Source organism: Euprymna scolopes, chromosome 1 (genome assembly GCF_053919585.1).
Source record: "Euprymna scolopes isolate OS-2025 chromosome 1, ASM5391958v1, whole genome shotgun sequence".
Classification (NCBI taxonomy): domain Eukaryota; kingdom Metazoa; phylum Mollusca; class Cephalopoda; order Sepiida; family Sepiolidae; genus Euprymna; species Euprymna scolopes.
This window is the reverse complement of record NC_136482.1, coordinates 201,330,143-201,402,231: the sequence shown is the minus strand read 5'-3', so window position 1 is coordinate 201,402,231 and position 72,089 is coordinate 201,330,143. Positions and strand designations below refer to the sequence as shown.

General features: G+C 35.3%; 1 protein-coding gene across 1 annotated transcript; it reads right to left on the bottom strand.

The window, feature by feature from the left end:
* Window positions 1-32,716: 32,716 nt before the first annotated feature.
* On the bottom strand, window positions 32,717-67,732 carry LOC145279774 (uncharacterized). The gene is made up of 2 exons (XM_080131098.1): window positions 67,148-67,732; window positions 32,717-42,666 (listed from the first exon to the last, which is right to left on the bottom strand). Exon 2 carries the CDS (start codon window positions 42,231-42,233, stop codon window positions 41,364-41,366), a length of 870 nt encoding a protein of 289 aa, XP_079987224.1. The 5' UTR covers window positions 42,234-42,666; window positions 67,148-67,732; the 3' UTR covers window positions 32,717-41,363.
* Window positions 67,733-72,089: the final 4,357 nt, after the last annotated feature.

The following is a 72,089-nucleotide window of genomic DNA, read 5'->3' as shown; positions in this document are numbered from 1 at the left end:
TATAAATGCTAATGTAGCTTACTTAAATTTACAATTTAACAGAAATAAAATCATTAGCATTGTTTACATATTCATAAAAATAAAGCATCAGTATCTATTACTTGCATAATCATGAATTATAATATATATATATATATATATATATAGAGAGAGAGAGAGAGAGAGAGAATATGTTATATACATATATTAGTTATGTTATATACATATATGTATTAGTTATGTTATATACATATATATATATGCATATATTGTGATTAAAAAGTAGTACGAATCTGACATTGTACAACATGCCATTCGTTTCAGGAAAGGGATAAAGAAAAAAACGGTCGCTCCTGCTATTTATGGACTGGTGGTCACATGAGGTAATGAGATTTGGAAGAAATATGCACATCAGATGCAGTCAGTTTTTCAAATAAAAAGCCTGTGTGTCAGAGAGAGAGAGAATCGTTAACAAAAGTTCTGACAGATTTGCACTAGGGTTTGATACCGAGAACTGTGAGGAGATCATAACAATTGGGAATTCTTTATTTGGTTTGGTTTGGTTGTTTTTGTTTTACAGCATATCAACCCTTTTCAGGTTATTTAATGCCGAATCCAAAGATTTTGAAGAACAATTTTTTAATAGAATATATTTGTTGTTTTCAAGTCGGTTTCTATTTAACCCATAGTTGGGACCCTAACAGGTACTACCACTCCGGGTCAGAGTGGACCTGGGAGCAATGGCAATTAAAGAGTGGCTCCACACTCCCCAGAGCCCGCAAGCTGGGGCCTCATCATCGGATATAGTTTCAGGTCATATCCAGGACCTCTTAGTTTGGACTTTACTTTCTAGTAATACCAACATATTTAACAGCAAGCTATTTTGGCTCAATGATGAAAATGAGGGAACGAGTAAGGTTAAGCAGTGACATCCTAAGGCCATTTACTGAGAAGGCAATGTGGTCACATGGCTTAACAAACTGAAGATGGTGATAAAGTTGCAGAAGATTGAAGACATAGCTACATTCATTCCAATGTATTCGGAAAAGAATGCTGTAGCAGTCTATCTAGAAATGGGAGAGACAGATGAGACCATTGCTGAGAGTATTGAGAACTGATTAAAGACTGCGTTTTCAGAGAGTGTGCTTGGGGCTTGTAATAAGCTCAGAAGAGTTACTCGGACTGGAGAATCGGTGAATGCATATGTGGCAGAGATAAGGTGACTAGCAGGATTGGCTTGATATGCATCCTGCATATCAAGCCAATCCCGCTAGTCACCTTGCGATACTGGATGTACAACAATACTTGTTATTACAACAGTACTTGTCGATACTGAATGTACAACAATACTTTTTATTACAACAGTACTTGTCGATACTGAATGTACAACAATACTTGTTATTACAAATGTCAGCAACTCTTGGAATGGAACATTAGAGCAGTAGATGGCAGAGAAGTGAAATGTTGTGGAGAAGCCAATGCTGAGATTGTGGTAAGGAATATGCCGCTGCAACTAAGAGTGATTGTATTGAATAGCCTTATTGTAGGAATTAACATGGTACTGGGCCTGGATGTAATAGATCAATTGGGAGGAGCTACCATTGTTAAAGGCCAGGTGAAGTTTGGCAGAGTGCACCAAGAATGACAAGAAGTGCATCCAGAAGCAGTACCATTCAACCATCAAAACCCAGGTCATATCTGATTGAGGATGAGGACTTTCGAGCCTACTTTGATGGCGAAAAATGGATGAAAGAGTGGCAATGGACCACAGAACCACCTGAGTTGACAAATCGGATTAGTTGCTACAAAAGCACACTAAAAGGAGATAGAGGGTCGCAATTTGAGAAGGAAGTTGAGCGGTGGACAGACGGAGGGGTATTGATACCATGTTCAAGGAAGCTTAAAGGAATTTTGCAACTTATGGATTTGGTCCAACCTATTAAAAAGAAAGGCTGGTGTTGGATTTCTGGGAGTTAAACATGTAGTTTGTCACACAAAAAATGGAATTGACGTGTGTGAAGAAGTTATGAGGAACTAGAGAAGAATAGAACTGCTGAATTATTGTTACTTGATTGTACAATTCTTTAAGTGGGGGTCGCACTTTAGAAAAAAAAAGTTGACTTTGTTGTCTTTTATTTTGTTGTTGATTGATTGATGTTTGAATTGCAGAACGATGCGAATTTTGTTTTAAAGAAAAAGCATTGGTATTTGCTATAATTCCTTTTTTAAGCATGGATCGCATTTGAAACAAAAAATAGAGGCTGAATTAAAAAGGGAAAGTAACTAATTAATAGAAAAGAAAGGTTGACGGCTGCACAGACCATATTTTTAAGTAGAGAATAGTTAACATTTTGTAGAACTCTTGATTGAGGAGTCACATCGTGAAGTGGATGGTGATTAACGTTTTGTTTAATTATTATTGTTTTACACAAGTGAACCACCGGAATTTGGAAATGATTTTTATTCCCTTTCATGTTGTGATTAAATGTGAAGGGAAGGGAGAGAAATAAGAAATTTAAGGCGGTTGAATTTGTGGAACAAAATGTTGTTGCGAATTGGCAATTGAATAATCTAACAGTTAGTGCTCAGGTGGGAACAGAGTTTGTCGACAGTAGTCCAAGAGAATCGGATAAAAGGTTGAAAGAGATCAGTGAGAAGGTAATGTGGGCACATGGTGAGAGTCTAACTAGTTTGGGTGCACATGCGGGGGTGGATGGACTAGTGTCACAGTTTATTAAGCAGAAACTAAAGGAAAATCCTTGATTGTCCTGGGAGCAACTGCAATTGTCACCAATAAAAGAATTCCACTGTGAGAGGACCGATTTAGATACTATGAGTGGGCTGTGCAGACTCGGGCAGTGGGTTAAGGAGGAGATGGCCAAACTGGTAATCAGAACTTCGATTCTAGCAGTGATGGCCTCACCTGACGTTGGGAAGGCGTTGGTGGACAGAAACATAAGGGCAGAGGTCGCTAGGGACAGTCTGCTGAAACTGCAGGAGGCCCTAGAGTTTGACTTGGCCCCAGAGAAGGTTGTGAAAGGTTGCTAACATGTAAGAAAATCCTAATCAAGGATGGTCAGTAAAGTCCTGCTGCAGCCTCTGTTAGAACCAGATGAGAACTGGAAGATAAAGTCTGGAAGCCTGAAAGCGATCTGTTTGAAGTGTGGTCAGTTTGGCTCCGAATTTAAATGGTGCATTGATGCAGCAGCTCGCGACTGGGAATTAGGAAATGGGATATGATGCCCCATGATTCCCCAAATGGCAAGGCTCAAAGAACTGAGATCGCACCTGGATTAGGATATTAATACTTGGGGGGGGGGGACAACGGACTGAAGGAGCAGGGGACGAGAATAAGTAAAACTGTTAACTCTGCAATTTTTGTTTTATAATCGCTAGTAAGCATTCAAAATAATTGTTTCTGAGTTTGAAATGCTTGATAAGAACTTGTAAGTAGTTAAAATGATTTGTTCTAATTGCATATTTTATTTTTAACAGTCACCGGAAGGTCTATAACCTAAGTATTTTGATTTGGGTAAAAAAATGTGGTTGTCTGCATGTTGTTATTGTTTTGATTCTTACGGTAATTTTAGGGTCGATAAACTGAACCATCTAGAAAAGAAAGATAATAGTAAATAAAAATAGAATGCTAATATATTTTGTAGATGTGTCTTCGTGCTGTTCTGCTCTTAATGATAAATTAAAGTCATTTAACCTGGCGAATAGAAGCTTGGTAATCATTTCCAGAAAGGAAACAGATAGTGTATAAACAAATACTTTGGGAATTAAATTGGAAAATTTGAAAGCATTTTAACTGATAATTCGGGGGGGGGGTAACTGGCGTGCTGATGTTATTTTGAAAAGAAATTTTAAAAATTTAAACTGATATTTCTACACATTAAATTGAAAATAATGTTGAAAAGAAATTAAAAGATTAAAATGGATACTTCTGGAAATTGAAACATTGGAACGCATTTAAAATGATACATTGAACATTAAAGTGAGAAGAATGCTCAAAAGAATTTGAAAAATTCGAATCGATATTTTTATAAATTAAATTGAAGATTTTTGTCAAACAAGATTTGCAGATATTTAAACAGAGAAATAAAAATATTTTTTAAGCCAAAATAAAGAGCACTTTTTTTTTCAGAAAAGTTGCTAATTTACACTGATCTTAGAGAAAAGAATCTCTGGAGCAAAAGGCGAGTTAGAGGTATATTGTATATGAATAGTGTCGATTAGATCAGTTAAGAAAAACAGGTAAATCGAAACGAAAAGGAAACTAATTAAAGATAGAAAACAAAATATGTTGATTAGCCAATTATTCAAAAAATGAAATCACCGGTATTGATTGGTGTTTGGCTTGATGTTTTGTAACAAATTGATTTTAACGATAGAAAAAACAATAAAAGAAGCAAAAGGCTTATGACTTTGTACTTAAAAATGTAAGTGATACAAGCTAGAATGGTCCGCTTAAAATAAAATAAAAAACAAACAAAGCAAAAGAAAGAAGGAATGCAGTTAGCTGAAACCGAAAGAGATGGGAATTACCTGCTTGCACTGACCATCTCATGCACAGGTCAGGTCTCTCCTCGACCTTGTCACCCACAATGTGTAGTGAACTGCAAGCAGAATTATTATCAGGAATCCACTATGGGAGTTACTTGATGATTTTTAAAGAAAAATGAATTACGAACTAGGATTAACTGGTTTCTTGAAATCTAATATTTTTGGAGATAAATTATTTGAGGATAAGTTTTGAACTTTGAGTGATTAGATAAGTTTCAAACAAAGTGGATTGATAGCACTAAATGCCAAAGACAAGATATACATCGAAATGATGGTCAACAGTTGAGAGTCTAGGGTTGGACCGTCCACTTGCATCAGCTGGGGTAATTATAGTTGAACAAGGGCCCTGTTCAGTTGTGCAGCTGGCAGCAGTGGTGGTGGGGAGGCGAATCGGGTTCTGGATGTCTTTGCTGCCAATCATTCTGGTAGTTAGTGTATCGCCAGTTGGTGGATGTTAGTAGACAACCCATGACAGATTATAAACAAGAAAATCTAACAGTTGTGAAACAGATGAGCAGAGGCTGATATGACATGGATACTGCATAACTTGGTGTGGAGCTAAGCCTTGACAGAGTAACATACTGTTCCAAAACCCTTGCTGTCACCAAAGTACCACATTCATTCTGCTTGTCATTAGGTGAAAGGTTGTTGATGAATGCTAGATTTAGAAGTGAATTTTGAAGATTTTAGATTGTCATTTGTAAGGCTATGTAGTGAATTAAAGGTGATTGTTAAGTCTTGAAATGAAAGAGTAACACATGAAGATAAAAGAAGAAATTCCTCATATCATGACAGATACGGGCCTAATCATTCTAGTGTATCTAATGAAGCTCATAGGGATGGCAGGAACCCTGAGAATGAAAAATGGTACAGTCTTTAGGAAATCTAGTGAGGTGATAATCATACAGTCACACCAGTTAGTGACTTTAGTGAGTGATTTTGAACCTGTGCGATATTGATCAGAGAATATTAATAAAGAATTGACAAGTTCGATGCAGCAAGGCAGCATTTAACTAGTATTTAAGGATGTAGAGAAACATGCCTGAATATTAAACTCCTTGTAGGATGAGTGGTGGATATTACAACACCAGCGGGCCACACAACATGATTATCTAGGGAGGTTGGAAGGGTTGGAAAACAGACCAAAGAGAGTAGTGATTTATATAATAGGTAATGCCTTAGGAGACTCTTGATATGCAATACTTCAACTGTGGCAGGGGGGGCATCGTTGCTGGAAAGTGCAAGGCTTGAGGGTATGAGTCGGGAGACTGTTGATGCGATAAATTGATTATTGCAGGAAAATATTCAGAGAAGAAGTATCATTGAAGAAATCCAGTATGAAGCAATACAGAACGTCTCTTGTAAAGTACTGACAGTATTGTTGAAGAAGTCCCATATGAAGAAATACAATGTCTTCTGTAGGATAAAGACGAAAATATTCAGAGAAGTATCGTTGAAGAAATCCTGTATAAAGGAATATGAAGCATCTCCTGCAAAGTAGAGATGGAAGTATTCAGAGAAGTATCATTAAAGAAGTCGAGTGTGAAGAAATATGGAACATCTCCGGTACTGTAGAGATGGAAGTATCCTAAAAAAATGTTAAACCATCTCCGGTACGGTAGAGCTGAATGTATCCAAAGAAGAAATAACTAAACTACAAATAAAAGGTTTAGAAAAAGCGCAGAAAACTTAGTCCAAGTAAATCAAGAGAGATTCTTGATATTAAGTATTACAAGCGTGGGGGGAGGACCTGTTGCTGGAAACTGCGAGGCTTGAGGTTATGGGAAGTCGAGGAAGTGCTGATACTATGATTGGCCCATTACAAATCCTGATGAAGAAATATGAAACATTTCCAATAAGGTGGAAACAGATGCATCCAGAGAAGAATTGTTTCAGAAATATGTCCCTTGAGTATTGGTCCGGCTAATGCTGACTGAGCTGTCCTGAGTTGTGTGAACTGAACATATACAGGTGTCATTAAAAGCCCTATAGTTGAGACTTAGATCCCAGGTGTCATAGGACTCGAGCAGTTCCAGAGATGCTAGAATAGATGTGACTAACAATGTCTAGCTGTTTAAGACTGCCTGTGAGTCTGGAGTAAAAAAAATTCGGAACAGGAACCAGTGTCCTCAAAGACTGGCCCCATTGAACAATATTAAACCACTTTTGGTTGTGTCCATACTCCTCTGGACACACCCAGCCGAGCTTGGATGTAGAGCAGAAACGTGTCAATCAAAGATTCAATTTGCTAAAAATGTGAGAAAGAAGAATTAAGTAATGTATCGAATAAATTCAAGAAAATCGCAGACTAGGTTAGAAAGTAAAGATGTTAATGGGTCAGCTTCCATAAGGTAGCGATGGTATAAATTGGATAAGCATGATAACAGTTCTGATTGCAATATTTGGCATGAGGATGTGGTGTGTGAGAAAGTGAGTGAGAAGATTTGATAGTAAGCAACGCCTCAGGGTTGCCTGTACTGATGGTAAGATTGACTCTCATCAAAACACACCTGAGACCGATACGACTCCAGCCAGAGTTAGTGCAGATGCTGATGTCACCCAAGTGAAAGAAAGCACTGAGCACCAAGGACTCTGAAATAAATTAATGAAGCAAATAAAATTGCCTTTGATATTTCTAATTTATTTTATAGGTGAATGAACTGAGAGTGAGGTAAATAAAAAACAAGAGATAAAAATAAAGAAAAGGTGAATGATCGCCTCTAGACAGATTAATTGCATGTGTGTTTTGTACCAGATAATGGACTGGAAGAACAGCCTTAAAAAACAAAACAAAATAATGTGCTTACCCACGGCCACCAAGAGTAAGAAGAAGGCCTGTTAACTGAAAAATGTCTGCAGGCAATGTAGGTAAGATTTGTCAGACTGTCAGTACTATATGAGGGCCATTTGAAAAAGAGCAATAAAACATTTTTAAAAAGAAAAAGGCTATTTATTTTCTCCCCCAGCGAGCAAATTAGGCACAAGGCGGATTTTTAATGTGAGGAGTGAAGAGGAGATGGGGGACCAACTCCCCGGGGAGTAGGGGAGCTGGATAGTGATAATTAGTATGAAGGGTTTCCCCTACATTGACCAAGGTCTTATATGTGGGGGCAACCCCACATATGGTCTTTGCTTGACACTTGTTGCCCAGGCCCCGAAGAGCCAGGAACACAGTTCAATTAATACTGAAACTGAACTTTATTCAATATAAAATATAAATATTATCTATGTAAAATTAAGTAATTTTAAAGCAATATACAATTTAATACTGATAAAACTGAATTATGTATTTAGGGAACAAACAAAGAAACATTAAACAAATATTTTTTGGCCTTCGGAACAAGATCAGTGTAGTATCTGTTTTGATGCTACACTTTACCTTTTCTATCTTCGGTCGGTGGAGGAGAAATCTTTCGTGACTGAGATTATTTTTGTTCCTATCCAGAGTGCCCCTTATTGGGAAGCTGGATTTTCCCCACAAGATTATATGTTGAAATATTTAAATAACTATTACTTTAAATACAGAAATTATATTTAAAGTTTTGGTTTTCTGTTCATGTCCATTTTTTCCCCCATGTTTTTCATCAAAATGTGTAGCGTATTAGTTGTCTCATAAGCCATAATCAGTGATTGCTCACTGGCAGTAACTTGTGGTGTTCCCTGGAGACCAAGTGACAAGTCTCCCCAGATTTCCAGTGTTCTCCACCTTTTGACCACTTGTGCAGATGATTGCATGTTATCGCAACAGCCGTTGTCACTGATTTCTCGTTGGCATCGGCCATTGGTGTTTCCTGGGGTTTGGGTAACAAAATGCCTCCCCAAGGTATGAGATTTGAACTGCACACTTCCAGTGGAGATTTGGTCAGTACTCTCTCACCTCGGTCTTTCCATCCTCCCTGATCCTTCACAACTAGTTGGTGTGGTGTGGTGCCAGTCGATGTCATCTACACCAGTTTTTTTATTATTATTACTATTATTATTATGATAATAATAAGGGTGCTTGTGCAGTGTACGCACGAGTATTTTAAATATTATTTTCTAGTTAAATTAAATTTTGGGTTTGTATTACTATACACATAGATTCGAAAAAGTTGTCAAAAAACAAATATATCACAAATAAATGTTATCAAAGGCAAGATAAGTTACTCTTCTACCTATCTGGGAAGGTTTTTAGTGGTTTTACTCATTTAAAACGTGTAATCACTCCGAAAATCATACAATGTTTATCAATATATTTTAAAAAGAAAAATGTCGGCATGTTCGGTAGAAAAGTAACTTATCTTTGATAACATTTATTTGTTATTTTTTTTTTGACAACTTTTTCGAATTTATGTGTATAGTAAAACAAACCCATCATGTAAATTATTTACAGTTAAAATGTTATAAAAAACAAAAACTTGAAGTTTTAAATATATTTTGAAGAAATAAATTATGCCCAGTGCTAAAATATTGATAATTCACCAATCGTAAAAAAAACAAAAAAACACTACCGTGAAAAATGCTTACTTTAAAATATTTGAAAATATTCAGTGAAAAGTTTTATTTATTATTAAAAGAACGGACTGAAAAATATTCTTATATAAAAATTGTTTATTTTGCAGTAAAAAAAATAAATAAAATGAAATATTCGACTTTCTCCAATAAAAATAAAAGTTTAAACACGAAATCATTTACGATATTTTGATTAAAATTATCTCAAATATGCAATTATAATAATTATTTTCTGAATGGAGAATTGTTCTTTTTCTTTAGAACATACATGAACAATCGGTAACACATATTGGTAGCCATATTTTTTATGCCTGTTAGCATGACCGCGTGGTTGAATACCGAAAGCTGTCTATACCTACAACTTAATTAGGAAGTGACGTTACGCTGTCATATGCATCGGCCTTCTTTCTCGGTAGCCACGGTTTACCCTATAAAAAGCTACAGTCTAGGGGGAAATAATTGAAGAAAAAAGAATATAGATAAACTGATTGGATGTTTATTTAATTTCGGTTTAACCGTGGTATTTTCATTGGTGGCCGTCTTGTTTTCCAATAATGAAAAACGCCAAAAAAGGCGAAATATGCCACATGTAACTGGAATCCTCCTCCCCACCACCGGTGTTGGCGCAAAAAATGATAAGGCGTATTTGAGGGGGAAGGGGGTAAATTCCAAGGAATCTTGAGTGGAAGGAAAGAACGTAAAGACAAGACCACAAATTAAAAACAGTATTTAGAGTAACATATATTAAAATAAATTAATTATTAATTATTACCTTTTGCTACAACAGAACACTGACCACACAAATTTGTTTTTTTAGGGGTATTCGAGGTCACTAGCCACAAATCTGATGATCAAATCCATCACAAATTTACCGTTTGCATAGTATTAACCCCTTTTAATTGATCTAAAAAATTAAGTTTTCACAAGCGGTTTACAAAAACATATTTTATGTCCTTTGTTCTTTTTGGGGGGGGTTGCAAATATAGAACTTGTGTAGTTTAACAGGTGCTTCTGCATGTAAATAACCGTTTTTCCATAAGTAACGCGCTGACATTTACCGAGTAGAATACCATTTTACATTTCACAGAAATTCTGTTTACATTTTGGGGGCAGGCAGCGGCAGCTGCCCCCCCCCCAAATGTAAACACAAAATTTCTGTGAAATGTTAAATAGTATTCTACTCGGCAAATGTTGGCACGTTACTTACAGAAAAATGTTTAATTAAATACAGAAGCACCTGTTAAACTACACAAGTTCTATAACTGAATGTCCCCAAAAAGAGCAAAAAACATGTTTTTGCAAACCACTCGTGAAAAATTATTGACAGCATTATTTTTACTATTAAAGGAGGTGAAAACTTTTTATTTTATGAAAAATATTTCTTGTCATTTTAAATGTCCGCCATGTATTCATGCACCTTATGAAACATCAAGTGACTACACGTATGCATGCATTTCAGTAAGAAACTGATCATGCATAGCATAAACAAAGGTAGTAAAATGGCACAAAGTAGTCCCAGGGTCTAGGGGTTCATACCATTCAAATGGTAAATTTGCAATTGGTTTGATTATCTGATTCATTGTCAGCGACCTCAAATACCCCTAGAAAACCAAATTAGAGTGGTCAGTGTTCTGTTGTAGCGTTAGGTAATATTTATATGAAATTAAGAAAGTGAAAAAAAAAAATTAATGTAATTAAAAAAAGATTGTCAGTTTTGATATTGAGACGGAAAAAAATATCCAGAGGTGTGTGTGTGTGCGGAGGAGTTCATTTCGACCTTAAAGCCAAAAAATGTTTTGGGGGCCATGTTTTGGCTCTTTTGGTTCCGTTTTGGCATTTTTTTTCCTAAATTGGAAACAAGATGGCCGTCAGTAAAAACTATACTGATTATGTTGGATACTGAATGTCTTCAAATATGAATAACTATTTGTTTGTGCACAAAATAAATGCGATATTCATTCTCAGCATACTCGAAAACCAATTTAAGTTGACAAATTAAAGGTGAATGCCGAGGGATGGGTAAACTAAAAAAATACCTTAATTATTATTAGAAATATTTGTTATCACATTATCCTTTAAGAAATTGTTCACACCTCGTCAGATAATGTCAGAATTATCTTACCGACGAGTAAGTGGGTAGGGGGAAGAAAAGCCGTTAAGGCTTGCAACGAAATAGCATCGTTGCTTATAAGTAATCTTTGGAGAATATGTAGTTTAGCAGCGTAAATTATTTGACAGACAGAAAATTATAAAAACTAGTTTTATTTAAAAAACATCATTAAATCATAAGGCTGAAATAAAACCCGAACAAATTTCATTTTTATTATTTTTTCAACATTTTTATTCGACTAAATATATGACAATCAAGGCCACTATATTGTTTTAAGAATTTGACCTTTCTAAGGTTTGACAGATTGGCGTTTGTAAGGCCAAATTTGGCCTTTTTTACGTTCTTTCATGAACTATGTTTTTAGCCACCATATTTTTTGTAATGAAAGAGCGTGAAAAAAGGCCAAATTTGTCAAACCTTAGAAAGGACAAATTTTAAAAGCAATATAGCTACTTCGAATAATTTACGCCGCTAAACTACACATTTACCAAATCTTTTCTTGTAATGGTAACAAACTAGTAATTTGATATTTCATACAACCAACTTGGCAGATTTCCTGTTTAGTTGTACAAATATCCTTGAACCAGGTAATCACTAAAAGGGACACTTAAAGGTCGACACCAGTATCCAGCAGAAACTTTTTTTACATGTTTCACAAACTTTCAATGGGTAAAATATAATCACATAATTATTGAAAATGTAATCATCATGTTATTAAAATTTAATTTAAATTAACCACGTTGTTTAACAAATAATGCTAGATGAAGTTTTATAATGATTAAATATGTTTTATTTTATAATTTACCATTAACAATATTGAACAATAAAAATTAAATTTTGGGTACCTACATATTTTTTGGTACTGTGCTAAAATAATGTTATTATTTTAAAAACCATTCTTAACATGGGGAGCGTGCTTTTTTAACTATTCTGTGCTTTCACCTTAAAATAAAAATAAAGATACCGTGAAACTTTAATTTAACCTGAAAAAAAAAAAATTATTCACTATTTTTCACGAAATTTCAGACACACCTACCACATTGATATTAATAAAGTTAGCTATGAACATTATACATTAAACTTAGTTGCTCCTTTTTGGAATTATAAACAAATAATTTTTACATGAGAATATTTTTCAAAATGTTCTCTTAATAATAATGTTATTAAAGTTAGCTTTAATTAAATATTCGATATGAACTAAAAAAGAAAAAAAGAAAGAGTACATATTTTAGTTAAAATAAAAATAAATATAAAAAATTAATTTACTTGCCTCCCCACGAGGGCACAGTTCGAAACAAGGTCAGTTTTTTATGTGGGAAAATCTAGCTCCCCTAAAAGAGGCACTCTGGATAAGAACAAAAATAAAATTAAAATTGTCTCAGTCATGAAGGATTTCTCCTCCACTGACTGAAGACAGAAAAAAAATGAAGTGTAACACTGTAGCATCAGCGCAGATACTACAGTGATCCTGTGCCGAAGATAACTGTTACCAAAGACAAGATAAGTTACTAATGTCTCAACTGTGTTTTAACTTACGTTTTTCTTTAGTTCAAAACAACAAGTGGTGTTAAGTATATTAGAATGAAAACAAATATCGCATTTAAATTTTCCGCAAATAAGTAGTTTTCGGATATTAAGCAATGTTATTAATTGTTATAAGTGTTGTAAGCACGCACATATTGTAAATGTTTGTTTACTATCTTTTCTTAGATTTTAACAATATTTTACATTATGGTATGGATGTTTTTTTTAATTATTTATCGTGTTTTCACTTTTAAAATTATTCATTGTTTATGTGTAATATGTTTTTAAATTGTTTTTTCCTAAAGTCATAATTCAGTTTCATCAGTATTAAATTGTATATTGCTTTAAAATTACTTAATTTTACATAGATAATATTTATATCATAAATCCTTATCTCTAACGTTCCAAAAAATAACATTTAACCAATCTGATTTGTCTCTAAATTAAATTTTAAAAATATTTCTGCACTAGTAATTTTTATTGTTTGTTTGTATTTAAATTATTTGGTTGATTTTAATGTTTTTATTTTATTGTTTGTTTTTATTCTTAAAATTATTTATCTTTTTTTTTTCACTTTTAAAATTATTCATTTGTGCTTAATATGTTTTTAATTGTTCGTTTCCGAAATTCATAATTCATTTTATCAGTATTAAATTGTATATTGCTTTAGAATTACTTAATTTTACATAGATAATATTTAAAATGGTAAATATCCAGATACGCTACTACAGAACACCGACCACTCTAATTCGTTTTTTTATAGGTAATTGAGGTCGCTGACAACGAATCTGATAGTCAAACTTGGGGCAAATTTATCGTTTGCATGGTATTGACTCCTGAACCCACAAACTTCTTTCCACCATTTTGCAGCTTCCGTTTATGCTACGTGCATGCACGCTGTAGCATAAACGACGGCTTCACCAAGCAAACTACGTAGGGGGGATGGGATTTTTTTTTTCCAGGACATAGAATTTTCTAATTTTCAAAAATACATTATAGCAATTTTTTGGTGGAAAATTTTAAATTAGCTGAAAAAGAAATAAAACAAGAAAAGGAAAGCACTCCAAGTTGGAGTAGGGGGGGGTAATTTATCTGTTTTTTTTTGTTTTTTTTACTTGCAACATAGAATTTTCAAATTTTCCGTAAGTAACGCACCGACATTTACCAATTAGAACACCACCGCGCGCGCCCCTACATCACATCTGACCCCCCCCCTTTGCTCGTGCCCCCAATGTACACAGTAAAATCTTCGGAAAATGTTAAATGGTGTTCTAATTGGTAAATGTCGGTGCGTTACTTACGGAAAAACGTTTAACTAAACTGCAAAAGCACCTATTAAGCCACATAAGTTCTATAATTGAATCCCTCTCCTGCAAAAAAAGAATGAAAAACAAAGATGTTTGGTGCTTATGTTTTTGTAAACCACATTAAAAACTACGCAAGACAAAAAAAGAAAAAGTCCCGCAATTTGTTGTACTTTTCTTTAACTGTAAGTCATTAAAAAAATGTCAGTCCATAATTTTTTGATTGGTACGCCATGTGAGAAGGCAGTTTGCTAGGTGAAGCAAGTCATCGTTCATGCTGCAGCGCACGCGCGTAGCGTAAACGGAACCTGCAAAATGGTGGAAAGTTGTTCGGGGGTAAATAGCATGTAAACGGTAAATTTGCCCCAAGTTTGACTATCAGATTCGTTGTCAGCGACCTCAATTACCTATAGAAAAACAAATTAGAGTGGTCGGTGTTCTGTAGTAGCGTATCTGGATATTTACCTTTAAAATTTATATTGAATAAAGTTCAGTTTCAGTATTAATCGAACTGTGTTCCATTTTCTTTTTAAAATGTTTTATTTCTCTTTATCAAATGGCCCTCATACAGTATTGACAGTCTGACAAATCTTACTTACATTGCTTGCAGGCATTTTTCAGTTAACAGGCCTTCTTCACTTTCGGTGGCCTCGATCAAACCCGGGCATCTGGTTTCCAATTTTTTATTACAATAATAATAAAAAAAATTTTTTAAATGTCTTACTGACCTTATTACCCACCACCAGCAAGTTTAACAATTCTAGGCACCGCCAAAACTGGGGGGGGGGGCAGGTCAGTACTTTTTGACAGACCGTCGTTTTAAAAATCTACCAAAAATCAGGTAATTATCCGATCAATACGAAATTTTCAGCGATTATTAGAAGAAGAATGAACTTTATAACAGTGTACTTATCTTTCATAAACGATATTTTTATATATATTTGTTTTTGCTTACAAAACCCCCTTGTTTTGAAGTGAGAACAAATATGCTTAAAATAATCATCTGAAACTGAACAAAACATATTTTGTTGTTGTAAGGGACAGAATTATAGATAAAAAAAAAAAATTGTTTGCATACCTTATTTTGACGTCTGAATATCAGAACTTCGATTGTGTTTAATGATCCCGCTTTTGAGTTTTGAAGTGTGAAATTCGGTGAATATGTTAAGTAAAATAATTAATTTAAGTTAAGCAAAACAAAAAAAAAATTTTTTATATTTATACGAAAAAAGCCATTTTAAAGATTTTGATAAATAAATTAACAATTTTTTTTTAGCGAGCCGAATAATGCATGACCATTATTAAACAGGGCATGCTTTGAATAATCGATACAAAAAAAAAATCGATAAATGTTGTGCCCTTTGTGTTAAAAATAGCATCATTTTTTTCAATCCCGTTTGAAAAGGTTTGCCGCCTTTCGACTACGGTGGACCAAATGCGCTGAAATAATTTTTTTTTATTCTGCTTTAAATTGCCCCCCCCCATTTTGGGGAGCCTGGCCCCCACACACATACACATTAAAAACTAAACTCATACAAATGGTCACCCATCTGGTACTGGCCAGCATCAGCTTAATAATACATTGAAATTTTCGTCACTGAAAAATAAGTTTTTTTGGCCTGTTTGGTCTTCCATAGTTTTCTTCTTATAAAACGCAAACGTAAATAGAGTCGATCTCGACTCTACATCGACGCGAAATATCTGGTTACCTATATGAATAAGTGGAATTATTTGAAATTCAGGTACTTATATTATAATATTTTTGCATATTCTCTTAGAAAATCATCCTAAATCTTAGTTAGACAATAAATAAATAAATTAATTATTTCAGAAACCTTTTTTTTTTTTTAAATATATAAGTACGTTTTTTGTGCAAGACAAAAATGTCAATTGTTAACTTTTTGGGAAAATTTAACATTTAAAATTTAATTAAAAATAGTAGAAAAGGTTTTACATTATTCTGTTTTCTATATGATAAAATTCAGGGTTTTATCTTTCTGGAAAAAAAAAGTTACTCAGAAATAATGGATTTTAATAAATGTAATTTAGTTTTAAAAAACAACAACAACTTGATTTTGCGGCCATATTTGGCGGTGCCTAAACAATTCGAACTTCTCACAATAATAATAAAATAAAATAGAGAAATAATAATAAAGAAACTTGAGTAATATTATACTTACTTGCATATAAACGTATTTTGTATTATCAACTTTTAATAACAATAATAACTCGATTGGATTTGCAAATTAAAAGATACAACATACATTTACAAAAGAATGAAGGGAAATTTGCGGTGTAAATCCAAGATGGTGCCCAGAAAGCAGCTTCGCAGAAAACTACAAAGTTAAAAATAAATACATAAAGAAAATCACCCCGATAACATTGTCAATAGGTAAGTAGGAAAACTAATAAATAATTTTATTTCATTTTATTTATTTCAATAAAAGAATTTTATTTCATTTTATTTATTTCAATGTGGTGAAACATATCTGGCTTTACATTGATATTCGGTATCGCCAAAGAAATGTGTAAAACGTCAGAGTTTTACACAATAACGTCAACATTTCGTTTGTTTATTTTTTGTGTCAATCTCTATGGATGTTCATCAGCGCTATAATGGTTAATGAAGTAACGTTGTTTTGTTTTTTGTTTTGTTTTTTTTTTTCTATCGGATTTTCATATTTATATTATTGATTTAGAAAAATTAATAATTTTTGATAGTTTTTCTTTTTTTAATAAAGGTTATCAACTATTTTGCTCGTTTGCTTATATTAAAAAATACAATCCCGATCTATATGTAACACGATGAAACCAGCAATAGTTTTTTTTTTTTTTTTTTTTTTTAATATAATTAATTACTATACAAATATTAAGTCCCTATTAGAAAGTCTGTTTTAAATTCGTATTTATTTAAGTAATAAAATTCAATATAGGAATCATATGAATAACGAATGTGATTTTTTTTTCGATGTCAACGTAAAATGTTTCCAGTAAAAAGACGTTTATTTCATTTTCGATATTCCACCAATGTTTGTTTGTGCATCCGACAATAGATCCTTGATTTTTCTCAGTGTTCGCTTTTTACCTGGCTTTGGAAGTTTTTAGTGGTTCAACTTATTTTAAAGCATTTTTAGAACAAAAAATGACTGACATAAGAGGATTACATCTTGGGAGTCTCGATAATAGCTCAAAAATAGAAACTTAAAGAAAATTCGGAGTTAGATTTTTTTTTTTTTACATGGTAGTCACCACTTATCAAGGCCCGGAAGCCACTCGGGGATAAGGGTTATTGCATGTACAGTAATCAATGGGATAGTATTGTAGTAATCGTTAGTACTGAAGATTTGATAAAGTGTCTTACTTAGGGGGCGGTTCATCAGGAATTTGTTTATGTTGGACTTGAAGACATCCAAGTTGTAGTCAGGTGGGAAACAGGAAAATGGAAGAGAGTTCCACAGCCGTGCACTTCTAAGAAAGAAGCTTTGTTCATGGAATCTACGTTTTAGTTTTGGTACAGATAAAGAGTGGGAAAATTTTTTCACTGTGGTTTCAGATAGAAGGGTGTCTTTCGTGAAAGATTGGCGAGGGTTACCAGAGATTGGAGCTCAGACAAACACTTGTCATGGAAGTAACGTAAAACAAAGAGAGGTTCATAATGTCTCTTCTGTGGGAGAGAGGTTGCAGGGAAGAGAAAAGGGCATCCCCCACTAAGCCACAAAGTCTATTTTGTACTCTGCCAAGGCAGGATAGATTGTTTTTAGCAGCTCCTGCCCAGATGTGGCAGCTGTACTCCATCCTTGGACGTATTTGGCTTTTATATAGATAGAGAATTACATCAGCAGTGAGATATCTTCTGGAGTGGTGGAAGGATCCTACCATTTTTCTAGCGACCTTGGCAACTGACTTGATGTACGTGTTCCATTTCATGTCAGGAGTAAAGTCAAGCCCAGAAGCTTATCAAAACATGGGGTCTCCCCTAAACGAGAGCCATCCATTTCAATTGGTGCCAGATGGGGATCAGAGCATTGATGATGTAAAGATAGGAGCTTGGTTTTAGATGCATTAAAAGTAACCAGCCACCTCCTCCCCCACTGTACCGTGCACTCAAGATCAGAGGAGAGAGAATCAGAGAGAACTTTGTCATTTATGGCCTGACATGTGTTGCCATAGATGGTTGCGTCATCAGCATAGATGTCAACGAATGATTTAAGTGTGTGTTTTGGGATATCATTGATGTAGATCAGGAAGAGAGTTGGTCCCAGGATGGACCCATAACGGACTCCAGCATTAATACTGTGGACCTCTGATTTCTGCCTATCAACCACTACTCTTATGAGCCTATCAGAGAGAAGCGATTTAATGATTGAGAAAACGTTTCCAATTATACCGTAGCTGGAAATCTTGTGAAGTAGGCCCTTATGCCAAACCTTATCGAAGGCCTTTGATATGTCAATTGCCCTAGAAAGGAAGCCTTTGTCGAAAAATTCTCCTATGAAATATAACCGTTAGCACATATGCTGTAGATCTGGCAGAACGGAAACCGTATTGCATGTCACTAAGAAGGTTATTTCTGCTGAGGTGGTTGACTACTTCTCTATTTAATATGGATTCCAGCAACTTACTCATGACACACAGGAGACTTATTGGTCTGTACTGAGAGGGAGATGACTTTTCACCTGAATTCTTAAATACAGGGCATACTGATGAGGTTTCCAGGGTGTTGGAAAGCACTTCTTAAGGCAACGCTTAAACAGTTTTGTAAGTATGGGGGCAAGTTTTGGTTGAAACTTTTTCAACACTATAATTGGAATGCCGTCAGGGTCAGTTGCTTTATTGGAATCAAGGTTCTTGATTAGCTTGGCGACCTCATGCACAGATATTTGTATGTTGCATAGCGTGTTGTCTGTTATAGGAGGAAATATGAGGAATTGATGGCCTTCGTCACATAGGGTAGAATTAGCTTCAAAGTTCTTAGCAAATAGTTTGGCCTAGTCTGAAGCTGACGAGATGACCTAAGGTCCATTGATGATGGTTGGGATAGAACGCACACTTCTGTTCAGGATCCTGTTTGCTATTTACCAAAACTAGTGGGAACCAAGCCGTTGCTCAGATACTTTGGATTTAGCAGACTGTGCATATAGCTCTCTTGCAGTTTTTATTACTCTTTTACAGTGGTTGCTGGCAGTCCGAAAAGCAGTTTTAATCTCACTGCATCTATTTTGTTGGTAGCTATGGAAAAAGTGATTTCTGTGCGCAATGGCAGCAGCACATTCTGGGGAGAGCCATGGCTGGCTGTTAGGTTTTTGTTGGAATTTTTTGGATTGTATGAATCGGTCTATGCCTACAATTAACCATTCGGTCAGGTCTGAGACTATAGAGGACACATCCTTTTTAAACATGGAATGCAGGGGTAGATCAGATATAAATGTACAGAAGCTATCCCAGTCAGCCTTAGAGTATCGATATACAATATGGTAGAGAGGTACGTCTAAAGACTTATTATATTTCATTTTTATCTTAACTGATAAAACCGAGTGGTATGAAGATTCCAGAGGAGGCAGAACGGAACATGAACATAGCTCAGGGAAGGTTGTGAGAAAAATGTCTAGAAAGCTTGCGTACTGACTGGAAGTATCGGGCACACAGGTGGGTTCGTGAACAATCTGGGTGAGGTCATAGGTAATGGCGAAATCATAACAGAACCTCCCCTCATCATCTATCTTGTGGACATTGAAGGGACTACAAATGTGGATGTTAGCCGAAGGATGAGTAGACAGGATTTGGTCAATTTTCTCAGATATACTCTTAAAGATAGTAACTCCGCTGTTGTGGGGGCGATAGAGGGAAAATATAAATGCGGTGGTGTAAGCAAGTGCAATACGGAAGCACATATAAGGTAAATTAGGGTCTTCTCTGGAGATATCCCTACCACACGGAAAGCCATCTTTAATGTAGGCACATATTCCATTCCCATGGCGATCTTGGGGTCAGATTTAGATGTTAAGTTAGAGTATCCTTTAATTATGAACTCGTCTGGGGAAGTGGTTGTCCATATACCAGTTTCGCTTAGGAAGAATATGTCCAGTGTCATCTTCTGTAATTGGGTTTCAAACTCTGGAAGGTTGGAACGTAGACCCCTTATGTTGAAGAAGGAGACCTGGTAGTAGGGGTCTACGTTGGAGGATGGGGTTCTAGGTTTATTCGGGTTTTTGGGGCTTTTTTTTTTAGATAGTTCATGTTGAGGTTTTGGGATTTGTGGAACAGGCCGACAGACTTGGTAAGAGCAGGACAGAGAGGGAAAGTAAGAGAGAAAAAGACAGAATTTTTTTTGTAGCACATGATAAGGTAAAGCCTTAAAGATATTTGTTTAAAAAGAACCCACCCACCTCCTTCCAAAAGATAATAAATTTTAATATTTTTAAAATATAGATTAGGGAGAGGGGGTTTTCGAGCACTGATCTTGGACATTACCGAAAACGAACACTTAGAAAAGTCAAATTTATTGTCAGAAATTTAATTTCTTCCTTCTTTTCGTCGTTGTCTTTTATCTTTCCTCCCTTCTTTCCTTCTTTAACTTTACGTCTTTTTAACGAGCTGCTGCTGCTGCTGAAAGAATCACGCCACAATTGGTTCTACTAAGAGATATTTTTCCCGCGAAAATTCAACAAGTGCACTAGAGAGCGGAGCGAAAGTCAGTTTTGGACAGAGATTCCACGAGGGTAACACACAAGTTACGAGCTCTGGTCCTACTCAGACATTCAAGTCTTAAAAATAGTAAAAGTTATTTCATTGTTTATAGGAATGAATAATGAGTTTCAGTAAGAGTCGAATCAAGTTGGTTGACTCGAAAAGAAAAGAAAGAATCAATTCTAAGAAGAATTGATCTATAAACTTGACGCACGAGATGCGATTAAATGTCGGCGTGTGGAAACCGAAATGTCTTTCCATGTTGTAACCAGTGAGAATTTCATCAGACAAGAAGGACGAACGAAGGTTTTACCAAACAACATTGAGTTTTCAAATTCAAGGATTATTTTCAAAAGAACTTTCAAGGATTCTGTCACTGAAGTGAGGACAGATCGATTTGGAGTGGCGTGAAGAAAATATATATGTAAAAAAAAAGGGCTCACACACACATATATATAAAGATAAAAAAAAAGAAAGGTTAAAAAAACGAAATCATTGTTTAACGCAGTAAGTTCTCTTATTCTTATTTTCTCTTATTTCTGTACTCTCTCTCTCTAGTGTTAATTAAGCCTTTAGTGCTTGCCATAAGGACATTTTTTTGGCAGTCGAATTGGTGAACATATAAACTGTATTTTCTCTTGTAAATTGAACATATAAACTTTTTTCTCAATAATTGAACTTTGCAGCTTTGCTGCCTTCTTTCCCCAACCCTTATACTTTCTTTTTCCCCTCAATAAAATGTCAATATATTATTTTATTCTTAAAAGTATTTCCTTGTCTTTATTTTTTTATGTCCTGATTTTTCTAGGCTTATTAACATGAACCACGTGGGATAACCTTCACGGGACTCAGTGAATAAATTTCCCGCATTATCTCTTTTTTTTAAATAACAGTAAACAAGTAAAAATATATATATATATTTTTTTTTTAATATTATGGGGTGTGTTGTCTCCTTTAAAAACAATATCTCCTTCAAGAACGATTATAAAATGAATTTTCAGTCCATATTTATTCAATAATGAACCGGTTTTCCTACCTAGCAAAAATGGACGAGTTTTGTGGGCACCAATAAAACTGGTGATTATGTACTTATATTACTGTGCTATTTTTTTAAAATCGTATTTTCAAGTTAAATCCGAGATTTACGATCTGTTTTAATCAAATTGTTAGTTGAAAGTACAAAATAGTTACAAAACTTCTACCCCTCCCCATGTTAAGAATGGTTTTCTAAATACTAACGTTATTATTGTAGCACGGTAAAATAAGTGCATAAGTTCCAAAAAAGTAATTTCTCATATATTACGAAAAACAACTAGTCCGTGTTAATGATTAAAAGAAAAAAATAGCTGCAAAGAAATCAAAATTAATACATTAATCGATAAACTTATACGTTGTTTATACAGCAATTTGTGAATAAATAAAATTTACAAAAAGCAATATAAGACTTACCGTCTGTAAAACAAATAGACTTTTTAACGAGCTACACAGACGAGAGTTAATAAAATAAAATTAGAGGTCTTCGTACTTACTTATATATATATATATATATATATATATATATATATATATATATATATATATATACAGTGATGATCATATTTATTGGCACGGTAAAATAAAAGTTAAATTTTGTCTAATAAATTCTAAAAAAGGGATTAAATTAAAGAAAATAACAAAGTATATTATGTATTTTTAACTGGCCTTTCCGATGCAGCAATCGGATTTTAGAAAAAATAAATAACAAAGGAACAACAAACATAATTGCAAAAAAACCTTGTTCAAAATTATTGGCACGGCTTTGTTTTTCTTTTAGTATCAGTATAATATCAATCAATTTCCGGTTTACGTGCTTTCTGAACTTTTTTATAGCCATATTATGCTTGTTTAACGCTAATTCAGTGAATAATTTTTTTCAGATAATTTTTAGATAGCGATTTATTTAAACTATTATAAGTGACTAAATTATAATTTTCAATCGCCATGGTTAAAACTTAGGAACACAGCGAAGACGTCAGGAAGCTTGTTGTAGCATGCCATACCAATGGGGAGGGCTATGATAAGATTTCAAAGAAGCTAAACCTTCCCAAATCCACTGTTAGAGCCATAATAAACAAGTTCAAATCGCAAGGCCACGTTATGAGTTTAGAGGGTAGAGGGAGAAAAAGGATTCTTTCCCCAAGAGATGAACGGAAAATTGTTCGACAAGTAAAACAAAACCGAAGGATCTCTGTTGGGGAGATTGTTGATGAACAGAGCACCTCTGGAGTGAATGTATCTCGACATACAGTTGGTAGAGTTTTGAAGAGAGCTGGTTTAAAAGCATGTCGTCCGAGAAAGACTCCCTTATTGAAGCCTATGCACCTGAAAGCAAGGCTAGCCTTTGCAAAACGTCATATTGATAAAGATGTTGCATTCTGGAAACGTGTTCTATGGACTGACGAAACGAAAATAGTTATTTGGCCATAATAAAGTGTCTTATATTTACAGAAAATCTGGCGAAGCTTTCCTGCCTAAGAACACCATACCCACAGTGAAGCACGGTGGAGGCAGTTTGATGTTTTGGGGATCCTTTGCTGCCTCTGGACCAGGGCGACTTGTTAAGGTCACAGGTAGCATAAAAAAGGAAGATTATGTTAAAATATTGGATGAAAACCTGAAAGACTCTGCTAAAGAGCTCTCACTTGGTCATCGTTGGTGGTTCATGCAAGATAATGACCCAAAGCATTCGGCTAAACTGACTAAGAAATGGCTTGAGGACAATCATATTAATGTTTTGGAGTGGCCATCACAAAGCCCAGACCTTAATCCAATTGAAAATTTATGGAGAACATTAAAATTGAGGGTAATGCAAAGGAAGCCTAAGAATCTTATTCAATTGGAGGATTATTGTCAGGAAGAGTGGGCTAAAATTACTACTGAAGAGTGCAACAACTTGGTTGTAAACTATGAAAAGCGACTGAGGAAGGTAATCAAGGCCAAAGGCTATACAATTGATTATTAAATAAATCGTGCCAATAATTTTGAACAAGGGTTTTTTGCAATTATGTTTGTTGTTCCTTTGTTATTTATTTTTTCTAAAATCCGATTGCTGCATCGGAAAGGCCAGTTAAAAATACATAATATACTTTGTTATTTTCTTTAATTTAATCCCTTTTTTAGAATTTATTAGACAAAATTTAACTTTTATTTTACCGTGCCAATAAATATGATCATCACTGTATATATATATATATATATATATATATATATATATATATATATATATATATATATATATATATATATCGTTCAACTGGTATTAATCGTGACACCGTCCCTGCACTGAAGATTCCCGAAAGGATGAAACACTAGTGTCTGTAGTTATTTAATTATTATAGTAAAAAAAATAATTATATATATATATATATATATATATATATATATATATATATATATATATATATATATATATAAGTAAATTCTTGGTACAGCAAAATGGAAGGAGAAATTTTAGAGGAAACATAATTTAATTTAAATACCAAAGAAACAAAAAAAAAAACGGGCAGGTGGAATTATTAAAATTTCCTTAAGGTCTTATCGTCTGACCCTCTAAGAGGAAACGTCAGAATGATAAATTAAAAACTAAGAATCGAATGAGGAAAGAGGGAAATTGGTTTCAGTTGGAAGACCAGTGAGAAAAAATAAATAAATAAAAAATAAAAATAAAAATATAATCTCACTGTTCAGGTGGTTTTAAATCAGTAAATATTTCCAACTGATGTTTTGTAGACAAAAGATTTTGAAACATCAGTTGGAAATATTCACTGATTTAAAACCACTTGAACAGTGAGATTATATTTTTATTTTTATTTATTTATTTATTTATTTTTCTCACTGGTCTTCCAACTGAAACCAATTTCCTTCTTTTTTTGTTTCTTTGGTATTTAAATTAAATTATGTTTCCTCTGAAATATATATATATATATATATATATATATATATATATATATATATATATATATATATATAATTATTTGATCTCGTCAGCTTTACAAAATATGTTGAAATTTCTCTGGGCCTACATTTATTTTGTTTAGTTTTCGTAACATAAAATACAGGGGGTGTAGCAGTGTAGCACTAGGTGTGTCAGAAACTTTGTGAAAAATATTGAATAATTCGGCCCCCTGCCTTTCCAAACTTATAACTACTCGAAAAATGTAATTCAAGCCCTAATTTATTTTTCAATTAAAGGAGCAAGGACCAAGGTTTCATTTAAAAAAAAACAAAAACAAAAAAAAACAACGTGATTTAAAAAAAAAAAGGTTTTAAACTTCGGACTTTACATGTAAATTTCTGAAAAAAAAACACTACTTTTTTTGTTCTAAATTTGAATATATTATTTATTGATCTTGTATCTTCAATTTGTGATATGTAAAACTTTGGTGAGTAAATTAATTATTTACTTTTTCACAGACATTTCAAAATGGGGGGGGGCGTGCATCATTTCGACCCCCTGTCTTTCCAAGCTTATAACTACTCGAAAAATGTAATTCAAGCCCTATTTTTTTTCAATTAAAAGAGCAAGGACCAAGGTTTCATTTAAACAAGAAAAAAACAAAACAAAAAAAAACGTGGTTTTAGAAAAAGGTTTTAAACTTCGGATTTTACAGGACAATTTCTAAACACTACTTTTTTTTGTTTTAAATTTGAATATATTACTTATTGATCTTTTATCTTCAATCTGTGATTTTTAAAACTTTGGTGAGTAAATACATTATTTATTTTTTAATAGACATTTCAAAATGGGGGGGGCGTGAATTACAAAAAGTTTGTCTAAAATATATTTGGTTTATTGGAAAGAGCATAAAATTTCACATTGATCCTGAAAATATCGTAAAAATAGAATCAATAGAAAAATTTTGATAGATTTTTTAAGTCTAAAAATTGAAAAATACTGAACTCGTAAAATTGAATAAAGTTCATTACTGTTTTTTTTTTAAATAAAAAATAATATTTCTATTACTTTTTAAACAACTTTAATAGTTGTTTTTTTTTTTAAGTATAATCCATAAAGAAAATAAACAACCCACTTTTAAAAGAGAAATTACGACTTTTTTTTTATATTTTATTCGCAGTTTCGTGTTAGGGGTTTCAAAAATTCCTACAAAAATTCTGATACACCTTGTGTAGCACTAGGTGTATCAGAAAGTGACCATTAAAAATGGTTATCAGAACTTTTATAATTCAACTTACTATTTTTCGAAGCTTATAAATACTTGAGAAATGTAATTCAAATCCTAATTTTTTTTCAATTAGAGGAGCAAAGACCACATTTAAAAAAAATTTTTTATTATTACATTTTCACCCCAAACAAGGCACATTGCCACTTTGGTGTAGGGGGCTACTATCAGGGGAGACAACTACTGGGGCACTATGTAGGGATTTGGGCAGCAAGATGTTGGTTCACGTTGCACTTGAACTTCTGCATGTCAGTACAGTTGGGGAAGCAGTGACCTGGAATTGAATTCCAAAGTCTAGCGGTTCTGGGGAAGAAACTACTGGAGTAGAAAGATCTTTTACATCTAGGGATCTCTACAGTGTGGGGGTGGGATTTTGCAGCTTGTCGGGTCTGTCGAGGGTGTTCACGTCGTGGGGGCACACGTGCTTGCAGTTCATCAGAGCATTCACCATTAAAATACTTGTAGAACATGCAGAGGGATGCAACGTTTCGTCGATGGGACAGAGGCTGAAGCTTAGATGCCAGTTTAGGGCCTATCAGATTTGCGACTCTCTTTTGAACCCTGTCAAGGAGCGAGAGACTAGTAGCCGATGCACCATCCCAAATATGACAGCAATACTCCATACATGGGCGAATGGTGGCCTTTTAGAGGTACAGGATACTTTCGGGTGTTAGTAGTTTTCTAGCACGGTAGAGAGAGCCCACCTTCCTTGCAGCGGCCTTGGCAATGCCCTCGATGTAATTGTTCCAACTCATGTTTCCTGTGAACGTTAGGCCAAGGAGCTTGAAAGACGTACTCTCAGATAAAGAGTCGTTGGCCATTGCTATAGGTGGTAGAGAAGGTTTCTTGTAATTATTGAATGAAACCGGTTTAGTCTTGGTGGCATTGAACGTGACCATCCATTTTTGTCCCCATTCCACTACTGATTTGAGGTCATCCTCTAGAGTTTCTGCCATTACTTTAGATATATGTTCATTTGTTTTCCTGTCGTGCCTGCTTTAGAGCGTGGTGTCATCAGCATATATACCCATCTCAGAGGCAATTTTGTCGGGGAGGTCATTTATGAATATCAGGAACAGTAAAGGTCCAAGGATAGATCCCTGGGGTACTCCCGCATTTATATCATATTGTTTAGATGTCCGACCGTCGAGGACAACCTGGATTTTTCTCTTATCTAAGAAGGATTTAATCATGTTAAGTATTCTTCCAGTGATACCGTATGATCTAATCTTCCTGAGGAGACCCTCATGCCATACCATACCTTAGATATATCTACCGCTCTGCCCTCTCCCGTTTTGTCCAGTGAATGGTATATGCGTTCAGAGATTACAGTGAGGATGTCTGCTGTGGAACGGGCTTGTCTAAATCCATATTGTTGGTCGGTCAGAAGTTTAGCATCTGTAAGGTGCTGGACTAGAGCATGGTTAATTAAGGTCTCAAATATTTTGGCAAAAAGTGGGAGGAGGCTAATAGGGCGATAATTTAATGGATCAGTTCTTTCGCCAGAATTCTTGAATACTGGTACCACAGAAGCAGTTTTCCAACAGCCCAGAAAGCAAGATTCATTAAGGAATTTGTTGAAGAGTTTGGAGAGAACTGGAGCTACTTCGGCTGAGCACTTTTTTAATAACACAGCTGGGATGAGATCGGATCCACATGCTTTTGAAGTGTCAAGGTTTTTTATGATAGCATGCACCTGAGCAGGGGTGATTTTCAGATCGTCTAGCGTGACGTCTTTCCGCATCGGAAATTGAGGTAGGGGGTGGTTGGAAGGGTCCAGTGTGGAGTTTGAGGCAAACCGACTGGCAAGCATGTTAGCCTTTTCGGTTGCTGAGCAAACAACTTCATGATTGTTGGTTAGTGGGGGAATTGTTGACTGCCCATTGTTTACTACACTGTTGTAGATTTTCCAGAAGTCACGAGTTCCTAGTTTTTGTGCTTCGATGCGTTTTTTAGTGGTTTCCATAAATTCCCTCTTAGCTGTCGCTATTTCTTTCTTAACGTTACTTCTAGCTTCTAAGTACTTCTGTCTGTTTGAACTGGACTTATGTCGGTTAAACCTGCGGAATGCATGCTGCCTTTGAACAATGGCAGTTGCGCAAGTCGAAGTAAACCATTGGGGAGAGTAGGTCATGAAAAATAACAGGTTTAATAGCAAATTATGCAATATTTGTTTTTTTAAGCGGTTTTCTTTAAAAAAAATGTAAAGAAAATCAACATATTTTGACTTGCTTATAAATATATATATATATATTATATATATATATATATATATATATATATATATGTGTGTGTGTGTGTGTGTGTGTGTGTGTATATAAATGCCAAAAAATCACTTACCTAAAAAAATACTATTAAATGGGTAGTTCCATTCTTCATTGTTAAGAATTTATCCATATTTATATTTGAAATTCCATGTATTTTTTAAATAAAAGGATTTTTTAAAGCGAGGGTCGTAGAAAATCACATTTTCGTAAATGTTTTGCACCAAGCTTAAAAGAACTTCTCCTGCTAATATGAAATTTATCAAATATGGATTCGTCAAAGGGACATAAATAATGTCTCTTTATTATTGCGTGTGTTGACCAAAATTTTTTTAAATCAACATGGTTTTTTAAAAAAATAGGTTTTACACTTTGGACTTTACAGGTAAATTTCTAAAAAAAAAAACACGTCTCCTTTGTTTTGTTTTAGATTAGAATATTTTATTAATTGATCTTTTTTCTTCAATTTGTGATATATAAAACTTTGGTACATAAATTAATTATTAAAATTTTAATAGACATTTCAATATGGGGGTATGAATTAAAAAAAACGTTTGTCTAAAATATTATATTCGGTTTATTGGAAAGAGCATAAAATTTCACATTGACCATGAAAATATCGTAAAAATTTAACCAATAGAAAAACTTTAATAGATTTTTAAAGTTTAAAAATTGAAAAATATTTAACTCGTAAAATTCAATTGATTTCATCACGTAAAAACAATGGCTGCATGAAGGCACGCCGGCATTTTGTAAACACTGTTTTTTTATAAATAAAAAATAATATTTCTATTATTTCTTAAACAACTTTAATAGTTTATTTTGGAAGTATATTCCATGCAGAAAATAAACAACCCACTTTAAAAAGAGAAATTACGAGTTTTTTTAATATTTTATTCGCAGTTTTCTGTTAGGGGTGTCAAAAATTCATCCAAATTTCTGATACACCTAATGTTGCATGAACAGCAACAGGTGTTAAGTAACGCCCGTTGGAGGTGACCGGTGTAAGAAGAGTATTAAATAAATATGGTTGCCGAGTAAACACAACGACTGGTTTTATGTTATATTTTATTCGTGGGCATCCTCACACATGAAACATGGCGATGGCGGTGGGATGTACAATAAAGAGAAGAAAAAACAAAACGGTGAAAAGGTAGCAGAAAAAGAAAAAAACAGATAAGTAACGTTTAATTTTTCGGTGTGAAAATCACGACGCCACGAGGTGGTGAGGGGAAAAAATGTCGGAAGGAGACATGAGTGCAATAAACAGACCGGTAGCTGGCATAAGACCACCACCACCCCTTTGTATGGAGCAGAATTTGACAGAGAATTGGAAGCTATTTAAGCTGAAATGGCATAATTATGCTATTATTACGTATCTGACAACCCAGTCGAGACAATATCAAACTACACTTTTGCTTCATACGTTAGGGGATGATGCTTTGAAAGTGTACTACGGGTTTCACTTTTCAACGCCCGAAGATGAAAGAACGCCTACGGAAATTATTCAGGCGTTTGATAAATATGCTATAGGGGAAACAAATGAAACTTACGAGCATTATGTTTTTCACACGAGAAAGCAAGGAGAAACGGAGACCATGGAATCTTTTATTACGGCACTTCGGACGTTAGTAAAAACGTGCAATTTTTGTGACAATTGCGTTTCCTCAGTATTCAGAGATCAAGTAGTGCTGGGAATACGTAACCCTCAGACACAAGCTGAGTTACTTAAAATAAGACAGCTGGATTTACAAAGATGTATAGACATTTGTAAGCTGTCTGAAAATGCTACATTACAAGCCAGTATCCTAAGGCCTGAGAGAGTGAACCGAGTGGAGTTCAGACACAAGAAAAAGCCAGGGGAAAAAAACTATGAGAGAATACAGAGCGTGTACACTGCAACATGGACCGAACAAGGAAGTATGTCCTGCATTTGGCAAGACATGCTACAACTGTAATGGAAAAAATCACTTTTCTGCGAAATGCAGACTAGCAAGGAAAAAGAAGGTGCAGACTGTCAAAATGAAACAATATGAGGATCAAGATGACAGTAGTAGTTTTTCAGACTATGGGCAGGTAGACAGTGTAACAATAAAAGTGTAGACAGTGTAACAATAAAAGAAAAAGTTAACGCTGTGAATCATGACGTGATAAAAGCGGAAATGATGGTGAAAGGAAAGCCAATTATTTTTCAGCTTGACAGTGGAGCATCAGTAAACATACTGAATGAGAAGCATGTAATGGGGAAAACACTGGAGCCTTCAAATAAGACACTGGTCACGTGGGTGGAATGGTACAGAAGTGAAGCCATTGGGAGAGTGTCGAGTCAAAATGATAAATCCCAAAACTGGACAAAAATATGTAGTTAAGTTTGTCATTGTAAAAGAGCATTTCCATCCTTTACTATGAGCAAATGCAATTCAGAAGATGGCACTCATCACAATCAACCAGGACCAGTTCCAAATGATAGCCAAAATTTCCCAAGTGGATGAATCCAGCAGCCACAACTCTGACAGTATTATAAACGAGTTCAGAGATGTATTTAAGGAGGAATTGGGTCAGTCACCTGGAGCGGTACATTTGGAGGTGGATACAGCAGTAACACCAAATGTAGCTGCAGCATAAAGAGTGCCAGTCGTACTGAAAGACAAATTAAAAGTTGAATTGGAGAAACTGGTTAAAAAGAAAGTTATTGAACCAGTAAGTGAGCCAACTCCATGGGTAAGTGCATTGGCATTGGTGATGAAAAAAAATGGAAATCTAAGGATTTGCATAGGCACAAGACCACTAAATAAGGCTTTGAAAAGGGAACATTTCCAACTACCTACATTGGATGATTTGCTGCCAGAACTGGCTGACAGCAAAGTATTTTCCACCCTGGATTTACGAGATGGATTTTGGCATTTGAAATTGGATGAAGTTTTGTTTTTTGGGTAAGAAAGCTACATTAAAATTCGATGTTTTATAATGCTTATATATGACATCCTATTTTCTTATAATAAATCTCCACTTTATGTCGATCTTTACCGGCATGGGAAGGTCAGTAAATAGCCAAGTTTGTTCTTTTTATATAAAAAGCAAGTTGTTAAAAGATTTCTGAATAAAATTTTGTATCTTTAAATATTTTTGTTTGTTTGCTCATTATACAAAAATGTAAACTTTTTTATTTTGCATTTTATTTACAAATACGTTTTGTTATAAATACATCTTTAAAAATAAATTTTGTAAATAAAACTGTTATTAAATAAAACGCTATTTTCAAATAGTAAACTCCTAAATTAACTCCCGTAGGGAGGCAGGTAAATTTCAAAGTTTTTCTTTTTTGTTTTTATAAAAAATAAGTTATTTTTAAAAATGGTTTTCGTTTGTTTGCAAAAATAAAAAATAAAAAAACGCAAACTTTTATTTGATCTGAAAAGTTTAAAAGGAATAAATATATATATATATTATTTTTATTCTGTAAAGTGTACATAATTTAAAAAAATCTTTTTAATAAAAAAGTTTTTGCGTATTATCCATTTCTGATTGATTATTTGTCTTTGTTATATAATTGAATATTTATTTGAATGTTTGTTTATTATTTGATTAAATATTTATTTATATATTCGAATTCCTTTACACGATATTAAAAAAATACGTAAAATATTTGAAGCAGCACCACCACTAATCTCAGGCACGAGCCGCCACTGGGTTCAATGCTTAAATTGAACTGACACAACCTTAACAAACTACATCTGTACGTACATGTTACCGAGCTTGACGTCAGAGGTCACTCAGACAGTAGATGGTTGTCAGTGGTCTCAGGAAAGGGTAGCTGGACGTTAGAGGGTTCTAGTACAGGATAGCTAGACGTCGGTGGGCACTGAAACAGAAAGCCAGACGCAAGTGAGCAATGGAATGGGTGGCTGGACGTCAGCAGGCACTGGAACAGGTAGCCGGACGTCAGCAGGCATTGGACCGGATAGCCAAATGTCAGTAGGTATTGGAACGGATAGCCGGGCGTCAGCAAATACTGGAACAGGTAACCAAAAGGCAGCAGACTCTGGACCCTGGTAACCACTGGAGGCTGGTGACTGAAGGAGGCGTAGGAAGCTGCAGGATGAGCTGGAATCAGCAGGAGGCACACGAGGCGTTGGACTGACCTAGAGTTCGCTAGAGTAGTCTAAGAAGCCAGGCAGTCGGTAGTAGTTTGTATACAAATAGTTTGTTGTAATAGTTTGTGGAAGTTAGCTCTAAAAAAGGGCGGTTTGATTTGTAATGATAAATTGTTGTTAGCTTTGAAAAGGACCGTTTAGAACTTGTTATAATGTAATGAGAGGACCGTTTAGAACTTGTTATAATGTAATACCGAGTTGTATGCTTAAGCATCAGAAGCTTTATCGACCAGAGTGTGTTTAAGGTCAGAACTGTGCATGCTTCACAGTTTCGTATTCAGGTTGAGCCGTAGCTATGTACTTCATACTTCTCTCTTATTCAATGTTTTGTTGGTTTGGTTTGAAATTACCAATTGCAGTCAGCGTTTCTTACACATGTCTTTGTGTATTCATTTTGAATGTTTCTTATGTTTGTTGATTTTTGTGTGATTGATTGTTTTTATTCTTGTATAAAGATTGAAAGAAAAGAAAGTTTTACTTGCAGGTTCACGGTTTCTAATTAAAGTGTGTAGTCTCTAAGTTGGGTAGGCAGACAACACGGCTAGACCTGCAAAGTTGCTCGTAATGTCTTGCAGCACTGGTTTCGCCTGGGCATTGTTATCCTGCGAGATGGAAACATGTTGGGGTATGATGGGTGTACTGGTTGAATGGGTGGTCGGTTGGTGGATGTGAATTCAGCTCCTTCTGTAAATTTTTCCATTTACTTGGACTCTGTAGCTGTGTGATGCTTCTTTGCCAGTAACAATACCAGGTTTCCAATCACTATTAGGGACCTGTGGTTGACATTTCACTCTATGAAACTCTCCTATAGTGAGGTCCGGTAGTGGCTTAGTATGTCTGTCATAGTATTTTTTGCTACTTGTTGTTTATGTATGAGTGCCTGCTGTGTATCTACTTGCACTTGTGGTGTGTAGTGTGTGCTTTTGCAAGGTAGCATGGAGGTGTGATTGTGCTGCATCATTCAAGTATGGTTTTCCAGAAGTCTCTTCGTTCTTTTGCTGATTTTTTGATAATTCCTTTCATCAGATTCACTGCTACTTCAGCCCGTCCATTCGATTTGTGGTGTTGAGAGCTGAATGTTATGTGCCTGATGTCCCATGAATAAGAATTTATGGAAGTCGCTGCTTGTGTAGTTGGTTGCATTATCAGTTATCATTGTTGTTAGTGTGCCATTTGTGGCAAATATAGGCTTGATCACTCTAACAAGGGAGTTTCCACTTAGATCAGGGAGCTGGCCCACTTCCACAAAGTTTGAATACAAATTGTTTGTTTACCTCAAAGAAGTCACTAGCAACACACTGCCAGGGTGTAACTGGTATTAGGTAGGTCATCAAAGGTTGCCACTGTTGTTGTTGGGTTAGTTGGTAGGTTTCGTATCTTCGAACAGTTTCTGCCATCTCTGTATGCATTCATGGCCAGAACATTATATCATGAGCTGTGTTCAGTGAGTACTGAATGCCAAGATGAAATCTATGTGCCCTGCTGATCATCTCGTTTAGTTTAGTTGGCATGACAATGCGTATGCCTCGGTATGCCAGGCTATTTTCAGAAGACAGTTCATCACGGTATGGCCAGTATTCCATGATGTTGAGTGGGCTGTCATTTTTGTCCTCTGGCCAGCTATGTTTTGTAACTTTTACCAGTGTTCTTAAAGTTGTGTGATAGTTTCTTCTCGTATCCCTGAGAGGTGGTGAGCAGTGACAACGAGACTGTCTTCCATATTAATATTTGCTAACTCGTCTGTGAGTACCTGTTCTTGTAGTTGGAATATGGTGAGGTTCTCTTTTGTTGTGGCTAGAGCAGTAGGTGGTGATGCCTGAGATAGTGTGTCACTAATATACATTTGGGGTCCTCGCCTGTATCTAACATGTAGAAAGTATTTTTGGAGACTTAACCGCATCCACTGGAGTCGCTTTGGACTCACGTGAATGGGCTTTGTCAAGATTATCTCTAGTTGTTTGTGGTCAGAATACTTTGACTTTCTCCTTGCCAAGTATATATTGTTCAATTCGTTCTGCAGCGAAAACAATGGCAAGGCACTCTTTCTCAATCTGGGCATAGTTTCACTCAGTTTTTGTAAGTGCCTGAGATGAATATGCAATGGGGTGTCCATTCTGTGTTAAAACTGCTCCAAGGCCAATTTGTGAACTGTGACATTCAAGTGATACCTCCTTGCTAACATCATAGTAGTGAAGAATGATTTGGTGATGAGCTGTTTGATCTGAGTGAATGCCGTTTCATGTGGTAACCAATCAAACATAAATTCTTTGTAAAGAAAGCGTCACAGTGGTTCACATACTGTACTGCATTTGGGGGCAAACTTGGCAAGGTAGTTTACAACTCCTAGTAATCGCTGAACACCTTGAATATCTGTAAGGCGTTGCATCTCCGATCCTGCTGTGATTTTATTCAGATCAGGTGCTAGCCTTTGTACACTGAAGATGTGTTCCATGTAACTGACAGATGTTTTTTTGAAGGTGGGCTTGTCAGGGTTGAGCTTTATTCCCATTTTGCGGCACCTTTCCATGAATGCTACAAAAGCAGCATCATGGCTTTTGTCAGCTTCCACGTGACTGTCACCGGACCCATAGATTATGGTTTCATCTGCGATCACTTGGATGTTGCCAAGTCCTTCAAAACAGTGGTCAAGTTGTCACTGCCATTCTTTGGGGGCTGAGCTGATTCCAAATGGCATTTGGAGCCATTATATTCTTCCAAATACGGTCCAACAAGTTGTTAAGTAGGAAGATAACTCGTCTAGAACAACTTGAAGAAAGCCATCTTTGGCATCAACAACAGAGAACAGCCTAATCTTTTTAATTTTGGTTGCAATTTCCTCAACAGTTCTGTCCTCCTCTGGGCAGGAGAACTGGTAGTTAAAGCCCTCCTCCACTGATTCTTCCACCGAGCCAGATCACCTCTCCCACCTGGCCTACACCTATCATTATGGAGGACAGCAGTGTCAATAGTCCAGAAGAAACCACATAGTGCAGCGAACTCCTCTATAGATACGGTACAGGAGGGGGCAGCACCAGCAGAGCTTACTGGTCTAAAGATGAGCCTAAACCAACGTTCATATCAGAGACACAGGCAGTAGAATCTAAGCTAGGTGCTAGAGTGGAGCATAAACCTGATCCCACCCCCAAATTAGGGCGAAGCCCCCTCTGGGATCCAGACCTCAGGCTAGGCATTTGTGCACTAGAGCCTAGACCAGCTATCTTCCTCTTCTCGAGCCAACTAATTTGGCCTGACTGAGGATTCTGTTAAATATTACTCTAACCACCTCAGATGCAGACTGGCCAGCTATTTAAGTTGAGCCTGAGAACAAATCTTCAAAAGAGTGAAAGCAAATAAACAATTAGTAGCCAAAAAGGAGCAAAATATAGCAGGAAGCAAGTTTCTTGCGCAAAACCCAAAACTCAATGCCAGACACGCAAGTCTTCGGGATTCAACAAAGAGAGAAAAATTCTAGGGACATTGCAGTCACAATTCAGGAGGCTTTCTATTCCCTAGCCCAACTGAAAAATTTTGCAGATGAAGTGCTCTCTTTATGGAAGAGTGTTAATGTTACAGGAATGCTCCCAATAAACAAACAAATGATTAAAATTAATTCCCAACCAAAGTGTCATAATCAAAAGAGTTTCAGGTATTCATTGACTGTGTCTAGATTAATCTTATTTTGAAATTAAATGTCTGCTGTTTTTATTTAGCTGTGAAAAGTTTTATGTTTCTTTTCTCTTATTTGTGGTTAAAATAAAAGGAAGTCATTAGCACACATGCTCATGACATGGCGGTCATGTGATTGTTTCTTCTGTTGAGCTTGTTTACTAAAGTAATGGCAGTTATTTGACAATACAAAAGACATGCCCAAACTGCACATCGGACAACCTGTGCATGTTTTAAATAAAGAGGCAGGCGAGTCACTTGTTACTCAATTGAGCAGAGAACCAAGGTTATACATAGTACAAACCTCTTCCAGAAAAACTCTTACATCAAAATTGACAGCATGTTAGGGTATATCCATTGGGAACCACATTAAGTCCTGAGGTACACCCAACTAACTGAAATTCCTCAAGTCCACCGAAAATTGTACACCCAATGTAGAGACAAACAACACACAAAAACAAACACCCTTCAGAGTACCAGACACAAACACCTACAACAATTTTACAGGAGATCAAACAACCAGGTCTGGACATATCATCAGTCCACTCAAAAGGTTTAGAAATGAATGATCACAAACTGAAACGTTTTTAGGTCACCATTTTGACTGCTTCCGTTGTATCATGTGTTCAATGTTCGTCCTTTCCTAAACAACAAATATATGAAGGAGTGGGGTCTCCTTTACCTACTCTGTATGTTTGCCTAACAATTTAATAAAAAAAAAATATCCTACAAATTCAATTATAAACGAAGCAGCAAGTGGAAGTGAAGTAGAAACGTTACTCATAAAGCTATCAAAAATAAGAAAGTTTAAAAACAAAACAAAATACAAGATTGGAGAGAATTTTATAATATTACTATTCTTTGTTTATATGTAAACTTGAAATGTTGATTCATTTCTAAATCAAACGGAAGCTAAACATATAGGGTTGAATGCATACCTGTAGTAAAATAACTAAAAAAAAACATAAATAAAATAAAAAGTAAATAATATTGATAATAATAATCCCTATATATAAGAAAAACGTCGTAGTTTTCCCCCTCTGTACAAAACTATTGTAGATTTACAACAGATGCTACATACAAATTTATTATGTCTACACTATTAGACACTATCTTATGTAACTATAGAACATTTCTGACACATTAATTCGTTATAATAAAACCTAGGAATTACATCATCACTATCACAATTAGCATTAGAGGAAGTAGTTCCTATTTTCCCCTCTAATTCACAACTGCACTGACTGCCACCACTCTTCACCGCATAAAATTACACATAGTAGCCTTATATTGTGCCTTCACCCCTTATTAACTGAGTAACAAACTCATAGTCATATCATTCACTTCAAATTCACAGATTCAGTGATTTATCCATTCACAAATTCCACCCTTTTTCATTGGCTGTCATCATACCCTGCCCTGATCCGATTGTCATGCTAGATTCAGACATTGTCACTACATCTGCTGCTCCCACACCACATAATGAACCAGACATACACCTTCCAGATTCTGAACGTACACCTACACCAGCGACCCATGACTCGAAGTGGTTGTCACATACTATTTCCATACAAATACGCAGACTGACACTTAACAAATTTTTTTCTTTTTCTTCATTCTGATACACACTGACCACATACACCTGCATGCACTTTTTTCTTTGTTTTCCTTTTTGCTTCCAGCTATCTGGGAAAAGTATTATAGTGAGCTGTGCGACTGCTAAATTAACTTTGTGTCTAGCTCGAACACACAGACACAAAGCAAGCTATACACATGTAGCACACATGCAAAACAAGTCACCTAGCACAGGACAAATGGTATAACCTGTCACATGACATGACCTTTTAGTTCCTGTAACATCTGACCCTAGTCTTCCATTCTTTCCTTCTTTCTCCCTCTCTCTTCTCAACTGGACTCAAAGCCGGTTATATGTAAATTTGCATCACTCCTCAAAGATGCACTCAAAGAGAAATATAGAGTATATAAGGTAAGATGATCTGATTCTACATAAACATTAATGCTGGTCATGAACAATCGAACATAATGGTTTACCATGAACAATTAATCATTTTATAAATACAATATTCAATGAGCTTATTAGAATTCGGTCAGCTTCACAAACATGTATGCTTAACGAACACTTTCAACATTATGCATGTATCTCACTACACATGCATTTATATGCAATTAACCTTTCAGGATATCTATGCTTATATGTTGTTTCTACTCTGTTCAAAAATAAATGTTTTTGTATACATTGTAAATCGGTATTCTGGTTATAATTAATTATGGTTAGAGTTTGGAACACACTTTATAATCTCTATAGATCGGTAACCCCGATCTCCAACAACATTCTACAAGCAATTAGTCTGATATTATTTTATTTGGATCGGCTGTAGTTTAGTGATATTTATGTTTTTATTATTTTACTTTGGTTATTTTTAAGAACTCAAGGGACTCTATCCTGGGGGATAACACTTGATTTCATTACAATTTGAATTTTTATCGCAGAGATCTTTTAAGGATTAACGTTTTTCCCTTTATGGCTGCTATCAGTATTTCGTTTCAGCTTGATCTTCCAGGGATTGTTTTTAAATATTTTTAAGATTTTTTTTTCATTAGGCCAGTTTCTCTTATCACAACGAGCATAATGTTTATTTCTTAAAGGGACCATGTCGTTTTAAAATCATGATTTATATTCTGATATTTTCTTTTTTTTTTAACTTCAGTTAGTTTTAAAAGATCAAGTGGCTCCCTTCAGGAGCAAACATTTGATCCTGTTATGATTTAAATTCATATCTGTTGGTTCTTTTAATAGACGCTGTTCCTTTTACAACTGCTATCTCTCTTTCATTACAGCTTCATCTTCCTGGGATTGCTTGTAAGTATTTCTTAAGATTCTTTTTTTTATTAGGCCAGTTGCTCCTATCACAACCGATATGATGTTTATTTCTTTCAAAGACCATGCCATTTTAGATAATTTTTTAGGTCATTATATTTTATCTTTTCCTGTTCAGCTCTATTAAGGCCAAAGTTATTTGGGACTGTGACATCAATAATGGGCACAGTTCTTTCAGGCTTGTTCCATATTACAATGTCTGGCTTGATGGCCTTGTTTTTATGTATCTGCCCACCTGTATGTCTTTGTCATAGAACACGGTCACTTTTCCATTTGATGTTATCGGTGGTGGTTCATGTTCCCAGATGTTTAACGATCTGTCAAATCGCATCTCTTCACAGATCTTCCAATGGAGATATTTACATACTTTGTAGCAGACAGTGTAAAGACCATCTGCCAATAAAATTGGCCATCCAGATATTAGGTAGCTTGGGTTCTCAATCGCTGAGTGGCAAAACCTGCACTGGCCATTTGCTTGTAGGCCAGGTATTTTTTAAATCCATTTGTGAGTAAGCTTTGGTCTTGAATTTCTACAATGACTCTTTCCTCATCAAATGGAAGTCTTCCACTCTTGAGTCATTGGAGTGAAGCATACCTGTCTATATATTCCTAGTTAAGTTCCGCCAGGAACTTTCCTGTTCTTTTATGTTGTTCTTATATTTGTTTTCTTGTGTCTATCTCAATTCCCATGTATTTCATTGTTTTATTTTTTAATTCTTCTTCCATGAAGATGCATATCTACAAATTACAGAAGAGTATGGTTTCTAACTTGTTCATATGTGCTTTCTTCACTGGTTAACCTTTAGATAAACATTTTGTGAAAAAGAGACTCCAAAACCTGACAAGAATATTGTTGCTCATTTTGTTATACAGCTTTGGTATTATCGACTAACCACAAAAGGTTTTGGACTAGCCACCAAAATGCAGAAAATGCTGCCACTACAGAATAACATACCAAAATCGGAGTTTGCTTACGTTGTATCTGCCCAGACAAGCAGGATATGCGTCCATCAGTATGGTTTCTCACTAGTATATGTTTGTATGTGCTTCCTTTGTTGGTGAATTTTGCGATTAACATATTGTGAAAAAGAAGCTCTACAAAATTGTACAAAAATGTGGTCGCTCACCTGTATGAGCTCTCATATACAACTTCAGGTTATAATTTGGTAAAAATACCGACCCACAAATCTAACAAAAATATGGTCAGTCAGCTATTTTATTTTTCTTGTTTCAAAGATTGTATGTTGTATCGGACCTCAGCCCTGAGTCTTAGTTACAGCCTAACTTATGATTGCAGAGTATCCAAGGGCTCTCTTTAGAATTTTCAGTTTCTTTTACTGCCCCAAGTTGTACTTCATGGATACTTTGACGGGCTGGGGTGGATTACATGTAGTCTACAAGGTTCCTTTTCATCAGACCTGTTACAGTGATCACCACTGGTATTTGGTTTAGTCTCCATGTTGTTCTGAGGTCATATTGTTATTTTTTCTCTCAGCCTTATTTAGTTTGTAATCATTAGGAACAGTGATACCAATGATTTTTGCTGTATGTAAAGTTATATTACATATAACAATGTCTGCTTTTATGACACTATTTTCAATATATCTTCTGGCTGTTCCCAGATATTTCAGTTACAGCAAGTCCTAACTCTTTGCAAGTTTTCCAATGTAGGCATTTCCAGATTTTATTGTGGTGCTGAGTGTACTGTATTTTGTTATTAATTTTCTTCCTTTGAAGATTGTAACGCTGGGTATGGGGCAGCCAAATTAGCTGCCAAAATTGTCCTGCTTTTTATTGAAACCAACCAAGAGCTCTTTTTAGTATCCTCGATATTCCCTTAAGTGCAATTGTCTGAATCTCTTTTGCACTTGGTTTACCAGGAATGTTAGTTAGGTAGGACTTCAGGTTCTTCTTCATAAGCCTCGTGGCACCTATAATAAATGGTATGATTGATATCTCTCTAAGGTTCCAGTTTCTTTTCATATCATACATGAGACCTTGATATTTGGTCTGTTTCTCCTTTTCAGCTCTGTTCAGTCTTCCATCATTAGGAACACTCACTTCATAAGGTTGCAACTCTCTCTGACTTATTCCATATAACTATGTCCGGTTTCACAGCAGCGTTTTCTAGGTAGGTGGATTACATGGTCGTAATTCATGTTATATTTCCAACTGTTCTTTCAGGTTAATGGTCCAAGTATTTGCTGTTACGTTGGATAGCTGAGTGTTCACATATGATCAGTTGAACTTTTAAATGGAGATGATAAACTTGACAAATATATGGTCTCTCTAAAGTATGGCTTCTTTAAGTGCTTTTTCAGGTAAGACAAGAATATGGTTTTTCGCCTGTGTGCATTCGCTGGTAGATTTTGAGATGAATATTTCATGATAATAAGGTTCCACAAATCTGACAAAAATATGATTTTTCTCTTGTATGTATTCGCAGATGTGCTTTTAGATTACTAGCTTGTGAAAAAGTAGCGCCACAAGCTTTACAAGACTATTGTTTTCCTCGTGTGTGAAGTCGTATGTGCCTTTTTAGAGTAGCATTTTCTGAAAAAGAAGCTCCACACACCTGACAAGAATATGGTTTCTCTCCTGTATGTGTTCGCATGTGATTCTTTAGAGTTCCACTTTTTGAAAAAGAAGCCCCACAAACCTGACAAGAATATGGTCGCTCAGCTGTGTGTGTTCGCATATGATCTTTTAGATGGGTTGAATTTCGAAATGCAAAGTCACAAATTTGACAAACATATGGTCTCTCTGAAGTATGGCTTCTTATATGCCTTTTAAGCTTAGAACTGTCTTTAAATGCAGCTTCACAAGTCTGACAAGAGTATGGTTTTTCACCTGTATGTATTCGCTGGTGAATTTTGAGATGAACATTCCGTGAAAAAGCAGCTCCACAAATCTTACAAGAATATGGTTTTTCGCCTGTGTGCATTCGCTGGTGAATTTTGACAGAAGCATTTCGAGAAAAAGTCGTTCCACAAATTTGACAAGAATATGGTTTTTCACCTGTGTGCACCCGCAGGTGCATTTTGAGATAACAATTTCGTGAAAACGAGGCTTCACAAATCTGACAAGAATATGGTTTTTCACCTGTGTGCATTCGTTGGTGAATTTTTAGAGTACCATTTTGTGAAAAAGAAGCTCCACAGACTTGACAAGAATATGGTTTTTCTCCTGTATGTGTTCGTATGTGGTTTCTAAGAGTACTATTTAGTGAAAAAGAAGCCCCACACACCTGGCAAGAATATGGTCGCTCACCTGTATGAGTTCTCATATGAGAATTCAGATGAGAAGTCTGTGAAAATGCCGACCCACAAACTTGACAGGAATATTGTTTTTTGACTGTATGTTTTTCCATGTCTATATGAAAATTATTATTTGCTGAAAATGCTTAAATTTAATGCTTATAGGAACAAGTTTTCTGTTCTGTGCTTGCATGTAGTTTTATACAGATTTAAAAAAATGCAGATCAGTAAAACTTGTAGTGTATAACCTTTCTCTCTTTCAGATTTTAATTATCTTGATTCACAAATTGACAAGAATAATATGGTTTTCTGTGCTTGCATACAAATTTAGAATGGTTTTGGTTCGAAATGTAAATCTGTAAAACTTTTAAAGTATATATTATTTTTTTCCTATATTTCTTATCATAGAAAATTTCTCAGGGATCCTTAGACTTCTTTGAAAAAAAAGTGAGCAATGTGTTTTATGGTAACAATTATTTTAACCAGATCCAAGACTACGTTTAATCTTTGCTGATCTGGAAAATCATTTGCTATCAGAGTTAATATCTGCAAATAAATAAAAAGAAAGATGTCATAAACTAATATACAAATAAAATGCTATAAATAAAAATACAAATTTAAAAAATTGCTATAAACAGAAATACAAAAAAAAGATGTTATAGTAATAAAAGAGAAAAAAGAAAAACTATAAACAGAAGAACAAAAAGAAAAAAAAGAAAAGAAAGTATTAAGAAAGATGCGCAAAGCTGAGTTTAGATAAAAAGAATGTATCATACAAAAAATACATAAGGTTGCCAGTATCTTAGATTGTTAGAAAGTCTATAGTCTCGTGTTAGGTCATGATATTTTCCTCAATGAAAATATTAACCGTCGTAGTTTATATAATGATTAGTATTATATATATATATATATATATTTATATATATATACACACACAGTAGCAAGTTATAAAATATATATGGCAATTAAGCTACACAGAATATTCTGCATTTCATCCACGCTAGAATTCGTCAGGCTTATGCCATTGCCATATATATTTTATAACTTACTACCTAGCTCTACCTATGTATTAAACAATGTTGAAGTAAATATTTAAAGTTTACGCATAAAATAATACTTTCGTATATAAATTTATGTGATCAAATGAAGTAGTCATATATATATATATATATATATATATATATATATATATATATATAACAAAGATGCTATAAACGCAGAGCTAAATAAAGAAAATGCTATAAATAGAAATACAAATTAAAAAATGTTATAAATAGAAATACAAAAAGAAAAAGATGATAGAAAAGAAAAAGGAAAAAAGAAAAAGCTATAAGCAGAAAGAAAAATAAGAAAAGAGAGTATTAAGAAAGATACGTATAACTGGGTTTAAGTAAAAATAATATATTCTACCAAAAAAGTACATACAAAAGGTCACCAGTATTTCCTCGGTGAGAGTATTAACCTTGTAGTTTATATAATGTTAGCAAAGTCCCCATAATATATATATATTCTTTTTATTTGTTTTACATAAGCAATTATATGTCGCTACACATTCAGAAGCATATTACGGTCAGCCAGTTAAAAGTAACTAGCGACTTTTTTAGGAGATATTACTTATACAGAAGTAGAATCTACAGATTATGGACAATACTTTATATCGCTATTACAGTTTTCTAGTTACGTATAACTGACTGATCAAAACTTATTCATCAATGTGTAGTGACATATAAATATGAAAATTATAAATATGAAATTTATAAATATGAAATTTATAAATATGAAAGTTATAAATATGAAATTTATAAATATAAAAAGTATAACTTAACTTACTTCAATTTACAATTTAACAGAAATAAAATAAATAAAATCATTAACACTGTTTACATTTTCATCCAAAAATAAAGCATCAGTATCTATTATATAATCATATAAGAAATATATATATATAGGGGGAGAGAGACTATGATAATTATATATATATATATATATATATATATAATTATGTTATACACACACATATATATATTTTAATTGAAGTATTCTAGTGTTCATATCAATTTAAAAAATAACTTTAAATCGAGAAGACAAAAAGAAACTCTGCAGTAACAAATGAGATTAAAACCAACTTAAAATATCCACCTTTTAGACAACAAAGCACCTCTAATAGAAACTAGTGTTGTTCCAGGTTATACAACATAACATTTAGTCAATATACCTCGACTTTCTCTTACAGATTAAAATATAATGAGAAAACAGTATGCATGACTATGCAAAAGCACCAAAACACAGGCAGTATCCACGATGCCTTTAAATCTGGTCATCCAAGATTGACTTCTTACAGAGAAGACACTGCTGAATTTTAGTATTAAACTATGTGAGCCATCCCAGGGTACTAGTCGATGACCTTGCTAGTTAAAAACGGTTTGATTGCTGATACAAAATACATGGAAGAAAAAACAATTTCGGAAGCATTAGTAATATTGTTTTGTAAATAGGATTATTGTGTATTATCTAGCATATGTTTTGCTTGGGAGTGACTTTAAAGCTCAAGGCCGAGCTTGGCGTGTGTTGGAACTCAGATAATGAAAAACTTTAGTGTCTGTTGGGAAATCACCTAATTAGTATGCATAGATGGTGTAGTCGGTTAGCCAATCTAAGCAAATCAGAATATGGCATAGTGAACAGCTATTGGTTGGATGAGAAACCCAGACCAACCCAGACCTTCCTCACTTCTTTCTTTAAAAGGATCTGCAGAGCAGGTAAGAGATCAGTTGTTGTTTGTCAGTGTTCATTTGCAGTTGGGAGTTTGCCATTATAGTTCGCCACCACCCTGCGCAAAACCACCCTGTTTACTGACTGACCACTAATGAGAGAAAAAAATCAGTTAAAAACAAAAAAGGCTCTGTTTAAGTTCTATCGAGTAGACTGTTGGTGAAAAAGAAAATATGGCATATATTGTATTTTATTTTTCTTCTATTGATAATTGTACATAAATAACATTTTCTTTGTAATCAGAATAATTTTAATAATTAATCCTTACAATGAAACTAAAACTTGCATTCATGTTGATTATTCATCGCTTGTCAACTTGTGAATTAACGGCAGATGAATGATACTAAATTGAAGTAATCTTTTTCAACAAACAGTCATCAAAAGAGAGGATTGCAAAACTACCACCCAGCATCTGGCTCGCAATATATCCTCCTTGGAGATTTTGAGTCATACACATTGGACTTTTTCTTTTTTATGTGCATTTTTTACCTTTCTTCGCCTGACAACCATTATTGAGACCGGAATCTCCCATCAGCCCTGTCATCATAAAAGTGGCCAGGAACGCGCTACTTGACTTCTGTGGGTGTTTGAAGCAGAACCATCTAGGACTACACTTGTGTACCATCAGAGACTGCAGCCTTCCTTGGATTATATTTTAGCTGGAGATGGCTGGGTCTTCAATGTGTTATAAGTTCATAATTAATCAAGTTCTAGTCCACCAACTCACAGCTGCTACACTTCTGTCTGAGCAACCATATGGGTTTTGGCAAGCCCGTTCTACTGTAGATATCCTAAATATAATCATGCACTGGATAAAGCAGGGGAGGCTAGGACAGTAGCCCTAGATATATCTAAAGCTTTTGATAGGGTATGTCACGATGATCTTCTCATGAAAATAAGATCTCATGGTATTACTGAACAAATACTTAACACCTTATCCCTGAGTGGCCTTCGGGCCTTGATAAGTGGTGACCCCCCATGTAAAAAAAATTTTTTTTTTAATTCTTCTTAAGTAAGAGAAGAATCCAGGTTGTCCTTGATGGTCAGATGTCAAAACAATATGATATAAATACGGATGTATCTCAGAGATCAATCCTTAGACCCCTATTATTCTTGATATTCATAAATGATCTCCCTGATAAAATTGTCTTTGAGACGAGTATATTTGCTGATGACACCATGCTCTATAACAGACATGGGGGAAAATGAATGAACATGTATTCAAGGCAATTGCAGACAACCTAGAGGAAAACCTCTGATCTGTGGTGGAATGGGGACAAAAATGGATCATCACATTCAATGCTGCCAAGACTAAGCTCCTTTCCTTTAATCACTACAAGAAACCTTCTCAACCACAAATAGCCATGGCTAATGATGCATTACCCAAAAGTATTTTGTTCACACCTCTCAGCTTAAGGTTAACAGGGAACAAGAGTTACAACAGATACACTGAGTGCATTGCCAAGGCTGCTGCAGAATAGGTGGACCCTCTCTACCATGCTAGAAAATTACTTACACCCGAGAGTATCATGTACCTTTACAAGGCCACCATTCGACCATGTATGGAGTATTCTTGTCACATTTGGGCTACGCATCTGCTACTAGTCTCTACCCCTTAGACAGGGTTCAAAAGAGAGTCACCAACATAATAGGTCCCACATTATCAGCTATGCTTAAATCGCTGTCCCATCATTGAAATGTTGCATCCATCTGCCTGTTTTACAAGTACTTTAATGGTAAGTGCGCCATTGAACTACAAGTCATTGTACGCCCTTGACAAATACCCCAAACAAACTTACAAGAAGCAGTAGAAATCCCTAGATGTAAGACAGCGTTTTACTTTAATATTTTCTTTCCTAAGACTCCTAGACTTGTTCCTATTTCCCTGACTGTACTGACATGCAGAAGTTCAAGTGTAATATAAACATATATCTGCTAAACTCCCTACCTAGTATACTTACATTTGGGCTGGTGCATCTGCTACTAGTCTCTCCCTCTCAGACAAGGTTCAAAAAGAGTCGCCAACCTAATAGGTTCTAAACTATCAGCTAGGCTTCAACTGCTGTCCCATCAACGAAATATCGCATTCCTCTGCCTGTTTTACAAGTACTTTAATGGTAGGTGCTCTGAAGAACTACAATCCCTTGTACTCCCTTGATGTAAATACTCCCCTGACAAATTGACAAGCAGTAAAATGCTACCCTACACAGTAGAAATCCCTAGATGTAAGGAAGCGTTCTACTCAAAGTTTCTTTCCTATGATTGCTGACTTGTTCCTGTTTCTCTGACTGTACTGACATGCAGAAGTTCAAGTGTAATGTAAACATATATCTGATCAACTCCCTACCTAGTATACTTACAAATTATGTCCCAGATAGTAGTCCCCTACATCAAAGTGGCACTGTGCCTTGTTTGGGGTGAAAATGCAATAAAAATATTAAAAACCTTAGTCTGAGGTGGCAACATAAAAAGACAGATTTTTTTATTTGACAGGAGTTTTTTTTATTTTTGGATGCTGCCCTGTTCATGTGTGATTTTGTTGTTGGTTCGGGTTAGGTCAGAAAGGAGGGGAAGAAAAACGGACTGCAGCTGCTTAGGTGAAAAGTGAACGTCTTCATTGTGGAAAAAGGAAGAATACAAAATTATTCAAGTCGAGTGTTTAGTTTTTAACTCAAAACAATTTTTTGTCTAACTACATCTTTCAGTCACATAAATGATAATCTTTCATAATGATTAAGCACTACAGTATATTTTCGGTATTTTTCATGACTTAACCCAGCGAGGATTACATCCTAATAAGAAATCAAAATCTACTTTTTTGGGCTAAAACATTTTGACAGCCTTTAAAGATAATATAAAAGAAGGAATTTTAAAAAAAATAATAATAAAAATGTAACATTTTAGAGTGAAGGATCACTTTTCTATAAAGATTTAATGCAAAATGAGTACCCACTTCTTGGCCATGCAGTGATAAGCAGGATATGTAATCCTTAGTATTTTTTAAGTTTGGAAGCAGAGGGGGGAGAGAAAACGGGGGGGGGGGGTAATAAGCTTCAAAACACGTATCTACACTTCAAACATTAGGGAGCAGGCTTTTTAAAAATATTTGCCTTGAAAAGGTCTTACTGGTAAATATTACTTGATCAATTAATTATTTTCTTATAGTGTTAAGGCTGTGAACACAAAAAAATTAGGATGAACCTGTACAATGCACACTCCTTCCTTGTATATATTTCTTTCTTTTCCCTTTTTTTCAATGGATTATTATCGATTGGACATTAATCTACCACATCCAAAAAACTCAATATTTGTAAGAGGTGCTTAGTTTCTAATACAACGTTCTAGTAAATTGATCACCCATATTAGAACCACTTGACAAAATTATGAACACACACCCCACTTAAATATTATTTCATTTATTAATCCAAAAGAAATTATATTAAAACCTTTATTATCCAATATATTCTGTATTGTTTTCAATATTGAAATACCATGTTTATTTTTGTGCATGTGCAAAAATTGAATGCATGCACACGTGAAAACAAACATGGCCAACAATGAAAACAATAAGAAATACATTATATCATTACATTATTAGATCAATAAACGAAAATCCCTTTATATAAGAGTGGTACATGTTCTTATGCAGTGGGTTTTAATATGGGGATCGATTTCCTAAAACATTTTATTAGAAACTGAGCACTCCTTACAAATAGTAATTATTTGTTTGATATGATAGATCAGTGTCCAGTGAATAATTTTTTGAAAAAAAAGGGACCATTTTATTGGTCCTAGTTTTTTTGTGTGCTGAGAGCTTTAAAAATATCAGGAAATAATAATTAATATATAACAGTAAGATCTTGTAAAGGCAAATCTTATAAAAGAAAAAGTGGAAATTGTGGAGTTATAAATTTAAAACCCCTCCCCAATGTTTGAAGTTTCTACATTTTAAAAATCTTTGGAACTTATGACTACCTCATTTCTCTCACTGCTACCAAACTTGTAAAAATGCTTACAATTATGTCTCGTGGACCACTATGAGATTAAAAAGGTGGTGCTCATATTAGGTTACATTTATATGGAAAACTGATCCCCTACTTTAAAATGTTATAATTTTATTAATTAAAATATCCTTCATCCATATTATCTTTAAAGGCCGTTATAAGATATTAGCCTAAAAAAATTGATTTTGATTTCTTTTTAGGTTAGGATTAGGTCGTAAGAAATATATTTTCTGATGGTAGATGATATTAATTTTTAACCATATTGAATATTTATTAGATAGCACAATAAGAAACTGGATAAAAATAAACAATATTTATATTAAAGTTTCGGAACAAATCACGTTTATATATTATAATTAATACCAAATTTTATCTTAATTTTAATGATTAATAGAAATGCTTTTTAATCACATTTTCTTATTAAGAGATTACTTACATGTCATCAGATAATAATAAAACTAGTAATACCGAACAACGTACAGTTTAGCACTCGACAAGGCACATTTTGCTACTTAATCTGAGTTATAGTTTTTAAAGCAGTAATTAGTAAATTTCTCCTACGTCAATCAATATAAAACTTGTATGACTGGATTCAAAATAAAATTTTCTTTAAATTGGTGTTTTCATATATTTTGCAATTTGTATATTCCAAGAAATTGCAATTTAATTCTGCCTATTAACAACAGAACATGCCTCCATCGTGTGTCTGTAAGCTGTAGATGACTTTTCGGACACACATATTTTAAGTCTGTTAATATAAATACTCGACAGGGAAGTTCTTCTAGTCGATGACGTTTCATATTTTTAAAACAATAAGAGAAAACAAATGTCTTTATCACGGAATTTGAACAAAATATGTGTGACTTTCCAGTCAAAAATTAGAACTTGAAGTGGGGGCTTTCTAGTACAAAAATAAATCAAGATAAAAACTTTGTTCATACAGTATGTAATAGCCAATATATTTATTTCTTTTGTTATAAAATTTGAAAAGACTTGGTTAAGAACTATTCACATACAGATCGTTAGAAATGATAGCGAGCACTGATATTCGATTGTTTTTTTTTTGAGTGCTGTAGGTCACAAGCAACATGCAATGCCGTCATGTAAATTTATAAAACTTTTGTTTATAAAGAGGCTTATAGCAAGAAAGTATACATTTTCTATTTTTAATTATTTAGAAAACATCAGTTTTGGATTATGAAAAGAAAAATATTTTTGGTAATATTTTATTTTAGCATCAGAAATTTTTTTTTTTAAATTCAATTCGAATAGAAAATTGAATAGAAGAAAGTTTGGTCTTTATTCACATGTTACCGAGCTATTGTTTTTAATATAGTATTTTCAAGTTAAATTTAAGCTTTATGATATCTTTTTTATTATTAAATTGTTAGGTGAAAATACAAAATAATCACAAAACACCCTTTCCCCCCATCTTAAGATTGGATTTCTAAATAATAAATTATTTTAGCATGGTAACATAAATGAATAAGTAGCGAAAGTTTATTTGTATAAATCTAAATGAAAAAAATGTTTCAATTTTGGTACATTTTTAAGTGAATAGGGGAGTGAGACTCTAAAACAATCCTCCAAACTTCTGAAACGCTTTATTTAGAAACCCATTCTTTGCATGGGGATTAGAAGGTGTTTTGTAACTATTCTATACTTTCAGCTAAAAATTTATAATTATATTGTACTAACGTTATTATTTAGAAACCTATTCTTAATATGGGGATGAGAGCGAGTGGTTTGTAACTATTTTGTACATTCACCTAACAATGTAATGAAAAGGTTATTGTAAAACTTGAATTTAACTTAAAAATAATATTACAAAAAATAGCACTGTACTTTGTTTCATTTCATTAAAATTGTTTTCATTTAATTTTAATTCAAACGGCTTCACTTGATACCACTTTTTGACAAAAGTAAAGAACACTTTTAAATAAGTTAAAACACACAAAGTACTTGTCCAGTTAACTGCATACGTGCAAAATGAATGCCAATGCTCAAAATGTATAAACATTTTGATCCTTCCCTTTATTTTAAAATTCACCAAAAATCAGGAAATTAACCAATTTTAATGGAATTTTCAGTATTTATCAAATAATGATCACGAAATATAATGGACACATTATTTTTATTTGAAGTTTTTTTTTTTTGTTTTTTTTTACACAGTGATCACCACTTATCAAGGCCCGGAAGCCACTCAGGGATAAGGGTTATTGCAAGTACATTACGTTAGTGTGGAGATTTGATGGAGTGTTTACTTAAGGGGGCGGTTCATTAGGAATTTGTTAACATTAGACTTGAAGACATCCAAGTTGTAGTCCGGAGGGAAGCAGGCAGACGGAACAGAGTTCCACAGGCGTGCAGTTCTAATAAAGAAGCTTTGTTCATGGAATCCGCATTTTGATTTAGGCACAGATATAGAGTGGGGGAAATTTTTCACAGTGGATTCAGCTAGACGGGTGTTTTTCGTGAAAGATTGGCGAGGGGGGACCAGGGATTGGAGTTCAGACGAGCACCTGCCATGAAAATAACGATAAAACAAGGATAGGCTCGCAACGTCTCTTCTGTGAGAGAGGGGTTGCAGGGTAGAGAGAGAGTTTAGTGAAAATGTATTATTTTGTTTAAACAAAAGACACCTTACTAAAGTTATGGTTTTCAATAGTAAAAAAAAAAAAAAAACAATGCATAAATGAATTTTTGTGAAAATAAAGCATCGTAAATTATAAAAATAAAAAAATTTAATTTTTACAGAAATATTATGAAAAAAGCCCCTAAAATCTGTATTAATGAATTCAATATAACTTCAGGAAAAATTAATTTCTCGAACTACCGGTTTTATCATTGAATTAAGCAGTTTTTATTTAATATTTTCACATGAAAAAATTCTAATTGTAAAATATCCTCCAACACATTTTTTGAGATTACATGTTTTGGTTTATTTTTTTTTTTTTTTTTGTGTAAGACTCTGATATTTCCTTGCTTGAATGAATGTGGAACTTTGGGTGTAACATAATTTTTATATAATCTTGATTTTTTTTAATTTGAAAGCAAGTACACAGAAAAATAATTAAATTAAAAAGTGGTAAGAATTATACAAACGTTCATGATAAGAATGTATGGATGTATGGCTGGGGGAAAAAAGAAAACCAGCACTCCTTTCTCCCTTTAACTACCTGACCTCATTTTAAGACAGCTTTAACTTTCTTAAATTTTGGGCTCCCATAGAATCCACATTTAGCAAATTTGTTCATTTTGGTCTGTGTGAACCTAGAATCTCTCACTGTTGGGGGCTAATTAAACTATTTTTTGTACAAACATAGTGTTTGTTTTATTTAATTTAATCTTCATAAAAACATTTTTCATTATAACCTTTTTTTACAGGTAAAATATTTTTTTTTACTTTTGGAAATCAGGCTTTAATTTTTCAAATACAATCAAAAAGTAGTTGAAAACCTACAAAAATTATGATAAACCAGCTTTCAAAACTATGTTTCTTTACAATCCATTTATAGAACTTGTGTAGTTTAATTAACCGTTTTTCTATAAGTAAGACACCGACATTTACCAAGTAGAATACTATTTAACATGCCACCACAACACAGCTGCTCCCGCCCCTCCACTGCCTCCCCAAATGTAAACATGGAGTTTCTGTGAAATGTTAAACAGTATTCTACTTAGTAAATGTTGGCGTGTTACTTATGGAAAAACGGTTAAGCTACACAAGTTCTATAATTGAATACCCCCCCCCAAAAAAAGAACGAAAAACATAAAATATGCTTTTGTAAACCACTCGTGAAAACTTACTGACAGCAATATTTTTGCTATTAAACGAGGTGAAAACTTCTTATTGTATGAAAAATATTTGTCATTTAAAATGTCTGCCATGTATTCATGCACCTTGTGAAATGTCAAGTGCATACGCGCAGTTTAGTAAGAAAGTGAAAAAAATAAGTTAACCTTTTTTGTACCAATGTTCCTTAAATGGAACATAGTTTTCAACATACTATAGAAATTGTAATTTTGCTTTAAATTCAATTTTTATAAGTTATTTCTATTAAAGTAGCTTCATTTTACTCCAGATTTATGAAAACTTTTATAAATTATTCTTATAGTTAAAATAAATGGAATTTAAAATAGAGCTATAATCACTGTTTTTCTGGATGAGAATTGGAAGGCCTGAAATAACCATAAAACAACCTGAGAGAAGTTTTTGCATCAAGAGGATATCCTTCAGCAGCAATCAAGGTTTGTATGTATGCTGTTAAAAATATAATACACCTAACAAAAAATTTGATATGAGAAAAATAAAAAAAATGTTCCATTTATAAAACATTGGGAGGTTACTGCTCCAAAGGTAGCAACATATATCTTGTATTGTATTACCTAATACTGTACGTTTTATAAGGTATGCACTAAATATTTTAAAAATTATAGATATAAATTTTATATTTCTGACAATATTCATCCTTTTTTTAATAGATGGATCCTCATAAATTTTATGGAAGAAAGACGACAAGAGTTTCTACACTTGCTGAAGCTCGTGAGGTAATTGAGCAATCATCAGATCTTGCAGCCATTGTTGTGCTACCTCCTACTGCAGGAGATGCATCAGATCAAGAAAGTAATATCAAGGAAATTCCCGAAGACCCGAAAGTTGAGTATGAGCCGGCTGGAGAAATTGAAATAGAAGAAAATACGGAAAGCGAGTCTGATCACGAAATCCTGCCACTTCAAAAAAAAAGGAAACAGAATAGTAACATTGTTTGGAAAAAGAGTGCTATATTTAGCAAGCCAATGTAAGTTGGAAATGCCGTTATAGATCAGAAGCTTGAAAAACTTGAAGGAATGACACCTTATGAAATTTGGAAGCTAATATTTTCTACCGAAATGTTTAAACATATAGTTTTTCAAACTAACCTGTATGCTAATAGGGATAAAAACGTTGAAAAATTCATATTAGAACATGAAATGGAAAAATTTTCGAGAAATTCATTTTTTTAGGGATCATCTTATCAGGATATCATCTTGTACCACAAGAGAAGCTGTATTGGTCAACCCAGCCTGATTTTCGTGTAGAAATTGTTGCTAAAACTATGAGTAGAAACAAGTATCTTGAAATAAAAAGTACTCACACTTTGCTGATAATCTGAAGCTTACTGCAGGTAATAAAATGAGTAAAATTTCACCATTATATGATATGATGAATGAAAATCTTGTGCAATTTGGTGTTTTTCACAAACTGCTCAGTATAGATGAGTCAGTGGTTCCATATTATGGACGTCACAGTGCTAAAATGTTCATCAGAGGGAAGCCAATACGTTTCGGATATAAAATCTGGTGTATTTGCGGCAATGATGGCTTTCCTTATCATATGAAAGTCTACCAGGGAAAGGAGGATAACCCTGAAAACTTGCCCCTTGGTACTAGGGTAATCAACGTCATGGTAAATGTTATAATGTCGAATACGGATATTACTTGCCACGAATTGTACGTTGATAACTTTTTTACAAGCTACAACCTACTGTCTGAACTAGGTGATAAAAGTGTTAGAGCAACTGGAACAGTAAGAGAAACAAGAACATCTAATGCAACGAAAAAGCTCATCTGCAGCAAAATTCTCAAGAAAAAGGAAAGGGGAGCTTTTGATTATTGTTCTGATGGAAAAGTTTATGTTGCAAAATGGCATGACAACTCAATTGTAACAATCGCAAGCAATTGGGAAAACCATAAGCCTGTTCATAAGGTAAGATGTCATGTCAAAGGGGGAGAAAAGCAGGTTCCGCAGCCGCATCTCGTACACTCTTACAATAAAGGAATGGGTGGTGTCGACCTAATGGATAGACTAGCTGAATCTTATCGACCTAGTATACGGGGTAAAAAGTGGTACTGGCCACTCTTCATCCATGTAATAAATTTGTCAGTGATAGCAGCATGGAGGCTTCACTGCAAAACCGATCAAAAAATACTATCTCATTTGGAATTTCACAGTCAAATCACACTGTGTTTGCTAAAGGCAGGACCACAACGTGGAAGAATATCTATGTCGGCTGGAACATTGCCCGCCAATGTAAGATTTGATGGAATGGATCATACATTAGGGTCCACAACACAAGGGAGATGCAAAGTGTGCAGCAAAAATACTAAAAATATGTGCAGAAAGTGTAATATTCGGTTACATGCGGAGAGGGGAAAATTGTGTTTTGAAAAATATCATAAGAAACAATGAAAACATAAAATAAACACTTCTTTTCTTATATTTTAGATATAGTATATTATACATGGAATTTTATTTTATAGCTTTATAAGAGATCACTTATTTTACAAAGGAATAAATTGTCAGAATTTCAATGTCGTTCACCTGTAACCTCCCAATGTTCCTTAAATGGAACACACAATAAAATAAAAAATTGATATCGTATAAAGTTCAAATTTTATATATAAAGTCATTAAGCTATGGTGAACTCATATTTTAAAAATGAACGAAATCGTAAAGCAAATGCTATAGTCGGTCCAAAAAAAGTTAAGTGAAAAAATTAATGTAATTAAGAAAGTGAAAAAAGATTGTCTGTTTCGATATCGGGAAGCGGAAAAATATCCAGAAAGGTGAGCGAGGGATCAGTAAACTAAAACAATACCACTATAAGTAGGTACGGACAAAAATGGATGGGCAAAATTAGGGGGACCTAGTTTTAAAAGCTGATTTATCATAATTTTTTGTGGGTTTCCGACTACTTTTTGATTGCATTTGAAAGATTAGAGACTAAAGTTAATTTCCTAAAGGAAAAAATATTTGTACACGTGAAAAATAAAAGTTATAAAAATGTTTTCACAGCGAGCTAACCAATTCAGCTAAATTTTGAAGTTAGATAAATTCATTGTAAAAATCCTTTAAAAGATTAATATTAGTTTTCTGGGTCTATTTCAAAGATAATTAGTAAAGTCCTAAGATATTGAATTAAAAAAAAACCTTGTTTATAAAAATAGAGCTTAATTAGCCCTCAAAAAGCAAGTAATTATGCCGTTCAGCAAACACAACCTATAAAAGTTTGTAAACACAAACATATGGAAGCCCAAAATTTCAGCCAAGCAAACGCTGTTCCAAAATGAAGTCATGTTAGTAAAAGGAGGTAGGGGTGTCAGATTCCCCCCCCCAGACGTGAATCCATACATTCCTATTTTGAATGTTTGTATAAATTTTTATCATTTTTTAATTTAATTATTTTTTATGTTCCTGTTTTTAAATTAATTGTTTTTAATTATTGTTTGAGATCATATAAAAATTATGTTACGCCGAAAGTTTAACATTCTTAGGAGCAAGGAAATTATTAAAATCTTGCATATAAAAATTATCCGAAATCTGTAATTTAAAAAAAAATGAAGAAATATTTTTGCTATTATAATTTTTGTGAAAATATTAAATAAACAATGTGTAATTCAATGGTAATATCGGTAGTTCGAGAAATTCATTTTTTTTTCGAGTTATATTGAATTCATTAATACGGACTTTAGGGCTTTGTTCGTAATGTTCCTGTAAAAATTATTTTTTTTATTGTTACAAATTATTTATTTATATAAAAAAAGCGTTTTTGATTTACAACTGAAAACTATAACTTTAGTAAAGATATTTTTTGTTTAAACAAAATAATACATTTCCACTCAGATGTAAATAAAAATAATTAATTCATTATATTTCGCGATCATTATTTGATAAATACTGATAATTTCATTAAAATTGGTTAATTCCCCGATTTTTAGTGAATTTTTAAGTAAAGGGAGGGGTCAAAATGTTTATATATTTTGAGCATCGGCATTCATTTTGCCTGTACCTAGCTATTAGCCATATTTTGTTAATAATTTCTTTGAATACTTCGTGGTTGCATTCGTGGATTTCCCAGTCACCAACTTTGATTTTTCACAGATTAATGATAATTATATCCATCAAAATAATATTTCGCATGGTGATAAAGCCTTACCTTCCATTCTTAGCTGTTTTTATTATGTTTCTACTAGGTACGGACAAAAATGGGCGGACAAAAATATGGAGACCTAGTTTTAAAAGCTGATTCATCATAGTTTTTTAGTAGGTTTCCAACTACTTTTTGATTGCATTTGAAAGATAAGAGACTAAAGTTAATTTCCTAAAGGAAAAACTATTTGTACACATGAAAAAAAAAAGTTATGAAAATGTTTTCACAGTGAGCTAACCAATTCAGCTAAATTTTGATGTTAGATAAATTCATTGTAAAAATCCTTTAAAAAGATAAATATTAGTTTTCTGGGTCTATTTCAAAAATAATTAGTAAAGTCCTAAGATATTGAATTATATTAAAAAAAACAACAAAAAAAACATTGTTTATACAAAATTAATAGATTAATTAGCCCTCAAAAAGCAAGTAATGATGCCATTCGGCAAAACGCAAACGATAAATGTTTGTAAACACAAATATATGAAAGCCCAAAATTTCAGCCAATTAAAAGCTGTTTCAAAATGAAGTCATGATAGTAAAACAAGGTAGGGGTTTCAGATTTCTTTTTTTCCCCCTAGACGTGCATCCATACATTTCTATTCTGAAATTTTGTATCAATTTTTATCATTTATTAATTTAATTATTTTTTTTGTTCCTGTTTTTAAATTAATTTTTTTTTTAATTAGTGTTTGAGATCATATAAAAATTATGTTACGCCGAAAGTTTCACGTTTTTGCAAGCAAGGAAATTATTAAAATCTTGCATATAAAAATCATGCAAAATCTGTAATTTAAAAAAAAGTAGAAATATTTTTGCTATTATAATTTTTTTATGTGAAAATATTAAATAAACAATGCTTAATTTAATGGTAATATTGATAGTTCGAGAAATTCATTTTTCTTCGAGTTATATCGAATTCATTAATATGGACTTTGGGGCTTTGTTCGTAATGTTCCTTTTTTTTTTACATGGAGTTCACCACTTATCAAGGCCCAATGGCCACTCAGGGATAAGGGTTATTGTGTGTACAGTAATCAAAGGGATAGTGTAGCAATAGTATTGGAGAATTGGTAAGGTGTCATTACTTAGGGGGGGGCGGTTCATCAGGAATTTGTTTGTGTTGGACTTGAAGACATCCAGGTTGAAGTCGAGAGGGAAACAGGCAAGCGGAACAGAGTTCCACAGGCGTACAGTTCTAAGAAAGAAGCTTTGTTCATGGTATCTACGTTTTGATTAAGGCACAGATAGGGAGTGGGGAAAATTATTGATGGTGGTTTCAGCTAGTCGGGTGTTTTTTGCAAAAGATTGGCGAAGGGGGACCAGAGAATGGAGCTCAGACGAGCACCTGCCATGGAAATAATGATAGAACAATGACAGGCTCGCTACGTCTCTTCTGTGGGAAGGAGGTTGCAGGGTAGAGAAAAGGGCATCCCCCACCAAGCCACGGAGTCTATTTTGTACTCTGTCAAGGCAGGATAGGCTGTTTTTTGCAGCCTCAGTCCAGATGTGGCAGCAGTACTCCATCTTTGGACATACTTGGCTCTTATATAAATAGAGAACTGCATCATTAGTAAGATATCTTCTGGAGCGGTAGAAGGATCCCACCATTTTCCCAGCGACCTTGCCCACAGACTTGATGTATGTGTTCCATTTAAACATCAGGTGTAAATGTCAAACCCAGGAGCTTATCAAATCCTGGGGCCTCCCTTAGACGAGAGCCATCCATTTCAATTGATGCCAGATGGGGATCAGAGCGTTTATGATGTAGAGATAGGAGCTTGGTCTTAGATGCATTAAAGGTAACTAACCACCTTTCCCCACTGTACCACGTACCCAGGATCAGAGGAGAGAGAATCAGTGAGAACATCATCATTTACGGCCTTTGATGTGTTGCCATAGATGGTCATGTCATCAGCATAGATGTCAATGAAAGATTTTAGTATGTGTTTTGGGAGATCATTGATGTAGATCAGGAAGAGAGTTGGGCCCAGTATGGATCCCTGAGGGACTCCAGCATTAATACTGTGGGCCTCTGATTTCTGCCAATCAACCGCTACTCTTATGAGCCTATCAGATAGAAATGATTTAATGATAGAGAAAACATTTCCAGTTATACCATAGCTGGAAATCTTGTGTAGTACGCCTTTATGCCAAACCTTATCAAAGGCCTTTGGTATGTCGAGAGCAATTGCCCTTGAAATGAAGCCTTTGTTGAGAGATTCGCTAATCCTATGAGATATAACCGTTAGCACATCTGCTGTAGATCTAGCAGAGCGGAAACCATATTGCATGTTGCTAAGAAGGTTATTTGAGGTGGTTGACTACTTCTCTATTTATTGTGGATTCCAGTAACTTACTCATGACACACAGGAGACTTATTGGTCTGTACTGAGAGGGGGATGACTTTTCACCTGTAAAAATTATTATTTTTTTTATTGTTACAAATTATTTATTTATATAAAAAAAGCAAAAATAAATTCTTGTGTTTTTGATTTACTACTGAAAACTATAACTTTAGTAAAGGTATTTTTTGTTTGAACAAAATAATACATTTCCACTCAAATGTAAATAAAAAATAATTAATTCATTATATTCCGCGATCATTATTTGATAAATACTGAAAATGTCATTAAAATTGGTTAATTTCCTGATTTTTGGTGATTTTTTAAGTAAAGGTACGGGTCAAAATGTTTGGTAAAAGTGCACTGGGGGACCACCCGAAGATTTACCGTTAAGAAGTTGGGGTTTTTTATATTCAACTGTTTACAGGTGTATTCGGGTCTGCTGCAAACAAGTTTAATAGTTTAAATTCTCGCTGACAAGAATAGCGTAAAATCCAATGCTTTCTATAATAGCTTTTGTGCAATGGCCGCCATCTTTTCTTTTTTTTTAACAAGGAAAAAATGTGTTATGGTATTTTTTTTTTTTTTCTAAACAAGCGAAAAAGAAAACAATTTTTTCTGGGTGTGTGTGTGTAAAATTTGCCGTTCTTAACATGCGTGAAGTTGGATGTGTCTATTCTGACCGCCGTTCTTAACATGGGGAGGTTGGGGGTGTCTATTCCGACCACCGTTCTTAAAATGGGGAGGTTGGGGGTGTCTATTCCGACCACCGTTCTTAAAATGGGGAGGTTGGGGGTGTCTATTCCGACCGCCATTCTTAACATGAGGAGGTTGGGGGTGTCTATTCCGACCACCGTTCTTAAAATGGGGAGGTTGGGGGTGTCTATTCCGACCGCCATTCTTAACATGAGGAGGTTGGGGGTGTCTATTCCGACCACCGTTCTTAAAATGGGGAGGTTGGGGGTGTCTATTCCGACCGCCATTCTTAACATGAGGAGGTTGGGGGTGTCTATTCCGACCGCCGTTGTTAACATGAGGAGGTTGGGGGTGTCTATTCCGACCGCCATTCTTAAAATGGGGAGGTTGGGTGTCTATTCTGTCTGCTACAATAACTGCAAATTTCTGCATGTGCGTACCCACTTCACTTCACCGTTGTACATGAAAGTTTTTGAAAAAATGGCGACCAAACATAACTAACTATACTAGTAACCACGGGTCGTGTCAGCGACAAAATAAACTGTGATATTTGTTTGCAGCAGACCCGAATACACCTAGTACACAGTTGAATATAAAAAAATAAAAAAAACTTTTTAAAGGTAAAGCTTCGGGTGGTCCCCCAGTGCACTTTCACCAAATGTTTATACATTTTGAGCATCGGCATTCATTTTGCCTAGGCACCGCCAAAACTGGGAGGGCAGGTAAGTACATTTTGACGGACCATCTTTTTAAAAATCTACCAAAAATCAGGTAATTATCCGATCAATACGAAATTTTCAGCGATTATTAGGAGAAGAATGAAATTTATAACAGTGTACTTATTTCTCATAAACGATATTTATATATATATTTTTTTTACTTACAACTCCCCCCTTGTTTTGAGGGGGTACAAATATGCTTAAAATAATCATCTGAAACTGTGAGAAAATAAAAATAAAAATAAAAATAAAGAAGATTGCTTACTTGGTGGCGCCGGCCTCGAGGGCGGAATTCTAATCTGAGTGGTTGAGAGGACGAGTCTCTTATAGACTTGGAAGAGTAGGGGGAGGCACAATTCTTCTGTTATAAAAGAATTGTGTCTCTGACTAGTACCAGTTCTGTTAATGACTTACTGGTGAACGGTTGGCACAACTTAGTTACTCGCTGCTCGCCGTACTACAATACTTGTTACTCGACCCAGTAGGGGGGGGTCGCTTAGGGCATCCTTTGCAACCCCTCGGAGCTTACGCTATCACCGGGTAATCTACTTTACCCTCTAAATAGTTTTTTTTCCACATTTTGCAAAGGTTTTGCTGCTTACTCTTTTGTCGGTTAACTACCGTCATGAACGTCACGAAAGAGCAGCTCCTACGCAGAAGGGAGTCATTGACTCAGAAGATTCAGGGACGACTGAAGATGTGTCGTGATGGAGTTAGGCCATCGGCGTACTCATTCTTAAAGACGGAGATTCGATAATTCATTGTCGAGTTAGAGACTTGTATCACACAGCTGGAGTTAGGCTCCTTTGATGAGAGTACACCTGCCGAGATTGAGGGTGCTTGGCTGCCTCAACTAAAGGATTATTATGAAGACTTGGGCGATTTGGATCAAGCATACCGACAGCCAGAGCCCAGCCCTTACTCGGAATCTGCCTTTGAGTTCTCAAGGGCTTCTGCAACTAGCGGGAGAGGTTCTTCCTTCATTGTTAAACCCCCACGTATACAGATCACAGGGCCTACATTTAGCGGACAGGAAATGGAGTCCGACCACATAAGTTTCAGAAACTTCTTGACTAGGTTTGAGAACTGCGTGATCGGCATGGCCAATGATGCCGAGAGGTTGAACTTCTTGAAGTGTTCACTCTCAGACAGAGCCTTGAGGCTGGTAAATCACCTGAGTTGCACTGACACCAATTACCAGCAAGCCATGGCTATACTGAAGAGGGAGTATCTGGACCTGGATGAAATCATTGACCAAATATTCCAGGATATTCTGGACTATGTATCAAAGAAAGGTGGAGCCCTTTTTGAGCTGGGGGACTTCGTTTCCAGGACGGCATCGCTGTTGGAAGAACTGGGGAATTCCTTTTTGTGTGACTTTTCTGTGGACGATTCTGGTGGAGCCAGACTGATGGCTAAGATTCTATTTAGGAAATTTCCTCTCGAACTGAAAGGGGAGATAATAGCGCTAACAAATAGACGGGTGCCGCCTTTGTCCTCCATATTGAGATTAACTGGAGAAGCAATAAAGAGATTGCAGATTAAGGGCGGTGTCTCCACTGCATTTACATCAACAGTAAGACAGAATATGTCTCAAAAGTTTGGTAGGGGGAACGCTATTACTCCTTCTTTTCATGTGGATGTGAACAATGCAACTTCAACCGGGTATTCCCGCACGTTGCCACCCATTCTCTCAGTTACATTCTCTTGTGGACCAAAGACAGTGTCAGTGAATTGCCTACTGGACACGGGTAGCGGGCGAACATATCTGGCGGCAGATGTACTGAGAACTTTGTGCCCAATCGAAACCCTTGGTGTCAATTGTCAGCTGAGATTGTCTACCTTTCTAGGTGAGTGTCAGCGTGGGTTCACAGAGGTAGTCCTGGGAGTTGACTTGGGTTCTGGAAGGACTGTGACATCTCCTGTCTTGGTAGCCGATGGTATGGACTTGTCGGTTCGAGTGGCCAACCTGGGATCTCTATTGCGTGTCTTTCAGGATGCAAAATATGCTTTGGCCGGCCAGTTTGAGACCGGAAGGGATTTAATACCGATCAAGGGAATAATTGGGTTAGACCTGATTGAACACCTGGACTCATTGAAGCTGATTCCGTGTTTGAATGGATGGGCCTTTGCAACCCCGCCTGGATTGGTCCCGTTTGGAGCAGTGGACTCTTTTTTCTTGGAAGATAAGCCCCTCTCTGAGGTTACTCACCTCTCGTTTAATTCGGTGATGGAACATACCCCCCAGGTAAATTCATCACATTTATGTTTTGTCCTTGAAACACAATCAACATACCTGGATCCCATGGCGGAGTGCTTTCCTGACAGTATGGTACAAAGAGGACTAGAACAAATGTTTACGTTGGAATCTCTGGGGCTTCCCAGTCAGGAGGACTTTTCTGATTACGATAAAGTGCAGATGAAGCGATTTGAGGAAACGGTAGAGCTTCGGGATGGAAGCTATTATGTGGAGCTCTCCTGGCATCACGATAGATTAGCCAGAGTCCCCTCTAATCATGCAATTTCCTTGCATGTTTTAGACCGGGTAGCAGCAAACTTGACTAAAAGAAAAATATATGATGAATATTTGGAGGTGTTTCGTCAGCTACAGGAGGACGGTATAATTGAAGAGATTTTTGTCTCCCCTCAGGAGTTCGACAAATATGTGTGGATACCACATAGACCAGTTTTCAAGTCGGACCCTACGGCAACTACCAGGATCAGACCCGTATTCAACTGTAGTTTGAGGACAGGAGATGGATTATCACTGAACGAAGCGGCATATTCTGGCGTTAACTTAACAGGGGACATCTTAAAGTTGTTGCTGGCCTTTAGAGCCAACAATTATGTGCTACTAGCAGACATTCGCCGAGCCTTCCTAATGATTCGGCTTAAGCTGGAGGCGGATAGGAACCGGTTTTGCTTTTTTCTTAAACAAGGAGATTGTTTGCGCTGCTTCCGCTATACCACCTTGATATTCGGGTTTACCTCAAGCCCATTTGTGTTGGGGTGCATCTTAAAATTGCATGCGGCAAAATACCCTCAGGATGCTTGCCGCAGAATGATGGAGGACCGGTTTTATGTAGATAACCGTGTGGCATCCGTGGCAGACGCGAGTGAGCTTACTACATTGTATTCCCTTGTTAGAGAGCGTTTGCTGGAAGGGGGCTTTATTATCCAGTCATGCACCTCAAACAGTCAGGCGCTCCGCAATAGGATGAAGGAGGATGGTACTCTAAGTATCCATGAAGAGGAGTGGGAGAGAGTACTGGGCTACCGATACTCCCCACATTCGGAGGAGTTGTATGTCGCTCCGGTAAAGTGTAATCCTGACGTGACAACTAAGAGAGGTGTTCTTTCAGTCAGCTAAGGTCTTCGATCCGTTGTCCCTATGTCTCCCGGTTACTATCCGCAGTAGAGTGCTAATCAGGTCCATGTGGAAGAATGGTGCAGGTTGGGATGATCCACTCCAGCCAGCGATCTTGAGCGATTGGAGAGAACTAGCCAGGGACCTCTCAGGGTTGAGTGATTTCCGTTTTTTGCGCAAGGCGCTTATGGCAGGGCTGCCTGGAGATATGTACCTGTTTTGCGATGCGTCCAAGGAAGCATATGGGTTTGCCGTGTATATCGTGCAAAATGGTCAGTCATCCTTATTATTTGCGAAAGCTAAGGTGGCACCTATGAAGGACAAGACTTTGCCTGTGTTGGAACTAATGGCCGTTTTCCTCGCCTTCAAGTGTCTCCCCCCAATCCTGGACAATTGTGAAGGATTTGTTCCTGAGAATTTGTGTATAGCCACGGATGCACAGGTGGTCTTGTCCTGGATTTTATCTCAAAACATGGCTAGCAAAAATGTTTTTGCAAAAAATAGACTTAAAGACATTCTGCAGATGAAAGTGGAGTTGGAGTCTCGCTATGGCTTGAAGACTCTCTTCAGATATGTTGATAGTATACTCAACCCGGCGGATTTGTTAACAAGAGGATTAACATTGAGAAAGTTCCAATCCAAGATGGAATTTTGGTGTTCAGGCCCTTCCTGGCTATGCGAAGGAATATCTCAATGGCCAGGACAGGATATGCCCTGTTTGAGTGAGATATGCCAGCGAATGACCCGCAGTTCAGCAAATTGTTCTTTGATTCATGATCAAGAGTACACTTTGGCCATACCTTTTCAGAAGTTTTCCTCATTCTCTGGTTTACTGACTGTTACTGCCTTGGTGTTTAAGTTCCTAGCCATCCGATTTAATCGACAATGGGACTACAACTCTAAGGCAGCGATCTACCTTATGAAGACAGTGCAATGGCAAGAATTTCCCGTGGAAGTGGAGTACCTAAAGGAGCCGAGTGGTAAACCCATGCCAGTTAGGGTTCGTGCTCTGGATCTTTTTCTGGACCCTGACGGTTTGATTCGATCTCGGGGAAGAATCAACCAATCTTCCCACTTTGGTTATGAAGTTAAAAACCCCATTCTGATAGGGAAACATCATCCTGTTACCAGACTCATCATTTTAGATTGTCATGAAAGGTGTTGCCACCTTGGAACTGGGTCAACCCTAGCGGAGTTGAGGCGAAGCGGTTATTGGGTCCCGCAGGGTCGACAAGCTGTGAATAAGGTACTGGCTGTTTGTGCCAGATGTAAACGTTATAATTCAACGCCAGTGACGCCGAATGCTGCTGCTGCCCTGCCGTCACACTGTACCGATTTCAGAGTCCCCTATCAACACACTGGGATTGATTCTACTGGCCATCTTTGGGTGAGTGACGGGAAACGAGATACAAAAATGTACTTGCTCCTGTTCACTTGCTTGAATATCAGAGCAATACACATTGAAGTAGTACCCTCTTTCTTGACCCAGTAGGGGGGGGTCGCTTAGGGCATCCTTTGCAACCCCTCGGAGCTTACGCTATCACCGGGTAATCTACTTTACCCTCTAAATAGTTTTTTTTCCACAAAACTGAACACAATTGTGTTGTTGTAAGGGACAGAAATATAGATTTAAAAAAAGAAATTGTTTGCATACCTTATTTTGACGTCTGAATATCAGAACTTCGATTGTGTTTAATTATCCCGCTTTTGAGTTTTGAAGTGTGAAATTCGGTGAATATGTTAAGTAAAATAATTAATTTAAGTTAAGCAAAACAAAAATAATTTTTTTTTAAATATTTATACGAAAAAAGCCATTTTAAAATCTTTGATAAATAAATTAACAATTTTTTTTTTAGCGAGCCGAATAATACATGACCATTATTAAACAGGGCATGCTTTGAAGAATCGATACAAAAAAAAAATTCGATAAATATTGTGCCCTTTGTGTTAAAAATAGCATCATTTTTTCGATCCCGTTTGAAAACGTTTGCCGCCTTTCGACTACGGTGGACCAAACGCGCTGAAATAATTTTTTTTTATTCTGCTTTAAATTGCCCCTCCCCATTTTGGGGAGCCTGGTCCCCACACTCATACACATTAAAAACCAAACTCATACAAATGGTAACCCATCTGGTACTGGCCAGCCTCAGCGTTAATAATACATTGAAATTTTCGTTACTGAAAAATAAGTTTTTTTTGGCTTGTTTGGTCTTCCATAGTTTGCTTTTTATCGAATACAAACGTAAACAGTGTCGATCTAGACTCTAGATCGACGCGAAGTAACTGGTGGCCTATATGAATAAGTGGAATTATTTGAAATACAAGTACTTATAATACTTTTGCATATTCTCATAGAAAATCATCATAAATCTTAGTTAAACAACAAATAAATAAATTAATTATTTCAAAAACCTTCTTTTTTTAATATTTATGTACGTTTTTTGTGCAAAACAAAAAATGTCAATGGTTAACTTTTGGGGAAAATTTAACATTTAAAATTTAATTAAAAATAGAAAAAGTTTTACATTATTCTGTTTTCTATATGATAAAATTCAGGGTTTATCTTTCTGGAAAAAAAAAAGTTACTCAGAAATAATGGATTTTAATAAATGTAATTTCGTTTTAAAAAACAACAACAACTTGATTTTTCGGCCATTTTTGGCGGTGCCTAATTTTGCCCGTACCTAGTTTTTACTTAAAGCCATTAAAATGAAACTAATTAGTACGCTAACTTGTCCGTAAGTTACCAAGTGAGATAATCGTAAATACAGCCATCTGAACCTTCATGGTGTTATGATATGTTCAAAATTTTATCATAATATCTTAAAAACATCTGAAGATGCAGCTTTTTAAAGAGGGTTAGTCTGTGAATTGTGAAAATTTCCTACCATTTTCAGTCACAAGTTTATATGCATTTGAATAGGACTGATTTAAGATAAAATGTCCAGAGAACCATGCATTATTTTATGCATTGAATGCTCATAAATCAGTTCTAATGGAACGATTTAAAGATATTTCTTCGTTTTGTTTTATGCTCTTTTCAATCATGCTTGATTTGAGTTTATTCAATCCAAAGTAAAAATGGTGTGGTATTACTAATAAAACAAAACAATATAGAAATAATAATAATAAATACGAGTAACATTATACTTACTTGCATACAAACGTATTTCCTGTTATCAGCTTTAAAGAAATTAATAACAATAATAACTCGATTGCATTTGCCAATTAAAAGATACAAGATACAAGATACATTTACATAAATTGATAATAAAAGGAAGTCGCGCTGAAAATCCAAGATGGTGTCTAGAAAGCAGCTTCGCAGAAAACTACAAAGGTTAAATAAATAAATAAATAAATAAATAGCCTCGATAACAATGGCAATGTCTTTCGAATTATTTATTTTTATTTTAATATTTAGTTATTTTGATAATGGTGATGGGGCGAAACAAAACATATTTTGCATTGAATCTATATATTAATACGATATCATGTGGGTTATTTTCTGTGCCCCGATTACATCCGGTTCGTTTAATTCTTATGTACTTCCATTTCTTGTAATAAATAATTTTACCAAGAATTCTTCATAAGTTTTGGTTTGGTTTCGATTATAGCTGATGGTACTCAAGTCATTTAATTTTTTTATATAAATGTTGCGAGTTGCATTTCAGTGAAAAGAGAAAAGGAACTGGAACGAAGATGTGAAGGAGGACACGAACACGCACGGATATAAAGAGAAGTATAGTTTATTTGAGACAGGAAGAGGAAGCGGGGAGTGAAAAAAAGGGATTATGGGATTACAACGTAAAAAGGTAGGTAATCATAAAAGGGTCTATGATAAGAGTTATCGGACTTACTTTGGACCCCCCCCTTTGTTCTCAGCATATTATTTATTTATTTATTTATTTTTTTTTTTACAAAAACAAAGATATGTGAGAGCAGCAGAATGTCCGTCTAGGGTCCGAATAGAAACTTTTTAAACTTGTTCAGCTTTGTCCGGGTTGAAGGTTTTGTCATGATGTTGGCGATTATATCTGCTGTGGGACAGTAAATTAATTGTATTTTGTTATTATTCAGAGCTTCTCTGATGAAATGGTACTTAATGTCGGTGTGTTTAAATCTCTGCCGATGAATGGGGTCCTTAGAAAGCGCTATAGCACTTTGACTGTCTCCGAATATTTTGATGGGGACGTGTTCTCGGTGGGGATCCGTTTCCTTTGTTTGGTTGTACTCTTTTGCGACGAACCTGTCCTTGTATTTAGGGGACTCTTCGGCGTTTTCTTTGATCTTATACAACTATCTACCACTTACTGTCGTTCTGCCTTTGGTTAAGTGTGTTAGATGGTATACATTGTTTTCCATTTAGAGAGTTAATTTCTTCTTGTATCGCTTGGATCCAGTGGTGTGTTGCTGGGGATGTCACAGCTTCTCTGTAAGTGCGGGGTATGCCGTGTGCGGCCTTGTAGCAGTAGTCAGTGTCGATTAATGCGTGGCCGCTCCCATCCTGGACTACTGTCACATAGTCTTCTATGTAGCTGGACATTTTGTGCTTGTGCGTCAGGTATTTTTGCATATAGCTAGTTTCTACTGTAGGCCCGGTTTGTTTGTCAGTATTGGACCGTTCAGGGTTTTCCCTTGAATTTAAATTTTTTATTAAGTTTTTTTAGGAAAAATTTGCATCATCATCACTTTATGAGTGCGTTTGTGTTTGAATGTGTTGATCATTGGTGTTGTTGGTGAATTTTACCAGTCTGTGTTTACACACATTCCCGTTTTCTGGAAATGGTAGATAAGCTATGCCGGGCTGTTTCTATTGTATCCGACAAAGATTCTCCTCTGGAACCTTGGGTCTAGCTTTCTTTTTATGTTGGAGTAGGCATAGCAAGGCAAATCAGAAAATGTGCGTCCTTGATAATTCCGGTTTTGTCCTGGTCATCTTGTAATAGGGCGTCTGTTTTAGACGGTTGTTGAAGCATCTGTCCCGTATAACTGCCGATGTCATAACTGCATAGCTCCACAGTGTTTTCGGTATGCCACTTTCTATGATAAGGCATCTTACCATTTCGAATAGAGTTTGCCAGTTTCTTTTGGCTTTTCCGTTTTAATGAGGCGAGTATGGCGCTGCGCTGCGGTTTCATGTTTTATGTTGTTATGGCGGAGTAGTTTTCCGAAGTCGTTTGCCTTGAACTCCGAACTATTATCTAACCTCAGTATTTTTATTTTGCCGTATGGGGAAATATCTGCAAGGAATTTTTCGGTGGCAAGTGTGGCGTCACTTTCGTTTTTAATAAAACATACAAATACGGCACCAGAAAAGTCATCAGTGAAGGAGATGGCGTATTTGTTCCCATTTAAATCCACTAGTTCTATGGGGCTAGCTAGGTCTGAATATACTAAATGCAGAATATTTGTTGCTCTTTTGTTGTGAGATTTATTTCTTATATGGGGAAATTTTCCTTGGATGCAAACGTTGCAGTTTTTGTTGTTTGCAGTCTTATTTTTCATTTTCATCCCTTCGACCACATCGGGTAGTTTTGTTATGTTGTTGTAATTGCAATGTCCAAGTATTTTATGCCACGTGTGGATATCAGGGCATTGATGGCAACTGTCTTCTGCATTTCCTTCTTCCATAGTTTTTAGAAAGTATAGTCTGTTGCACAACGTGTATTTTGAATTTTGTTCCGTTTTTATGTTTTAGTATATTCCCGTCTTCTTTGAAAATAACTGTTGGTCCATTTTGGGTCGCAGTTTTCACAGAAAATATATCATGTGGCTATGAAGGTATGAGTAGTGCCCCTTTTAGGGTAGTCATAATGGAGTTTCTGTTAATGTCTAAAAGGCAGACTTCAGCATCTCCTCTTTTTAAGGCTACGCTATTGGTTTTAGTTCCATCTGCCAGTAGTAGTTCTCAGAACGGAATGTTGGGTCGAAATAATGAAATTTCTTTGCATCTGTTATAATGTGCAAAGTAGCCCCTGCGTCGACTAGTAGGTTCGTATGCGGTATTAAATTTCGGGTATAGCAGTAGTCCTCCATTTTGAATGCAAAGGAGTTTTCTTCGGTGTTGGCTGCCTTTTTCATTGTATCTTTTCGCTTATAATGGCAGAACTCCCTTTTATGGATGTAACTTTTACAGTAACAACACCACTGTTTTTGCGGTTTGTGTTTGTTGTTGGGACATTCTTTTGATAAATGTCCTTTTCCGCCACATGATATATCATTTTTGTCATGGTGGTAATGGCTCTCCATCGTATTCTCTAAAAAAGACAATGTCAATTTCATCACTTCGTCACTGGCACTTTGAGCTATTCACACACACAGGGAAGTGACCAATAATTTTGCTGCAGGGAGAAAATACAAACTTTACTTTCATTAATGAAAATTTATCGACATATGCTAATCTGACACTTTTGCTCATATGTCTTGAGATACGATAGTGTCTATAAAGGATTTTATAATGTGGCGCCACATTCAGTCTAAATCACAAGAGCATGAGACAGAAGCGCTAGCTTCTAAAAATCAGTTTGAAACAGCCAAAGAACCTCGTCGATATGGATTTAAAGATATGCGTTTCACAGATTCAGAAGCAACAGCTTGACGATTTGGTGCCGCCACTCTCTCAGATTTTATGTACACACTTCTACATTGGCAAATGAAAATATCCTAAAACCATTCACTTCACGGTAATCAGGTACTGTATGCACTTTCAGCTTCTACTCCTAGACGACTGTCTTTAAGGGAATTAGACCCTTGGGTAGGCCAAGTTCTTCCAGATATAGCAACAGCAATCCATTCTGCTGCCACTGTAGAAACTTGTTCTCATAGACATCCCTGGTATGAGAAGGTACGACATATCCATGCACCTTGTTAGTTGGTTCGTGTTATGTGTATAAACAATACTATGCCTCTTGTCTGTGTAATTCTCCTTGTAGAAGTACACTCCCCTGGTTGGGGTAATTCACCTTGGATAGGAGAGTACGACTTCCGACATTACCGGCAATAAAGTATATTTGATTTCTACCTAGCTCTGTGTCATTTGTCCATTTTATACTTTTTATATATTTTCATGCGTGTAATGGTGAAATTTTTCCAGACCATATACCACTGCAAGAATCTTTTTTTTTAATTTGGGCATATCTTTTTTCCGTGTACGACAGGAAACGGCTTGCATAGGCGACTGGTTGCCCTTTTTGGATTAGGGCTACACCCAACTCATACTCACATGCATCATTTTCAAGGGTGAGTACCTTAAATGAGTTGTAGTAGGAGAGCACTGGCGCTTTGCTTATCATGTGTTTGACCGTTTTGAAAACCGGTTGCTATGCCCCTGACCACGTCCATGTGACCCTTTTTTGGTAAGTCCTGGATGGGCTTTAAGATTGTCGTAAGATCGGGGATTAATTTCCCAACATAGTTTATCATGCCAAGAAATCTTTGTTGGTATCCAATAGCTTCTGGGGCCAGTATGTTAGTCACGGCTCTGACTTTTTCTGGGTCAACCATTATACTCTCCTTGGTGATGCGATGGATCATGAAAACGATAGCATCTAGGCCTGTATTTAAATTTTCAGGGTTTAGCTTTATCCATATTGTTCCGCATTTATTAAGAAGCTTGTGAAGTCGTCTTCCATATTTCTCCTGGTGAGTTCCATAAATTACCAGATCGTCAGTAACGATGATTTCTTTTATGTTCTTAAATTGCTTTACCAGCTTCCTTTGAAATATTTTGGCTGTCGAGTTTAGACAAAAGAGTAGTCGACGTCAACGGTATCAGCCAAAACATGTTTGGAATGTGGTTAAATTGGTAGAGGCTTCATCAAGTTTGTGCCGATATCCTGAATATAGATCTGCCTTGGCAAATATCTTTGCATTCCTCATGTCGCGGAGGTTATCCTCGAGGATATGCATGATGTAATGTTCTCGCATGAGTACTTTGTTGAGTTCATGAGAATCCAGGTATATTCTTAAGATTCCATTCTTCTTTCTTGTGAGAACTAGTTGGCTAACCCATGGAGTAGTTTTTTTCACTGGCTCAATGACTTCAGTTTTGTCAGTCTGTCCAGTTCCTTCTTAAGTTTTGTTCGTACCGCCACAAG

What these genes read in the sequence shown, in the direction of transcription:
- LOC145279774 (XM_080131098.1), bottom strand. Translation starts at nt 42,233, where the DNA reads ATGGAAAAACATACAGTCAAAAAACAATATTCCTGTCAAGTTTGTGGG.